Genomic DNA, 72,089 nt, shown 5'->3' with positions numbered 1-72,089 from the left:
TGTGAAGAGCCTCGACACATTTTTCAAATACAAGCTGGTGGTCATTTTGATTTGTAAGCTCTACGCGTACATTTACAAAGCCACCCCATCTCCAACCTCACTTTCCTAACCAAAGTTTTAGGCCAGAATCTTACCACCGTTCACATCGGCGGGATTTTCTCATCCTGCCATAGTGACTGGAGATTTGGCTGACCGCAAATTCTCCGACTTTGCTGCAGCAGGAGCATGATGCGAATGGCCGGTAAGACCGCACCCGTAATCGTTTGATCTTCCCAAGCTATCTACCACCAGCCATCAAGAGGACAAACAGAGGAATGACTTTTAGGCCTCCTCCAATACATCTTTGGATCAGCATTTTCCAAATCAATGTGGCACGGTGACACAGCATTGCTGCCTCACAGCTCCAGGGACCCAGGTTCAATTCCCAGCTTGGTCACTGTGCGGAGTTTACACGTTCTCCCTGTGTCTGTGTGGATTTCCTCCCACAGTTTGAAAGACGTGCTGGTTTAGGTGCATTCATGCTGAATTCGCCCTCAGTGTACCCGAACAGGTGCCGAAGTGTGGCGACCAGGGAATTTTCACAGTAACTTCATTGCAGTGTTGATGTAAGCCTACTTGTGACACTAATAAATAATCCTTAACTCATATTTTAGGGAACTCCCTGTGCGAACCTGTCCAGTTCAGTTTTTGCCCCTGCCACAGACTTGAAACAGCCCTTATCAAAGTCACAAATGATATTCTATATGACTTTTACTATAAGTAAGCTACACTTCTCACGCTGCCTGCAACCTTTGGCATGGTTGACCACATCATTATCCTACAATGCCCCTCCTTCCTTTCTAGTTGGGTATGACTGTAATAACCTGGTTCCATTCTTATCTATCCAGTCATAACAAGAGATTCACTTATAGCCAAAGTCATATAGAATATCATTTGTGACTTTGATAAGGGCGGCTTCAAATCTGTGGCAGGGGCAAAAACTGAACTGGACAGGTTCGCACATGGAGTTCCTTAAAATATGAGTTAAGGATTATTTATTAGTGTCACAAGTAGGCTTACATTAACACTGCAATGGAGTTACTGTGAAAATTCCCTGGTCGCCACACTTCGGCACCTGTTCGGGTACACAGAGGGTGAATTCAGCATGACCAATGCACCTAACCAGCACGTCTTTCAAACTGTGGGAGGAAATCCACACAGACACGGGGAGAACGTGTAAACTCCGCACAGACAGTGACCAAGCTGGGAATTGAACTTGGGTCCCGGGAGCTGTGAGGCAGCAATGCTAACCACTGTGCCACCATGCATTGGGTTCTCTCCCTGTGGCATTATCTCTGGAGTTCTCCAAGAATCTATCCTTGACCATCCCACCCCTCCTACTTCTCACCTACATGTTCCTCCTTGGCCACATCATCCAAAAACGCATCAGATTCCACATGTACACTGACGACCTCACCACCACATCTCTCAACTCCTCCAGTTTCTGAGTTGCCACACTATTTGTCCAACATGCAGTCCTGGAAAAGGAGAAATTTCCACCAAATAAATATTGTGAAGACTTGAAACCATTTGTCTTCAGTCCTCACCCCATATTCTGTTCTTTAACTGTTCATTGCATCACTGGCCCTGGTCACTTCCTGAGATTGAAGCACACTATTCACAAATTTGGTATCGTACTTGACCTTGAGACATACTTCCAGCTCTATCATCAAGACTGCCTCCTACTTCCATTTCCACAACACGGCGCATCCTCACCACCGTCTCTAATCACTTAGTGCTGAATCTCTCATCCCTGCTTTGGTTACCTCCAGACCTGACCATTCCAATGCTCTCACCAATCTTCCACTTTCCATAAACTTATCTCTGCTGTCCATATCCTAACTTGTACCAAGTCCCATTCACTCATCACCCACCGTGCTTACTGATCGATATTGCCCCAACAATGCTTCAAATTTTAAAGTAAGAAGTCTCACAACACCAGGTTGTGAGCCATCTCCACATCAAATTTTAAACTGATAATACTTGTATTCGTATCTCTCCATGGCCTTGACCCTCCCTCCCTCTGTAACATCTTCCATTTCTACAACCTCCAAGATCTCTGAACTCCTCCAATTCTGGCCTTTTAAGCATCCCTGATTTTCATTGGTCTATCTTTGGTGGTTGTGACATTAGCTGCCTGGGCTCTAAACTCTGGAATTCCCCCCCCCCCCCCCCCCTCTCTATTGCCTTTCCACCCCTTTACCTCTATCTTCCTTGAAGATACTCCTTAAAATCTATCCCTTTGACACATAATGTGTCCTAATATCCCTTGATGTGGTTTAGTGTCACATTCTGTTTGCTAACCCTCCTGTTATGTGGCTTGGGATGCTCTACTATGTTAAAGACACAGGCCGCGATTCACCATCCTGTTGCGTGAAGGGGATGCGTGGAAATCGTTTTAATTCTTCATTGAATATCATTCAATGAGATTAGCGGGCCCAGGACTGAAATCTCCGGGCCTGCTAGCATCTCCTGCCCATCCGCCACAGCGGTTGACTCCAGCAGGGATTACAATAGCTCCTCACTTTCGGCGAACTCGCGGTCCGATCCCACTGGAGTGAAGCAGGGGCAATCAGGGCCCTGCAGAAGGTTGGGGTGCGGGGGGTGGGGGGGGTAACTGTCAGGGGGCAGGGGCTGGAGATCGGGGCGGGGTGGGGGGGATTCGGAGCTGACCTGGGAATGGTCGGGGGGTGTCAGCGATCAGGCCGTGGTGGGGGGGGGGGGGGGGGGGCTCGGAGAGCTGACAATGCGGGGATCACTGGGCTGGCCAGCAATAGAGCTGGCTAGGAATCGGGAGGCCGACAGTGCGGGGCTACTGCGCATGCGCCGATCTTGGCATTGACAGATCAGCGCATGGGCAGTGGCCCGCTCAGTGCTGTGCTGCCGGCCTCTCGGGCGGGAACAGGCCCGCCCACAGCTTTATAATGACATACACGCTGGTGAACTCTGCAATGCACAGAGTGTGGGAGATTCTTCTGTGGAGTCCCAATGAAAAAAAACAACGTGAATTACTCCAGCTTTCTCGTGAATTTGACACTTCGAATTCTTTTGGGAGAATTCCAACCACAATGTGAATCCAAATTGTTGTTGGACGAATTACCTGTATAGTTAACTGGTAAACCATCTGCCCTGAACCACACAAGTGATGGCGTTGGATATCCTTTCGAATCACAGCGCAGCAAGACGTTGCTTCCAACTGGTGATGTAATTTTGGTCGCTGAGGTCATGACTGATGGTCTTTGGCACTGTTCAAGTTCAACTCTCTGGAGCAAAACACCTGCAATGTTATCAGGTGCGCTACATGTCAGTAGAGGATCCATGAGAATAACTGGTGTTTCTTCTGACTTAGAAAGTTCAATTAACTTTGATATCCTACAGTCACAGAACCATGGGTTGTCTTGGAAACCTAAGGAAGAAAAAGATGTTTAAGGCCGTTGATTTTTTTGAAAATAAATACAATGATCGCGTGCAATTTTTTCACGGTCTATAAACGTTTTGCTTTGTGGGACATCCCCAAGAATATTGACTCAAACCAAAATGTGTTATGAGAAAGCATCCTTCAGCAATCATTTCCATGTATGCAGATGTATTATCAGCTTTCTCGAGATTTCAGAGAGGCAAGAACAAAGAACAATACAGCACAGGAACAGGCCCTTCAGCCCTCCAAGCCCATGCTGCTCCCTGGTCCAAACTAGACCATTCTTTTGTATCCCTCCATTCCCACTCCGTTCATATGGCTATCTAGATAAGTCTTAAGCGTTCCCAGTGTGTCCGCCTCCACCACCTTGCCTGGCAGCGCATTCCAGGCCCCCACCACCCTCTGTGTAAAATATGTCCTTCTGATATCTATGTTAAACTTCCCTCCCTTCACCTTGAACCTATGACCCCTCGTGAACGTCACCACCGACCTGGGGAAAAACTTCCCACCGTTCACCCTATCTATGCCTTTCATAATTTTATACACCTCTATTAAGTCTCCCCTCATCCTCCGTCTTTCCAGGGAGAACAACTCCAGTTTACCCAATCTCTCCTCATAACTAAGCCCCTCCATACCAGGCAACATCCTGGTAAACCTCCTCTGTACTCTCTCCAAAGCCTCCACGTCCTTCTGGTAGTGTGGCGACCAGAACTGGACGCAGTATTCCAAATGCGGCCGAACCAACGTTCTATACATCTGCAACATCAGACCCCAACTTTTATACTCTATGCCCCGTCCTATAAAGGCAAGCATGCCATATGCCTTCTTCACCACCTTCTCCACCTGTGACGTCACCTTCAAGGATCTGTGGACTTGCACACCCAGGTCCCTCTGCGTATCTACACCCTTATGGTTCTGCCATTTATCGTATAGCTCCTCCCTACATTATTACTACCAAAATGCATCACTTCGCATTTATCAGGCAAGCATGCAAATTAGCAGCAAGAGTAGGCCATTTGCCCCCTTGAGCCTGCTCTGCCATTCAATAAGATGGTAGATGATTTGATTGTGGCCTCAACTCCACTTTCCTTCCTACCCCCTGTAACCTTTGACTCCCTTGTCAGTCAAGAGTCCATCCCTACCAACCACACATATTCCGAGCAGAAGTGGGACTGCTCATTTTAAAAAACTTAGAATGCTCAATTAAAAAGTACACTTGTTCCTTTTGGCTATTGCGCGTGATTAATCTCAAAATCTCTGCGCAGGATGAACCAACAATGCTATTTTGAAATTGAAAACTGTCTTTACTCCAATTGAACATCCCGGCAAATACAGCCTTCACTGAGTTTCACCCAGGTTTGATATTAAAGCAATAATGATCATAGTCATAGAATCTCTACAGTGCAGAAGGAAGCCATTCGGCCCATCGAGTCTGCGCCGACTACAATCCCACCCAGGTCCTATTCTCGTAACCCCACATGCTAATCTCCTGACACTAGGGTCAATTTAGCATGGCCAATCAACTTAAACTGCACATCTTTGGACTGTGGGAGTAAGCCCACACAGACACAGGGAGAACATGCAAACTCCACACAGACAGTGACCCTGAGGCTGGAATTGAACCCGGGTCCCTGGCGCTGTGAGGTAGCAGTGCTAACCACTGCACCACCATACTGCTTGTCGATATGATGAAAATCTGTGCTCCTTCCTCTGCATTCTGTTGCTGCCCTAGCAGGTTTGGGCTGCACATTAGGTCAGGCTGAGATTGGCCATATCCCAGTTTACAATGAGGAATTGATGGTGTTTTGTAAGGAACACCTGTAGTAAGCACGGTCAGGAGGGTCAGACCTGAGGACAAGGATGCTCAACACCTTGAGTTCCTATGTTCTTAATCACTCAGTGGCCTGTGAATCTTTGATGGCCAATACAAGGAGTGAAAATAGTTGTCAAATGGCAGACATAAGCTCCACCATGTATGGTTTGTGGCCTGGACCCATGAAAAACATATGTTTTATAAAAGTGCACCCTCTTTACCTAGGCACTGTTATGGGCTTTACTTCTGTGGGGATGGGAGCAGGTGTTACCATATGGCACCCTTCCAGCAGCCCACATCAGACACTCAATTTTCCAGCTCTGTTGAAGGCACCCATTTCAGACACATCCTTTATAAAATAGGCAGCTGCTCCCCCTACTGGGAATGAAAATAAGGATGGATGAAGGTTGTGGTTTTCCCCTTGTAATGAGATTTGCAAATTAGAAAACATTATTAAGAATAGGTCAGAGGCTAGGAATTCTGTGGCCAGTAACTTACCTCCTGATTCCACAAAGCCTGCCCACTATCTACTAAGCAAAAGTCAGGAGTGTGATGGAATACTCCCCACTTGCCTGGATGAGTGCAGCTCCAACAATACTCAAGAAGCTCAACACTATCCAAGACAAAGCAGCCCACTTGATTGACACTTCTTCCACCATCTTAAAAATTGTTCACTCCCTCCATTACCAACACACAGTGATAGCAATGTGGACCACATACAAGATGCACTGCAGCAACTCAGCAAGGCTCCTTCAATAGCACCTCCCAAATCCCCAACACCTACCACCTCAAAGGACGTGATGCATTGGAATGCCACCACCTGCAAGTTCCCCTCCAAGCCACGCACCAGCCTGACTTGGAAATATATCACCATTTCTTCAGTGTGCTGGGTCAAAATTCTGGAACTTCCTGCCTAACAGCACTGTGGGTGTACCTACACTACATGGACAGCAGTGTTCAAGCTCACCACCACCTTCTCAATTAGGGATGGGCAATAAATGCTGGCCTATATCCCGTGAAAGAATAAATTTTATAAAAACGCAACAAATCATAGATCAGGAATTTGCAGAAAGTGTTACCACCAGTTGGAAGTGCAATGGGTAAGTCACAATGCTCTAAGCCACCGTATTCCCAGCCTTTCCAAAAAAGCAACAGCCTTCCAGCAAATAGTGGTGGCAGCAAGAAAGGGCTGAAGATTTGGTTAAACATAGAAGATAGGAGCAGGAGGAGGCCATTTGGCCCTTCGAGTCTGCTCCGCCATTCATCACGATCATGGCTGATCATCCAACTCAATAGCCTAATCCTGCTTTCTCCTTTAACCAACCTTAAGGATTGGTTTCAATAATTATTTGACTGAACTCCAAAAAATATATATATTTGCATTTATATAGTGCCTTTCATGATTACAGGACTTCACAAAATGCTTCACAACCAATGAAGTACTTTTGAAGTGTATCTATTTTTGTAATAACAAAACCAACTGCACACAGTGAGGTCCCACAAATACTAATGTGATAATGAACTCTGTATTTTTCATTTTTATCGAGGGATAAATATTTGGCAGCACACTTACTGTTCTTTGAAACAGTGTCATGGGCTCTTTAACAGGGCAGGCGGAGCCTCACTTTAATGTCTCCTCCAAAACCCTGAGAACAGCCTTTTCTCAACTGAGAGGTAAGTATCCTACCAATTGAGTGACCTGTCCCAGAAGGTTTGTGACCTTATATAATGCTATAGGATCAACTTTCAGATGGATCTTTTCTTCATAACTCAGATGGCTAACATCAGGTAGTGATCCTGTAACTGTTCACTGTACTGCTTCAAGAGTTAAACCATTTCTTTGTGTCTCAGTTCTCATTATTTCTCCAGGGTTTCCATCAATTTTCTGCTGTTACAGCAGGAGTTCCAAACAATCCCCATGGGAATTTCAGACAATAATCAAATTTACCTATAATGATTGATCCCAGTAGATATATGAACGTAAGACCATAATCAGAGTTAGAGCAGGCCATTTGGCCCTTCTCACCTGCTCTGCCAATCAACAAGACCACAGCCAATCCATGTCCACACCCCCATTGCCCCCATCCCAAGGTTCCTTATTCCTTTCCCACCTTAAACACCAGGGAATTATTTTAATCTGGGATATATTGATCTTCTTCCTGGATCCTCCTTGTAGACCCAGCAGTGCCCGCTACTGAGCCCTAGTTGTCCAGGTACAGCTGGAGCTGCCAGTCAATTGGATTGGCTGGCAGCTCTCAAGGGCAGGACTTCCTCATACTGAGGGGCAGAGGTCCCATTCACAGGTACCTAAGACCAGCAATAACAGGTCAGTCTTTTCTTTATGCCAATCCATTCACAACTAACTTTTATACCAGGTTGGGGGAGTGGGTGAGTTGGCGGGGGGGGGGGGGGGGGGGGGTTGTGGAGTTAAGGTCAGACGAGCAATACAATCCTCCAATAAATTCACCCTCATCCCTTGTGTGATACCTTATCAGATGCTTTTTGAAAATCCAAATATACTGTATCCACTGGTTCCCCCTTATTCATCCGACTAAATACATCCCCAGAACTCTTAATAGATTTGTCAAGTTTGAGTTCCCTTTGATAAATCCATGTTGACTCATATTATGATTTTCTAAGTATCTTGTTACCACACATTGCTAATTGCCTCCATTGCCTACATAGCCTCCATTGGCTACATTGCCTACACTGACATTACCCTAACTGGCCTATCAGTTCACTTTTACTTTCTTCTCCTTTCTTAAATAGTGGGGTGATGTTTGCCATCTTCCAATCCTTAAAAACTCTTCTACAATCTAAGGAATCCTGAAAGGTCAAGATCAATGCATTCGCTATCTCTGCACCTACTTCTTTTAATACCCTACGATGCAATTCATCAAGTCTAGGAGATTTGTCACCACTTAGTCCCATTAATTTCTCCAGTGCTATTTCTTCAGACTTAGACTGATTTCTTTAAGTTCCTCTTTCTTGCTAGGCCCTTGGTTCCGTGTTATTTTAGGATGTTCACAGGAACACAATAAATAGAAGCAGGAGTCGGCCACCAGGACCTTCAAGCCTACCCCACCATTCAATACGATCATGTCTGATCTATGACGGCCTCAACTGCTTTTTCTGTGCCATTTCCCCACAACCTTCTATTCCTCGATCTATCGAATATTTATCCACCTCCACTTTAAATACTTCTAATGATCCAGCCTCCACCACCCTTTGGGGCAGAGGATTCAGGAGATTCACAGAAGAAATTTCTATGCACCTCAGTTTTAAATGACCGGCAATCTATCTTGTAGCTATGTCCCCTTGTTCAACACTCTCCCACTACTGAAAACATCTCACCATCTATCCTGTCAAACCCCCTCAGGATATAATATGTTTGAATAAGGTCACTCCTCACTCTTCTAAACTCCAAGGAATACTCTGCCTTTTGATTCCTCCTATCAAAGTGCACTTCAATTGGAGGAATCAAAAGGCAGAGTATGATTTAAATGGAGAGAGACTGCAGTTGAGTGAAGTACAGAGGGATCCAGTGCATGAATCACAAAAGGCTAGCAGGCAGATCCAATAAGTAGTTAAGAATGCAAATGGCATTTTGGCCTTTATTGCAGAGGGGTTGGACTTTAAAAATAGGGAGGTTTTGTTATAATTGTGCAGGGTGTTAGTGAGGCCTCACTTGGGAAACTGCGTACAGTTTTGATCCCCTTACCTAAAAAAGGATATAGTTACATTGGAGGCAGCCCAAAAGAGATTCATCAGGCTAATTCCTGGGATGAGAGGGTTGTCCTATCAAGAGAGACTTGGTCTGTAAAGGGATGGTCATTTAAAACTGAGATGCATAGAAATTTCTTCTGTGAATCTCCTGAAGCCCTAGCCATTTGAATTTCTCTAATATTCTATCTCTTGGGATATTTGTAAGTTCTACCATATTATTTGAAATCAGCCCATCTGATACCTTAGGGGTATTTGCAATGTCTTCCATGGTGGAGACTGATGCGAAAAATTATCTAGCATATCAACTATTCTTTGTTTGCTGTTATCAATTCACCAGTCTTGTTCAGTAGAGTTCCACATTTACCTTAGCAGCCTGCTTACTATTTCTATATCCACAGAAACTCTTACTTCTTGTTTTTATGCCCCATACAAGCTTTCTCACAAAATTCATTATCTCCCTTCTTGTGAGCTTTTTAGTCTTTTGCTGCTGGATCTTAAAAACATCTCAGTCCTCTGGTCTACTACTATCCCTCACGTTTTGTATATCCTGCTCTTCAATTTAACATTATCCTTGACCTCCTTTATTAACTATGGATTTTGCCTCTTTCTTGTGAGATCCCTCATTTCGATTGGGATAAACTCTTGCTGAGCATTCTGGACCAACATTGACTGGGACAGTCATAGTATTAGAGGGTTGGATGGAGAGAAATTTGTTGAGTGTATTCAGGAGGAATTTCTCATTCAGTATGTGGATGGCCCGACTAGAGAGGAGGCAAAACTTGACCTCCTCTTGGGAAATAAGGGCAGGTGACAGAAGTGAGGGATCACTTTGGGACCAGTGACCATAATTCTATTGGTTTTAAGATAGCTATGGAGAATGATAGGTCTGGCCCAAAAGTTAAAATTCTAAATTGGGGCAAGGCCAATTTTGATGGTATCAGGCAGGAACTTTAAAAAGTTAATTGGGGGAGTCTGTGGGAAGGCAAAGGGACGTCTGGTAAGTGGCACGCTTTCAAAAGTGTGATATCCAGGGTTCAGGGTAAACACATTCCTCTTAGAGTGAAGGGCAAGGCTGGCAGAAGTAGGGAACCCTGGATGACTCGGGATATAGAGGCCCTGGTCAAGAAGAAGAAAGAGGCACATGACATGCATAGGCAGCTGGGATCAAGTGAATCCCTTGAAGAGTATAGGGAGTAGAGTTAAGAGAGAAATCAGGGGGGCAAAAAGGAGACACGAAATTGTTTTGGCAGATAAGGCAAGAGTTTCTACATATACATAAAGAGCAAAAGAGTAACAAGGGAGAGAGTAGGGCCTCTTGAGGATCAAAAAGGTCATCTATGTGCATAAGAACATAAGAAATAGGAGCAGGAGTAGGCCATCTAGCCCCTCAAGCCTGCTCCGCCATTCAATAAGATCATGGCTGATCTGCTAGTGGGTTCAGTTCCACTTACCCGCCCGCTCCCCATAACCCTTAATTCCCTTAATGGTTAAAAATCTATCCATCTGTGACTTAAACACATTTAACGAGGTAGCCTCTACAGCTTCATTGGGCAGAGAATTCTAAAGATTCACTGTCCTCTGGGAGAAGAAGTTCCTCCTCAACTCTGTTCTAAATTGACTCCCCCATATTTTGAGGCTATGCCCCCTAGTTCTTGTTTCCATTGTAAGTGGAAATAACCTCGCTGCTTCTACCCTGTCTAGCCCCTTCATTATCTTATATGTCTCTATAAGATCTCCCCTCAACCTTCTAAACTCCAATGAGTACAGGCCCAGTCTACTCAATCTCTCCTCATAAGCTAACTCCCTCATCTCCGGAATCAACCTGGTGAACCTTCTCTGTACCCCCTCCAAAGCTAATATATCCTTTCTTAAATAAGGGGACCAAAATTGTACACAGTACTCTAGGTGCGGCCTCACCAGTACCCTGTACAGCTGCAGCATGACCTCCCTGCTTTTATACTCCATCCCTCTCGCGATAAAGGCCAACATTCCATTTGCCTTCTTGATTACCTGCTGCACCTGCAAACTGAGTTTTTGTGATTCATACACAAGGACCCCCAGGTCCCTCTGCACAGTAGCATGTTGTAATTTTTCACCGTTTAAATAATAGTCCATTTTGCTATTATTCCTTCCAAAGCGGATAACCTCATGCTTACCAACGTTATACTCCATCTGCCAGATCCTTGCCCACTCACTTAGCCTATCCAAATCTCTCTGCAGACTCTCTGTGTCCTCCACGCAATTTGCTTTCCCACTCATCTTTGTGTCATCCGCAAACTTTGTTACCCTACACTCGGTCCCCTCTTCCAGATCATCTATATATATATGGTAAATAGTTGAGGACCCAGCACCGATCCCTGCGGCATGCCACTAGTCACTGATTGCCAACCGGAGAAGCACCCATTTATTCCTACTCTCTGCTTTCTGTTAGATAGCCAATCCTCAATCCACGCTAATACTTTACCCCCAACTCCGTGTACCTTTATCTTATGCAGCAACCTTTTGTGAGGCACCTTATCAAATGCCTTCTGGAAATCTAAATACACCACATCCACCGGTTCCCCTCTGTCAACTGCACTCGTTATATCCTCAAAAAATTCCAGTAAATTAGTTAAACATGACTTTCCCTTCATGAATCCATGCTGTGTCTGCTTGATTGAACCATTCTTTTCCAGGTGTCCTGCTATTTCTTCCTTAATGATAGATTCCAGCATTTTCCCAACTACGGATGTTAAGCTAACCGGCCTGTAGTCTGCCTCCTTTTTTAAACAGTGGCGTTACATTAGCTGTTTTCCAATCAGCTGGCACCTCCCCAGAGTCCAGTGAATTTTGATAAATTACAACTAATGCATTTGCTATTACTTCTGCCATAATTCTGCAGATCCACAAGAGATGGGTGAGATCCTAAATGAATATTTCTCATCAGTATTTACTGTTGAGAAAAGCATGGATGTTAGGGAACTTGGGGAAATAAATAGTGATGTCTTGAGGAGTGTACATATTACAGAGAAGGAGGTGCTGGAAGTCTTAAAGCGCATCAAGGTAGATAAATCCCCGGGACCTGATGAAGTGTATCCCAGGACATTGTGGGAGGCTAGGGAGGAAATTTCAGGTCCCCTAGTCGAGATATTTGAATCATCGATAGCCACGGGTGAGGTGCCTGAAGATTGGAGAGTGGCAAATGTTGTGCCTTTGTTTAAAAAGGGCTGCAGGGAAAAGCCTGGGAACTACAGGCCAGTGAGCCTCACATCTGTGGTGGGTAAATTGTTGGAAGGTATCTTGAGAGACAGGATCTACAGGCATTTAGAGACGCAAGGACTGATTAGGGACAGTCAGCATGGCTTTGTGAGTGGAAAATCATGTCTCACAAATTTGATTGAGTTTTTTGAAGGGGTAACCAAGAAGGTAGATGAGAGCAGTGCAATTGATGTTGTCTACATGGACTTTAGCAAGGCCTTTGACAAGGTACCGCATGGTAGGTTGTTGCATAAAGTTAAATCTCACGGGATCCAGGGTGAGGTATCGAAATGGATACAAAACTGGCTTCTTGACAGAAGCCAGAGGGTGGCTGTAGGGAATTGTTTTTCAAGCTGGAGGCCTGTGACCAGTGGTGTGCCTCAGGGATCAGTGCTGGGTCCACTGTTATTTGTCATTTATATTAATGATTTGGATGAGAATATAGGAGGCATGGTTAGCAAGTTTGCAGATGACACTAAGATTGGTGGCATAGTGGACAGTGAAGAAAGTTATCTCCAATTGCAGCGGGATCTAGATCAATTGGGCCAGTGGGCTGACGAATGGCAGATGGAGTTTAATTTAGACAAATGCGAAGTGATGTATTTTGGTAGTTTGAACCAGGGCAGGACTTACTCAGTTAATGGTAGGGCATTGGGGAGAGTTACAGAACAAAGAGATCTAGGGGTACATGTTCATCGCTCCTTGAAAGTGGAGTCACAGGTGGACAGAGTGGTGAAGAAGGCATTCGGCATGCTTGGTTTCATCAGTCAGAACATTGAATACAGGAGTTGGAATGTCTTGTTGATGTTGTACAAGACATTGGTAAGGCCACACTTGGAATACTGTGTGCAATTCTGGTCACCCTATTATAGAAAGGATATTATTAAACTAGAAAGAGTGCAGAAAAGATTTACTAGGATGCTACCAGGACTTGATTGATTGAGTTATAAAGAGAGGTTGGATAGACTGGGATTATGGAGCATAGGAGGCTGAGAGGTGATCTTATAGAGGTCTATAAAATAATGAGAGGCATAGATCAGATAGATAGTCATTATCTTTTCCCAAAGATAGGGGAGTCTAAAACTCGAGGGCATAGGCTTAAGGTGAGAGGGGAGAGATACAAAAGTGTCCAGAGGGGCAATTCTTTCACACAGAGGGTGGTGAGTGTCTGGAACAAGCTGCCAGAGGTAGTAGTAGAGGCGGGTACAATTTTGTCTTTTAAAAAGCATTTAGATAGTTACATGGGTACGATGAGTATAGAGGGATATGGGCCAAATGTGGGCAATTGGGATTAGCTGAGGGGTTTTAAAAAAAAAGGGCGGCATGGACAAGTTGCGCCGAAGGGCCTGTTTCCATGCTGTAAACCTCTATGACCAGCTGTTTGAATATCTGCCACTGCTTATTGACTGACCCGTATATTAGTTTGTTTACCCAGTTCACCTTAGACAACTCCTCCCTCATTCCATTATAATTGCCCTTTTTAAGCTGAAGACATGGTTATGGACCTATGGCATTCACAGGGCAGCATGAATGGCAGAGTGGTTAGCACACTGCCTCAATCTCCAGGGACCCAGGTTCAATTCCAGCCTTGGGTGGCTGTCTCTGTTGAGTTTGCACATTCTCCCCGTGTCTGTGTGGGTTTCCTCCGGGTGTTTCAGTTTACTCCCACAGTCCAAACTTACGCAGGTTAGGTGGATTGGCCATGCTAAATTGTCCCTTAGTGTCCGAAGATGTGTAAGTTAGTTGGATTAACCATGGTAAATGCGCGGGGTTATGAGGATAGGTCGAGGGAAGGGGGCATGGGTAAGGCACTCTGTCAAGAGTCAGTACAGACATGATGGATCAAATGGCCTCTTCTGCTCTGTAGGGATTCACCATCAAACTCTATCTGGAATTCTATATTTGGTCACTATCCCCTAGGGGATCCTTAACCACAAGATCCTTTATTAATACTTCTTCATTACACAAAATCAAATCTAAAATATCCCGACCCAGGTAGATTCCACAATGTATTGCTGTAAACTTTGTTGTTTGTGTTTTCCACCATGGAAACAGATGCAACCTCCCAGCAGCCAGGCTGAGAGTGGGAATTGATCCAACCTCAGCCAGCGGCAGGGTCTTGTGTGGCACATTGCCAGCAGCAGCTAGCAGTTGTCATTGCTGAGGCTGCAACACCAGAGAGAGGGTGGGTCAATGGTCACAGACCCGCAATGAAAGGTGAGTTAGGTTGGGAATGTCAAGGCTAGTCAGGCCGTGGCAATTGGGCAGGGAGACTGTGGCATTCTGGTAGTATGGTTGCCATGATAGCAGCCATTTCCAGTGGAGTAGCCCCTCCATGAACCTTGGAGTACCCATAAAGGAGTGCCCTCCTGGACTTCACTCAGATATTTTACCTGGCAGTCTCCCCACACGGCAACTGACCTCTCTGATACGGGCAAAGTGCCTGCAGAGGTGGAAAATGGATCATAATTGGCCACTTAAGTGGCTCAGTTGGCCTCCTAGCAGACATCGGAACCATTATAATTCCCATCACTTGTCAATATTACATGGCAGTGAAGACAGGCTTCTGCCGCATTTTGCCAGCTTCATTGCTAGATGGATGGAGTTTAAAAACAGCGAGATTATGTTGCAGCTGTATAAGGTGCTGGTGAGGCCACACCTGGAGTACTGTGTACAGTTTTGGTCACCTTACTTGAGGAAGGATATCCTGGCACTGGAGGGGGTGCAGAGGAGTTTCACTGGGCTGATTCCGGAGTTGAGAGGGTTGGCTTATGAGGAGAGACTCAGTAGGCTGGGGCTATACTCATTGGAATTCAGAAGAATGAGGGGAGATCTTATAGAAACATATAAGATTATGAAGGGAATAGATAAGATAGAAGCAGGGAAGTTGTTTCCACTGGCGGGTGAAACTAGAATTAGGGGGCATAGCCTCAAAATAAGGGGAAGCAGATTTAGGACTGAGTTGAGGAGGAACGCCTTCACACAAAGGGTTGTGAATCTGTGGAATTCCCTGCTCACCAAAGCAGTTGAGGCTACCTCATTGAATGTTTTTAAGGCAAGGATAGATACATTTTTGAACAGCAAAGGAATTAAGGGTTATGGTGAGCGGGCGGGTAAGTGGAGCTGAATCCACAAAAAGATCAGCTATGATCTTATTGAATGGCTCGAGGGGCCACATAGCTTACTCCTGCTCCTAGTTCTTATGTTCTTATGTTCTGCCTCCCAGACCATTATCAAAGGGCCTGGAAAATTCAGCACAAATTATTAGTTGAATGTCTCTGTCATTTCCTTATTCCCCATTATAAATCACCTATCTCTACTTCCAATGGGCCCACATTCATTTTCACTAATCTTATCCTATTTATATGCTGATAGGGGTATCTACAATCTGTTTTTTTTATCTCTTAGAGTCATAAAGGCATAGAGGTTTACAGCATGGAAACAGGCCCTTCGGTCCAACTTGTCCATGCTGCCTTTTTTTTAACCACTAAGCTAGTCCCAATTGCCCACATTTGGCCCATATCCCTCTATACCCATCTTATCCATATAACTGTCTAAATGCTTTTTAAAAGACACAATTGTACCCTCCTCTACTACTGCCTCTGGCAGCTTGTTCCAGACACTCATCACCCTCTGAGTGAAAACATTGCTTCTCTGAACCCTTTTGTATCTCTCCCCTCTCACCTTAAACCTATGCCCTCGAGTTTTAGACTCCCCTACCTTTGGGAAAAGATATTGACTATCTAGCTGATCTATGCCCCTCATTATTTTATAGACATCGATAAGATCACCACAAGTCTGTTACGTTCCAAGGGAAAAAGTCCCAGTCTATCCAACCTCTCCTTATAACTCAAACCATCAAGTTTACTTTGCCAGTTTACTTTTATATCCTCTTTTCTCTTATTAGTTTTTTCTTTGCTGAATTCTCAACTCTCTCTCGTCCTCAGGTTTATTATTCCACTTGGCATCATAGTAAGCTTCATCCTTGGACCTTATACAATGTTTAACTCCTCTTGTTAACCAGGGTTGGACCACTTTTCATATGGGTTTTTGTGCCTTAAAGGTATGTACATTTGTTGCAAATGATCTATTAATTATTTAAATAGTAGCCATTGTGTGTCTATTGTCATATCTTTAAACGTTATTCCCCATTCTACACTAACCAACTTGCTCCTCATACCTACATAGTTTGCTTTGATTAAATTTAAGACCCAAGTTTTGAACTTAACTAAAACACTTTGAAACTCAATATAAAATTCTTATTGTAAAATAAAATATTGCAAGACCATAAGATGATATAGATGAGGGAGACTAACTGGATTATATTGGTTTACTCACATAAATAAACCCCATTACTGAATCAGCTTGATTCTCAGAACCATCAGATTGGGGTGCCACTTTCTCAAAGAAGTTAAGCAATGTGGCCAGATAGGATCCTTCCCTTCTGAAGCTCTGTTGATTGCTGTTTACTAAGTCCATTAATAACAGTATCGTTATTTTCATTCTAATTATTATTCTATTCCAACTCTATCAGAACTCCTGCAACCACATCCTTTGCTGCTCATTTTTTAAAGTTTATTTATTAGTGTCACAAGTAGGCTTGAATTAACACTGCAATGAAATTACTGTGAAAATCCTCTAGTTGCCATACTCTGGTGCTTGTTCGGGTACACTGAGGGAGAATTTAGCATGGCCAATGCATCTAACCAGCACGTCTTTTGACTGTGGGAGGAAACCAGGGCACCCGGAGGAAATTCATGCAGACACGGGGAGAACGTGCAAACTCCACACAGACAGTGACCTGAGGCAGGAATTGAACCCATGTCCCTGGCGCTGTGAGGCAGCAGTGCTAACCACTATGCAACCATGTCGCCTGATTTATTATCCAGGTACTCTTTCGCCTCATTGGCTTTCCATTCCAGCACATTGATTTCAAAATCTTCATGCTCATTTACAAATTCTTCCCTGGCCTGTGTTTAAAGTTTATTTATTAATGTCACAAGTAAACTTACATTAACACTGCAATGAAGTTACTGTAAAAATCCCCAAGTCGACACACTCCGGCGCCTATTTGGATACCCTGAGGGAGAATTTATCATGGCTAATGCACCTAACCAACATGTCAATTGGACTGTGGGAGGAAACCGGAGCACCCGGAGGAAACCCACGCAGACATGGGGAGAACGTGTAAACTCCGCACAGACAGTGACCCAAGCCGGGAATCGAACCCAGGTCCCTGGTACTGTGAGGGAACAGTGCTAACCACTGTACCACAGTGCCGCCCTGGGGTGAACCACTCTTGACACCTTCCTATGTTAAAGATGTAATATAAATGCACCTTGTTATTATTCTTGTTTCTTGCCTTTTTGCAGAAGAAGTTGATTTGTACTTACCTAGGATTACTCTTTGCATTGGATCTCTGTCAAACTCATGATATCTTAAGTCTGCAGGCCAGATGTCTAACAAGTCAGATGGCAGTGTGGCGAGTTTATTACTAGATATATCTAAATTAGTTATATTCCTGAGGTATCGTGCTGCATTCGCAGGAATGGTTGACAGTCTGTTATTGTGCAAGTCAAGAGTTCGAAGATTTGGCATTTCCTGCAGTGAATCCCAAGGAAAGGTGGACAGCATGTTTCCATCAAGGCGCAATTCATGGAGTTCTTTTAAGTTATAAAAGCTATGAGGATCAATGGTGTTGATGGCATCATATGTTAACCACAGATATCTTAAATCCACAAGGTAATAAAATGCTTCACGTGGAATTTGTCGAACAACAGTCTTTTCAACACGAAGTTTAACTGTATCCACTGGAACATTGACAGGGACCTCAGACATGTCTGGGTCATCGCATAATACGGACCTGGAAAGAGAAAATGTTCACTATAATTGGTGGGTTTTTTCCGACAATATCCTTGTTGTTTCACTTTGAATTGACCAATTACAATAACCTATCAAAGAGAAAGGACTTTCATATTAATATTAAATATACTTGATAAATTAATATACTTGATGTGTGTATCAGCTTCCAGATCTGTTATAGGTTTTGTGGCTTCTTCTGTTTACTAACATCAGAAACGGATAGCCAATCTTATGCCTCTATTTTTACCTAAATGATAACACCAACAATTTAAATCTGTAATTTATAAGTGCATTTGCTTTTTTAAAAAAATACTTCTGCCATGATCAAGAATGTTTTTAATGTGATTATTACGTTCATCCCTCATAATTTGTAAATTGCAAATTAGGATTTCTGATTACTGATTAAAAAGAAACTCAACACAGCTCAGTAGTCCAAAATGCTGTGCAACTGAATGGTTGACCATTGATTTTTACTCACAGGAAGGCCTGTAGAGTAAAGCATTTTTCAGAAATTAACAAACCCATTTAAGCGGTACTGAAAATAAACAAGGGGGAACAGACATACAGAAAGAACGGTCCAAAATATAACAAAACAAAATTAACAACACACAATATATGAATTTTAAACAGCAGCAGTTCAAGAAGGTGGCACACCATTATCTTCCCCAGGGCAATTAGGGATGAGCAATAAATGTTGGCCTTGCCAGTGACACTCTCATCCCATGAACAAATTTTTAAAACTAAATAAAAAATAAGTCCCCCGCGGCAATAGATTTCCCCAATAGATATTGAAGGGCTATTTCCACACTTCCAGTGGAAAGCTATGCTTGTAAAGGGCTCTAGTCAGAGAACTGGGGCCATAGTGTAGCAATATCTCTGATTCACATTCCTTCCAAGTGTGACTCCCATCTGGGAAAGCAGGGTCGTGGAATTAGAACCAAGGATGAAAGTCAAAAGTGATGTGAGAATGAACATATAAAGGCTGGAAAATTATTTTTTTCCCCACTGTTACAAAACCACATTTCAAATATGTTTCTATTTTTCCGAAATCAGTAACCACATGACAGTCACATACTCCTCCCCCGACAATTTTTGATGCATTACTTTTGATGGACAGAAAAATCATTGGGAGCTCATGTCCATATCTCCAATATGCATTTCCAGTGGACAAAATAACTTGTAAAATTAGAATCATAGAATCCCTACAGTGCAGAAGGAGGCATTTGGCCCATCAAGCTTGCACCGACAACAATCCTACCCAGGCCCTATCCCTTCTAGTCCCCCTGACATTAAGGGACAATTTAGCACAGCCAAGCACCCTAACCTGCATGTCTTTGGAGTGTGGGAGGAAACCAGAGTACCCGGAGGAAACCCACACAGACACGGGGAGAATGTGCAAACTCCACGCAGACAGTGACCCAAGGCCAAAATTGAACCTGGGTCCCTGGCGCTGTGAGGCAGCAGTGCTAACCACTGCGCCACCGTGCCTCCCTTTAGTGCTCAGGTCTTCGCATACTGTGGCATGCATGCTATCTATACAAATACATTAAAAATAGAACATTTTAATTTAGAAAATTTGAAAATATATTTCTGCCTTATTGGCATTGTGCTATCAGATTCTAAAATCTACAGTGTACATCTACATTGTAAGATATAGATTGTATTCATTGAGCCTGCTGCAGAATGGAAATGAATTACATGCTCACACTGTTGAAGAGCATCAAGAAAAAGCATTGCATTAGATTATTAGAGATTATTTAAACATGTGCTTTTCAACGCTCCATTACAGGAGTGTCTGAAAAAATAACTGGATTCAAAGTGTAAAGCTTTACTTTGCATTTTAGAAAGCATTGTCACGCTATACAACTATTCCTATCCAGCTGTCCATTTATTTTAATTGACTTACCTGGTCCCAGTGCCATCACTTCCACCGTGGAAAGTACAGGTACATTGGGAAGGACAGAAGGAAGATACTTTTGTGAAAACCGTGGCTAACGAGCAAAAGACAGCAATAAGATACATGTTTCAAAGTCAGCAAAACTAGGCACAACTAAAGCTTTTAGGCCCTATTTCAACGCGTCTTCTATTTCAGAACATGGAGGAATCAGTTTGGAAACAGAGGATTACTTGGGATTAGCTAAGATTTGTAGGTCAAGTAACCTTCAGGTATCCCTGGGAAGAGCTTAGTTTTCAGTCAGACCTACTTAGTGAGGTAATGTTTCATTACTTAACAGGGAATAATGTATGCTTGGTTCTGTTGAATAAATAATAATATTCCTCTTATATTTTTGTGACTGGTACTTTGCCGGTGCATCAGATTTAAATCTTGTTTTTAAACAACAATTAATAAACAAAGATTTTGATTTGTTGTCCAACATTTCATAGTTAAAATTTGTATATTATGAGAAAACAATACTAAATTCTGATGGTATGCAAAATACAAAAGATTTGTTCAGCACAAATTCACTAATTCTAACTACCTACAGGAAAAAGGCAGAATAAAAACGTTTCCCTGAAATAGATGGAGAATGGTTTAGCCCAAGCAGTTGGCTATTAATTATGGTGCATGACTGAGGAAGATCCACTTTTAAGTAGGTGACTGAACTGATTAAAATGCTCTTTGAATCAGCCCTTGAGGCCTTCACTTCACAACCATATCCACACAATGCTTCATGTATAAAATAAAGTGAGCTGAAGCATTGATTCCACGCAATTTCTGATATAAGAGGCAATAATTGCAATACACAAATAAACCAAAGTTAAAGTGCAAAACATTCTTTTTAAAATGAACACCATTTATTAGAAAAAAAAATGAGACAACTGATTCTTAAATGAAACTGAACCTAAGAATCAGAAAGCTTTTTTTATTTAATAGTGTCACAAGTAGGCTTACATTAACACTGCAATGAAGTTACTTTGAAAATCCCCTAGTCGCCACACTCCAGCGCCTCTTCGGGTACAGAGGGAGAATTTAGAATGGCCAATGCACCTAACCAGCATGCCTTTCGACTGTGGGAGGAAACCGGAACATCTGGAAGAAACCCATGCAGGCACAGGAGAACGTGCATATGCCGCACAGTGACCCAATCGAACCTAGGTCCCTGGCACTGTGAGGTAGCAGTGTGCCACCATGCCACCCGTAGAAGAATATATAATTGAGAATGATGGATAAAACCTTTAAGATACTTTAATTTAAGATACTTGATGCATTTTTTAAAAACTGCTGTATGAGGTCATTGCTATATTTCTCAAATTGACACCCAGCTAATGAGATGAATATTTCCTCTCCTCTCTCTCTGTAAAGATCCCACATGAAATGAGTTTTATCAGACTCAGTCACTTCCTTCTCAACCCAAGCCCATGATGCTAAACTGTCCACAGTCTGGCACCAAATTGGCATTCTTAAGCCTGAGATGGTTGCCATGGGAAATAGAAAAATGTATATTTACGCAATTAGAACTTATCTTTTGACTTCACTCTTTGGTTTCTAACTGAGGTGATTTGATTTGATTTATTATTGTCACATGTACAGGTATACAGTGAAAAGTATTGCTTCTTGTGCGCTTTACAGACAAAGGATGCCATTCATAGAGTACATAGGGGAGAAGGAAAGGAGATGGTGCAGATTATAGAATTACAGTCATAGCTGGGGTGTAGAGAACTTAATATAAGGTAGGTCCATTCAAAAGTCTGATGGCAGCAGGGAAGAAGCTGTTTTCAAGTCGGTTGATACGTGCTCTCAGATTTATGTATCTTTTTCCCGACAGAAGAAGGTGGAAGAGAGTATGTCTGGGGTGCGTGAGGTCCTTGATTATGCTGGCTGCTTTTCCAAGGCAGTGGGAAATGTGGATGGAGCGAATGGATGTGAGGCTGGTTTGCGTGATGGACTGGGCTACGTTCATAATTCTTTGTATTTCTTGCGGTCTTGGTCAGAGCAGAAGCTATACCAAGCTGCGATATAACCAGAAAGGATGCTTTCTATGGTGCATCTGTAAAAATTGGTGAGGGTCATAGCAGACATGTCAAATTTCCATAGGCTTCTGAGAAAGTATCTAGAATTGAATATCTGATGATTACAAATACAATTCAGGAGTTGTCGATGTAATGTAAAATGTTCTACACTGTGTTACAACTAGTTTAAGAGGAGTAAACTCACTCCTCTCTTTGTCGCATTCCTGAGTTGGTTATAACAGAGTTTGAAGTTTAAAAGGAAGAGATATTGCCAATTCAACGTATATCATATATATGATGTGGAGATGCCGGTGTTGGACTAGGGTAGGCACAGTAAGAAGCCTCACAACACCAGGTTAAAGTCCAACAGGTTTGTTTGGTAGCACGAGCTTTCAGAGCGCCGCTCCTTCATCAGGTCTCACCTGATGAAGGGGCAGAGCTCTGAAAGCTCGTGCTACCAAATAAACAAACAAAGAACAAAGAACAATACAGCACAAGAACAGGCCCTTCGGCCCTCCAAGCCTGCGCCGCTCATGTGCCCAACTAGACCATTCGTTTGTATCCCTCTATTCCCAGTCTGTTCATGTGGCTATCTAGATAAGTCTTAAACGATCCCAGCGTGTCCGCCTCAATCACCTTGCTTGGCAGTGCATTCCAGGCCCCCACCACCCTCTGTGTAAAATACGTCCCCCTGACATCTGTGTTGAACCTTGCCCCCCTCACCTTGAACCCGTGACCCCTTGTGTTCGTCACCTCCGACCTGGGAAAATGCTTCCCACTGTTCACCCTATCTATGCCCTTCATAATTTTATACACCTCTATTAGGTCACCACTCATCCTCCGTCTTTCCAGGGAGAACAACCCCAGTTTTCCCAATCTCTCCTCATAGCTAAGACCCTCCATACCAGGCAACATCCTGGAAAACCTTTTCTGTACTCTCTCCAAAGCCTCCACGTCCTTCTGGTAGTGTGGCGACCAGAACTGGATGCAGTATTCCAAATGTGGCCTAACCAACGTTCTATACAGCTGTAACATCATATGCCAACTTTATACTCGATACCCCATCCAATAAAGGCAAGCATGCCATATGCCTTCTTGACCACCCTCTCCACCTGTGCTGCCACCTTTAAGGATCTGTGGACTTGTACACCCAGGTCCCTCTGTGTGTCTATACTCCTGATGGTTCTGCCATTCATTGTATAGCTCCCCCTTACATTAGATCTACTGAAATGCATCACTTCGCATTTATCTAGATTAAATTCCATCTGCCATTTCTCCGCCCAATGTTCCAGCCTATCTATATCCTGCTGTATTCTCTCACAATGTTCATCACTATCCGCAACTCCAGCAATCTTTGTGTCGTCCACAAACTTACTGATCACACCAGCTACATCTTCCTCCAAATCATTTATAATTATCACAAACAGCAGGGGTCCCAGTACAGAGCCCTGCGGAACACCACTAGTCACAGATCTCCAACCGGAAAAAGACCCCTCCACTGTTACCCTCTGTCTTCTATGGCTAAGCCAGTTCTCCACCCATCTAGCGAGCTCACCTTTTATCCCGTGAGATTCAACCTTTTGCACCAGCATGGGGGACCTTGTCAAATGCTTTACTAAAATCCATATAGACGACATCCACGACCCTTCCCTCGTCAATCGTTTTTGTCACCTCCTCAAAAAACTCAACCAAATTTGTGAGGCATGACCTCCCTCGTACAAAACCATGCTGTCTATCGCTAATGAGATTATTCCGTTCTAAATGCACATATATCCTATCTCTAAGAATCTTATTTTCTACTTTCTCTGTATTCCTCCAGTGCTCCATCTATTTTTAGCTGCCTGGACCTCATGTATGCCTCTTTTTTCTTTTTGATTAGACCCACAATTTCACTGGTTATCCACGGCTCCCGAATCCTACCTTTCCTATCCTTCCTCCTTACAGGCACATGCCTGTCCTGCACTCCTATCAACTGCTCCTTAAAAGACTCCCACATGCCAGATGTGGATTTACCCTCGAACAGCCTCTCCCAATCAACAGCCACCAAATCCTGCCTAATCTGGCTGTAGTTAGCCTTCCCCCAATTCAGCACCTTACCCATAGGACAACTCTCATCTTTTTCCATTACTGTCCTAAAGTTTACAGAATTGTGGTCACTATTTGCCACATATTCCCCTACTGAAACTTTGATGACCTGGCCGGGCTCATTCCCCAGTACTAGGTCCAGTATAGCCCCCTCTCTAGTTGGACTGTCAACATATTGTTCCAAAGAACCTTCCTGTACGCATTTTATAAATTCTTCCCCATCCAGGCCCCCAGCCCTAAGCAATTTCCAGTCTATACAAGGGAAATTAAAGTCTCCCACTGCAACAACTCTATTTTTTCTGCACCTGTCCAGAATCTCCTTACATATCCGTTCCTCAACTTCCCGTGGGCTGTTGGGAGGCCTGCAGTATACCCCCAGCATAGTGACTGCACCCTTCCTGTTTCTGAGCTCCACCCACAGTGACTTGTTACATGACCCTTCCAAATTGTCCACCCTCTGAACCTGTTGGACTTTACCCTGGTGTTGTGAGGCTTCTTACTGTATCATATATAGAGTCATAGAGGTTTACAGCATGGAAACAGGCCCTTCGGCCCAACTTGTCCATGCCTCCCTTTTTAAAAAAATCCGTAAACTAATTCCAATTGCCCCCATTTGGCCCATATCCCTCTATACCCATCGTACCCATGTAACTATCTAAATGGTTTATAAAAGATAAAATTGTACCCGCCTCTACTACTACCTCTGGCAGCTTGTTCCAGACACTCACCACCCTCTGTGTGAAAGAATTGCCCCTCTGGACACTTTTGGATCTCTTCCCTCTCACCTTAAACCTATGCCCTGTAGTTTTAGACTCCCCTACCTTAGGCTCATTAAGTCTGTACAAACTCTCTAAAAAAGCATCTAACCGCAACCCCCCTCCCGCCACCAGCCTCTCTCTGTAACCCACCCACCCCCCTCCGCCACCCCCCCTCCCCCCCACCCCCCTCCTCCCCACCCCCTACCCCCCTCTCCCCCCCAACTCCCCTCCCCCCGCCCCTCCCCCCCCCCCCCCCCATCCTCCCCCCCCCCTGCCACCAGCCTCTCCCTGTAACCCCACACATTGACCATGGCTAATCCATCTAACCTACACATCTTTGGACCGGGAACCCACAAATGCTGATGTTAGAACTCAGAGGACCACATTTGAGGAAGCAGCCAACTAAGTGACTCCCTCCAGAGTCCTGTCCAATTAAGGACGGAGGGTGGGCCTCTGAGGATGGAGAACCAATAGGAGGCTCTCGAGCACTGAAAGACTGACAGCACCTCTATCAGACGTGTGTATATATATATCGTAAAGCTCAGTGCAAGAAATAAGCCAGTAAGGTTCCTTAAGTTAATGAAGAGTTCGTTTTATTGTAAAAACTCACTTGGATAACGATGCAAAAATTATTACCAAAAGGTTTAAAATGTACAAATATGTCCAACTAACCACTAATGCAAAAACACCACATACAAACTCCAAGCCTCCTTTCTCCTTGCCCCCACTTCCTTCCCCACCTCTGAAATATGCTAAAAACAAATAAAACTCTGCAGAGTATCCAATCTTAAAACTTGGCCAAGTAAAAAGTAAAGTCAGAAAAAGGTTATTTACAAATTGTCCAGATGTTTGTTTACAGCTGGAGGGTAACTGTCCCCAGTAGCTGCTGGTACTTGGGTTCCTCACTGGAACAGTCATTCAATTCTGCGGTTGTGTCTGATTGATTCTCTTTTCTCTTGGAGAAAATGCTGTTCGTTCAGAATCCTCCTTTAACAATTCTCAATTCACAGCAATGAGGTCTTCTGGTGGGTTTCCAAATCATAATCAGCTCAGCTTTGAAGAGAAAGATTTCAGAGAAAGAGAGTAGGGGTAAGGCTATTGCCCCTTCTGTCCCTTGTGGTTGTCTGTCCAACTCAAGTTCAAATCCAGTATATTTTACACCCAAGAGCGAGGTCACATGATCTCACCCTGATTTCAACCTCAGCTTATCTTAGCCACTGTCTCTGAGAGCTCCGTGGAGCTCTATGAGCAGAATTTTCCAGTTCCTGCAGTGAACAGAGATTTGGCAGAGTGCCAAGTTCTCCGTCCTCACTGCAGCAGCAGTGGGGTGCGAATGGCCAGTAAGATCACGCCCTATGTCTCCATAATGCTGTTTGTGTCCTTTGCAAATGCAGTATGGTAGCTGCTGTAGGTCAATGTCCATTGCTCAGCAAAAGTGTTCTTTTCAAAAAGGTCAATAGAAATATATACATATGTATCTAGCTGATTAAATATAAAATAATATTTATATAACACATCTTCATAACAACCGCATTTAATATTCCAGAATTTCCCAAGCATATAAGGTTATCAGTCAGATGTGACAATCTGACTTACAAAGGCCACTAACTGAATTTACCAAAATATATTTGGTACAAGTGAACATACAGCTCCAAAATAGTGCCCGTGGGATGCGTGCATACTTATGGAGTGAATTGTGCCCAATGCCACATTAAGCTTGTTAGCAAGTGTGCAATAAGTGTCTGCTGGAGGTATGCAGAGCAGGCAGATCTGACAACAGCAGTGCTATTTTGCACCTTAAAGCTGCAGCTAACATTGTACAACCGAACACGTAGCAGGAAGGACACCACCACCACCAGTGCTATCTGAAGGGAACATTATCTACTTACAGGTTAATTGCTGCTTGATTTTCTTTCTGGCTGTTGCTATGATTCGCCAATTACCTTCTGTATCAAGTTGCAAAAGTCTACAGAGAGCGGCATTGCATTTTGGCTGCCTGTATCATTCTGCAGGAACCCTGTAGAGCTCTGCAGAGCGGGTGTCAAGATTGGTGGTGGTCTGCTGTGTGGTGTTGGGATGGCCCTTGCCATCAGTTATGTGGCAAGCCGCTGAGGAAAATTAGTATGAGATGAAAGAAGAGGAGAATGAAGAGATCAATGAGGAAGAGGAAGGGAGAAAGCAAGCAAGACAGCCTTTATCACCCTGGGTTATTTCTAAATTAGATTCAGAAAGAATGTTCCCAATGATGGGGGAGTCCAGAATTAGGGGTCATAGTTTTGAGGATAAGGGGTCAACCTTTTAGGACTGAGGTGAGGAGAAATTTCTTCACCCAGAGGGTGGTGAATGTGTGGAATTCACCTCCACAGAATGTAGTTGAGGCCAAAACATTGTGTGATTTCAAGAAGAAATTAGATATAGCTCTTGGGGCTAAAGGGATCATGGGATATTCGAGGAAGAGGGGATCAGGATATTGAATTCGATGATCAGCCATGATCATGGTGGAGCAGGCTCGAAGGGCCGAATGGCCTGATCCTGCTTCCGGTTTCTATGTTTCTATAAATAACTTTTATTCAATCCTGTTCTTGATCATGTTCACGTACATGTTGATCATTAGTTCTGTCAGGTAGCTCAGACTAACATGTACAATTAATCTTTGATGGAATGGCACATAACCATCAATCCTGTGCATATTTCCAGCATGTAGATGATACATTTACTATATTGGAATCTCCAGCCGCATGTAATAACTTCCTTACACACCAAATGGTCTCCATCCAGTGCTCAAATTCACCTTTGAAAAGGAGCATTCAAATGAATTCCTTCGTTGATGTTCTGGTTGAGAAATCTTCCAGTGGGTTCTCCTCTACTGTTTGCCCACCTTCACTGGTCAATATGTGTTTAAATTCCCATCATTCCATGCGCCATATGATTGGCCTTATGGGCAATCTCATGAATAGGGACTGAACTATTTGCTCACCATGCAAGTTTGGTTTTGAAATAGGAGCATCAAAGCCATCCTGCAGGATAATGGCCACACCGATCAGAACTTTGCTCGCTGTATATTGTGCAAACTTGTGAATGGGCCTAAGGCTGCCACTTTGGTCCAGAAAAGTGTCCAGTTTACCTCAGATTACCCTGGAAGGGAAAGATGTCTTATAAATTTGAGCAGCAGGTGAAGCTAGCCACCTCACATTGTGACTATGCAGTAGCAATGTGAATGGTATTCTCCATTAACAGGACACTACTATCAAGCCAAAAAGGTGCTCTGCCAATCACACAAATGAATAATCTGGTATATGAGTTTCAGTTCCAGTATGATGATTGGTATGTATGCCGTACATCCCAATGACTGGCAGATCATATCAGACAGGGCAAATCTTCAGCTGTTCACAATAGGCCTGCCCATATCCAAACAACAAAACTTGTGATTGCAAAACTCAAAATAAAGGGTCCATCATGAGCTGTGATTCCACGATTGGACAACACTTGCTAAACAATCCTGATTGAGCTAAAAATTATGCTAACAACCAATATAATATTAGCAGTCAGGTTTGCAGAGTGACTCACTCACCATGCATATCCAACTGCCTGATTGTGTTACAAATGCTGTACTCTATTTAGACAGCTTGTTTGAAGAATTTGTTTACTTTGGGAGTTTTGGAACCATAGTATCCCTATAGTGCAGAAGGAGACCATTCAGCCCATTGGACTGCACTGACTCTCTGATAGAGCATCTTCCCCAGGCCCAACATCCACTCCCACCTTCCACCACTGCACATCATAGAAATTCCAAGAATATTGCAGCAATTTCCCAAATTAAGTAGCAGCATACAAGGTAGCTCACTACTGGCAGAGAATCACTAGATATTCTTCGAAATTACGCAAGGACCTCCTCATTTGTTCAACTCATTGAGCTAGTGGAAATAATCAAGCAGGAAGTTGCCACCAATATCTGCTCTCTCCTTTTCCAATCGTCAGTATGAATCAGCGGGGAGATACAGAAATTCTATTGCAAAGCTATACCCATGTTTCAATCTGCAGACAGTCTACAATCCATATATTGACCTTAATGTGGATGGTTGTTGGACAGGATTGTAAACTCCACTTTTAAACACACAAATATCCATGTAGCATGGCTATAATCTGCTACGTTAAAAGCTTTCAGCATAAGTGGCGATTTCCATTCAAGTTCATATAAATGCATCATGAGCTTACTTTTCTCCTTGGGCTAATTTGATGTACTTCAATTGATAAACATTATGGCATCTTTGGCAATTTTGACTTTAATGACTGCAACTTACATTGGCTTAGATTTTCTGAAGTACAAATGTTCACAAAATAAGATATGAATGGATTATTTAACATGGCATTCAACTTGACTTTAGGTAATGTGAAAATGTCAGAATTTAATTTTACTCCTTTTTTAATGACAATCTTCCAAATACATAGTACTTGATGCATAAATAAATATTTTAGTATGACTTAGCAATTACATTTTACAACATGTTCACTTAAAATGGTGGTACTACAATGGTGACTACACAAATTGACATTACATCTGGATCCTAAAGTAATTTCTTTCAGAGTGAAGATAATGACTGAACTTAAAGGGAACCTAATGTAATGTTCTGAGTTAACTTTAAGATGTAAGAAAATGCAGAAGCATAGTGAGGTGAGCTAGTTAACAGAGAGAGGATTTTAAAATCAGAAGTTTATGACGATGGGAATTCGATGGTAAGTAATGGGTAATTAGCACGGAGCCTGTGAATTTATCAAACTGAAATTTTAGTTTAGTTTTTTAGTTTAGTTTATAAAGACAACAAATAAGTTGGTAGTTAACTGTCAATCAACTGCAAGTAGGTACCGTGTCCTCAATGTTAACTCTCCCATGATGGGCGAGAGAGCAACATGGGATGCAGTTAAAAAGTGAATCAGACAGGATTTAGCCATAAGCCACTGTGCACAGGCCTGTCACCATTTTTTTACAGTGGTGGATATTGGGACATCTGAGCATCCTGCCATGGGAGAGGTGGGATGCTTATTGACAAATTTAAAATGGGCTCCTACAGTGAGAATGGGAGCCCAACTTCAAACTGACTGCTGAGATCTAGGTCCATTGTAAACTAATTGATAGAGAAACTGCATTATTGTTACAATACGGAGCTGCCAGAGTGGTAGAAAGTGAACCATATGGACCTTAAAAATTAATTTAGAATCCTACAATGCAGAAGGAAGCCATACAGCCCATCGAGTCTGCACCGACCACAATCCCACCCAGGCCCTACCCTCATAACCCCAAGCATTTGCCCTAGTTAGTCCTCCTGACACTAAGAGGCAATTTAGCATGGCCAATCCACCTAACCCGCACATCTTTGGACTGTGGGACTGTGGGAGGAAACCGGAGCACCCGGAGGAAACTCACGCAGACACGAGGAGAATGTGTAAACTCCACACAGACAGTGACCCAAGTCCCTGGTGCTGTGCCAAGCACTGTGCCACATTGCCACCTTAAAGTATTGAAATGTTCTAATAAAGGAGAGAAAAATGCATAGGCTGCCAATATAAAGATGGAGAGAGTTAACTGGTGATAGCAGTGTAGTTTTAGATGCAGTAGGTTGTGCTTAATCAATTTATTGGATTTAATTTGAGGAGGTTGCAAATCTGGTGGGTGAAGGTAATGAAGAGATATTATCGACTTGAATTTCAAAACCATATGACATAGTGTTGCATAATGCAATAATTGATCAGGTAGCTGGCAAACTATTAGGCTGCCTAAGTGGCTGGGACTGAGTTTGAAATGATGATATGGTTGTTGCAGAAGAGGTGAGGGACTGAAAGTTTGGAATGAGGAGTGAGAGATATTGAATCACCTTCTGGGGAACTGAGAAGCACACCTGCTTTCCCTGACTTTACAACAAAAGTTACATAAGAATATACAACTTAAGAGCAGTGCCTCCCCAAGCTGCTCCATCATTCGGTAAGATCATGGCTAATCCGATTGTAACATCAATCCCAAATTCCTGCCCATCCCCAACAACCTTGTACCCTGTTGTTAATCACAAATCTATCGAGCTCTGCCCTAACAATACTCAAGGACTCAGCCTCCACTGCCTTCAGAGACTCACAACCCCTTAAGAGAAAACAAATCTTCTCATCTGTGTCTTAAATGAGTGACCCCTTCTTTTTCAAAAGTGACCTCGAGGGGGTGATCTTGAGCCCATATCTGCCGTCTGCGGTAATGGTGGCGGGGGTTGAAGATCTGGCAAAACCCGGAAGTCATGAATCTCACTGGCGAGATCGCAGCTTCCGATTTTTGTTGCCCCTCGCTGGCGACATAATCAGGTTCCCATTCACAATAGGCATGAACCTGATTTGAATACATTTGTCTACATTACCAAAAGCCCCCTCACTGTATAATGAGTCCAAGGCATATTTTCAAACCACGCTGATGTGACGTCACGTCAGCAAAATTTACAATAGATTCACCCAGACGTGAACCTGTTGTGGGAATCCCCCTCAGGGGCATAAAGGTGAGTATATCCCCCAGGGGAGAGGGACATGGCCGGACAGTTTCCAATAGGAGCCTCATGGGGAAGGGGGGGAAGTCATTTATTTGTGGTGGTGGGGGGGGGGAGGAGTAGGCGTGGGAGCTGGGAATGTGCTGATGGCCATTTGTGGGGAAGGGGGGTGGGTATCGGCATTGATTGTGTGGGTGGGTGGGTGGTTGGGGAGGAAGGGGTCCAGTGTTTGAGGGGAAGGGAGGGTGCTGGCACTGACTGTTGGGGGGGTGGCGGTGGTGCATGCCAGTTCTAATTGTTGGGGGTGACTGCCGGCTCTGATTGAACATAAGAACTAAGAGCAGGAGTAGGCCATCTGGCCCTTTGAAAGTGCTCCGCCATTCAGTAAGATCATGGCTGATCTTTTCGTGGACCCAGGGGAGGTTGAATGCCGGCTCTGAAGTGGGGCGTTGGGGGGAATGGTGGGAGGTTACTCTTTGGTCTTATCAGGATGCTCTTCAAACATGGCCCCCCCCCGACCTGCACCCCACCTTCAACCGCCCCCCCGCTCCCCACCTCCCCGCACAACGACGTGAAACATGTCCACCCGTTTTTTTGTGGCAGACTGTGGTAAGATCTGGAGAGAAAATAGGCCTGTTTCTCTGGAGCAAAAACAGTGTTTTTCTCACCGGAACCAACACGCTGCCTTTTTTTGCTAAGGTTTCAGCCCTATTTCTAGATTCTGCTACAAGAGGAAACATTCTCTCCGCATCCACCCTGTCATTGCCCCTCATGATCTTAAAGATCTTGATCAAATTGCTTCTCACACTCCTAAACCCTAATCAATACAAGCCTCATCTCTCCAGCCTTTGCTCATAATACAACCTGCCCATTTCTGGTATTCGTCTAGGAAACCATCTCTGAACTGCTTCTAATGCATTTACATGTCTCCTTCAATAAGGAGTTCAATACTGTACAAAGTTCGTGGTCTCTTCTAACCCTGGCTCTGCTTCCCCGTGGAGTGATGTGGAGATGCCAGCGTTGGACTGGGGTGGGCACAGTAAGAAGTCTCATAACACCAGGTTAAAGTCCAACAGGTTTATTTGGTATCACGAGCTTTTGGAGCGCTGCTCCTTCATCACTCACCTGATAAATGAGCAGCGCTCTGAAAGCTCGTGATACCAAATAAACCTGTTGGACTTTAATCTGGTGTTGTGAGACTTCTTACTGTCCCCATAGAGTGACCTGATATGAAGGGGATATTAGCTTCCTTGTTCAGGCCAATGGTTAAAATTGTCCAGCCCCAATTGCAGGCACAGTTAAGATTGTCCCTTTCAGTTTTGAACACTGGCAATTTGAAACAATCATGAAGGACCTGTCAGGCTAATAGTTTTGAGAGGAGTGTTTTATAAGGCAAGATTTTCTACCCTCTAACTTTACTCTCTTCCAAGGAGGAGGATGAGATGGGAGTACCTGATAAAGATCTTTAAGATTTTCAAGGATATGAAAAAAGTAGATATAGGAAAGTTCTTCAATCAAGCGCAGGATTTAAGATACATTTTGAAGAGTATCAAAGATAAAAATACATTCAGGTTATTTTCAGTAGGAATATAAAATGAAGGATTTTTAGATGACAAATATGGCACTGGGACAAAATATTGTGGGGGCAGGTTTAAGTGGAAAGAGTTTATTCAGTTAAAGGTGCCTTGGAGATGGCCATAGGCAGAATGTGACTGATAGTTAAATCCTGTTGAGTCTGACAGCGGATCATTCCAATGATGGCTCTTCGGAACCTGAAAGACAGAAGAAATGTGCATGGATATATTCTGGATAATCAATTTGCAAAAATGCCTTCATCTCCAAGGAAATAAACACTTACCTTTTATTTGCAATGACATAAATGCAAGGATTGTAGAAAGTGGAAGACTTTGCAAAAAGCGGAGCCATAATTGCCATTGCAGGTGGAATGAGTTTTGGATTTCCGAAAGCTGACCATAAGCACACAATGGAGTATGGAGACCAAGCCACAAGGAACATCAAAATCATCACAACAGACATCTGTGAGAAAAGTTAAATCAAGTTATATTTCTTTCATCTGTATTCATCAGTTCTCTTTTCACCATTGCGATGCATCATCAAACAGAGTTTAGGGGCTGGAGAAACCCTGCACCATAAACTCTTTGAGAAGAAGGTGAGCAGGAGGGGAAGGTTTAGGAACACAGCAGGCCTTGACTGAGTAGAGTGGGAGGAGAAGCCTTTGGTCATGAACATGATTGTGGCGAGACAGCAAAGCTTTGAACTTTGACATCATATGCCAGAGAAGTTGAATACAGAGAAAATACAAGGAAGAAGAATGGAGTATTTGAGTACGATGTCTTGAATTCAGCTGTCGAAAAACCAGAGTTGTTTAAAAACCAGACATTTTTAGAATGTCATCTATCAACTTAAATTGAATTTAAAAAACTTAACTGGATAATTCGGTTAGGCACTCCATTAGCTGCTGTGGGGCCTAATTGGTTATTTCAGTCACCACTTCCATCTTTATGATCTGAGTGACCCTTGACCCCACTGAACCTAGCTTGTCCTGACCAGTTCATGACCTAGGCAGCCCAAACTGCCCGCTCTGAAATCTGCCATGATCTGAACTCCAGCAAGGTCTTAGCGTCAATCTTGTCGAATTTGAGACTTTGTACCTGCATAAACTCCGGAAAGGGCAAGAAGTAACAACATGCCATGTTGCAGCCATAAGGTGCATGTTGAAGACTTTCTGATTGATCATGGTCGGGAATGCATTCCCACTGATTCTAACAGTTCGACAGTCATTTAATGAACTGAGCGTTAATTGGCTGGAGTCGGGAGTTCTGCCCCTCACTCGATTTGAAATCCTGGCTTCGTGAGCTGTCAACCAATATGATTGGCCAGCAGTACCGGTGACAAGACTGACCAGGACTGGGATTCCAGCAGTCTCCAGATTCAAAGTCCCAGAGTCCAGAACCAGTTAAATGTAGGGTTCTCATGGTGGACCAGAGAGATGAGGGCCAAGTCGGGGAGGGGGGGCGGCGGTGGGGAGGTGCTGCAGTGGGGAGAGTTGGGTGGGATGTTTTGATGGAGCGACGAAGGGAACACCCGAGGGGGTGTTCTTTAGGGGGCACGTGATGTGGAAAGAGGACTGGTGGGCCGGTGAGCGAGGCACTCCTACCCTTCCTATCCGAGGCCCGAGTGGGGTGACATACCGGGCTTCTCCCCTGCTTTTGTACTCCTTCCAGGAGGACAATAACTAGCCACTTAATGGCCTCAATTGAGGTGAGGATGAGTGGGTTCTCCTCGGCCTCTCCTGCCCCATGTAAAATTGTTGGCTAGTCAGGGCGTGCTAAAGGCTGGTGGGAAGACTGCCCAGGGAATTTAATGACCCCCTTCCACTGCAAAACTCCTCCAGCAGGGGACAAGGAAAAATCTGTCCATAGCAATTGAATTCTGCAAGAACAACTTTCTTACCTTTGTTACATCTAGTTGATCTGACCAGTCCAAGGTTATATTTTGCAGACTCTCGTGGTGTGTAAATCTTTTCATCGTTTTTGACACATTGTAATAGCAGAAGAACATGATCGAGAGCGGCACCACAAAATTAACTGCAATCACTGTCATGGTGTAAGAAACAAACAGCCTGGGAACAAAGCCATGCAATCAATCAGACTAATTCTCAATGTTTGGTTGAAGTTGTAACTCCTCTGAGTTGACATTTATGCCTCGTGTTGCAAACAAAATAATGCAAACTCCACAGAACACTATGGATCCACATTATAGTAATTGCAGGTATTGGCGACCACCAGTTAATATAACAAACTATAAGCAGATAAATATATAGAGTACTTTCACAATGTTAACACTTCCAGCTCTAGGATCTAGTCTCGCTGTAAAAGCAAGTACTCTGCATCGAGATCCCTGTGCTCATTCCCCAATGCGCAGTCGGGTCTCATGACCTTAAAGGGGCCAGCTACTACACACATCAACCTCAAATCTGAACTCGACTAAGTCAGAAGTGTGAAGAAAAAGCAGAAACTGGGAGTCAACATTAAAGAAAACTAGCTTTCTTGCCCTTTCATTTAAATATATTCTCCCTACCTCTCCTGCACAATCTGATTAAAGAGTTGTGGAAGAAGATAAAGAACAAAAACAGAAACAAAACACTGCATTGTAGCTAAAAGAATATGAAATGTTGTATATGAGAGAGAGTGAGAGGTAGAGGCAGTGGAAGCCATACGGTTCCAATATGGACAACATCATTTTGTGCAGTAAGCAAAAGCTCTGAATATTTAGGAACAGGATAAAGGCAAATTAATTGTAAATTTTACTCTAGAATTAATTTATATGGGCAACTAAATGGCCCAGACTTTGTGTTGAGAATGACAGCAAGGCTACAACACTCACTCTTATAATGGAGTAAATTGGACAGTAATTTTGGACGTACGTGCATGTACAGTGAAATTCCGAAATCTGGAAGCTGTTGCCCATGTTGTTCCTCCCCAAGTTGCACTAAACAGTACCTGCTGAAAGACTCACTATTGAAATCGATGCAAGAGTGTGACTTTGTAGTACCTACCCATTATTAACAAGTAACTACAGTAATGATCAGAACTAAACCTCAGTATGTCAACACCTATACATGTGATAAGGGACAAAAATGGATGGAGGGGAAAGAAATTATTTTACCCCTAAATGTTGAGAGAATTTTTAAGTAAGAACAATCCCCACAGTAATATTTCCCATTACATCCTGTACTTGATTTTCAATGTCTGAATAGTGAATTTATCTTGGGCGAGGGGGTGGAATCCATAGAACCATAGAATCCCTACAGTGTAGAAGGAGGCCATTCAGCCCATCGAGTCTGCACCGACCACAATCCTTCATTAACATGAATATCATAGAATCCCTACAGTGCAGAAGGAGGCCATTCGGTCCATCAAGTCTGCACCGACCACAATCCCACCCAGGCCCTATTCCTGCAACGCGACGCATTTTACCCTGCTAATCCCCCTGACGCTAATGGACAATTTAGCATGGCCAATCAACTTAACCTGCACATCTTTGGACTGTGGGTGGAAACCGGAGCACCCGGAGGAAACCCACACAGACACAGGAAGAATGTGCAAACTCCACACAGACAGTGACTGAGGCCAGAATTGAACCTGGGACCCTGGTGCTGTGAGGCAGCAGTGCTAACCACTGTGCCACCGTGCCGTCCCTAAGCTTAATATTGATTTATAAGATCAACGTTTTAATTAGAACAAATATAAAGAGAACATAACAAAAACAAACGTACGAATCATTGTTCCTCCAATTGATGGTGCATGTAGCTCCTGTTGGGTCTGGAGCATAACTCGCCCAGCCCACTACTGGCATCAGAGCCCAGAACAAACCATTCACCCAGGCAACTGTAATCAATGTGTAGGTGGCATTGGTCATCCTCCTCCCTGTTGAAAACAGTGACTGATCAATGAACCACTTCAGCTGACTACAAACTACAGACAAGCCAACTAATCACTAAACAATACATGTTACAAGATGACAACCACAAGAACTGAACCACAAGTTTGTAATACAACATGCAAGTCACTTGAATTTGTTCATTATTTTGTGTAATTAAAAATATGTTAAACTATTTCTCTGAGCTCGGTGTACTGAAAATTGTAAAATTTATAAAAGTTTGGTTTTTACTACACCTAGCCCACAAAGCAAATCTTCACCCATAGTGATTTGGTTACCTTGTCACTCAGGAGAAACAGGACACCAGTGATGTCTGCTACAATATTACACAATTATGAATCAAGACTTTACTTCAGAAGACAGCGGAAGTGGTAGTTCAGAGTGTAAGGTGTGAGGAACCGAAACAAAAATGTAATTATGTTCTGTTGTGGATATCGGCAACTGATGCTAGATGACTGCATGTCCAGCACAGGTTATGGGAACCACACTAAGGAAAAGTATTGGAGAAGTTACTTCCTCATCATTCACTGTTTAATCAGTGTTACATTCTTACTATTTGGAAAATGAGTTGAAATAGACACAACTTAAAAGAAGAAAGAAACTTGCAATTGTATCATGCTTCTCAGGGTGGCATGGTGGCACAGTGATGAGCACTGCTGCCTCACAGCGCCACAAACCCGGGTTCAATTCCTGGTTTGGGTTTCTGTCTATGTGGAGTCTGCACGTTCTCCCTGTATCTACGTGGGTTTCCTCCCACAGTCTGAAAGACATGCTGGTTAGGTGCATTGGCCTGGCTAAATTCTCCTTCAGGCCGGAATTTTATCGGCACTCTCCATTGGCCTTGGGTGAGATCGTACGAACCTCGGGCGGATGTGTCACTAAAATTCCACCCTCTGTATCCCCGAACAGGTGCTGGATTGTGGCAACTAGAGGAATTTCACAATAACTTCATTGCAGTGTTAATGTAAGCCTACTTGTGACACTAATAAATAAACTTTAAACTTAATAAAGTGTTTCAAAGGAATGTTACGAAGCAGAATTAGATACCATGGATGGGATTTTCCAGCCCCTCCCACCAGCGGGAAGGATCTTCTGCTGCCACCAAAGTTAACAGAGATTTGAGTGGCATCCGCTGTGAGGAAACCTGCCATGGTGGGCCACAAGATCCAGGCCCAAGGCACATATGGCAACATTAGGACAGATGGGCAAAGGCTTTGTGAAAGAGGTAGGTTTTAAGGGGAGTCTTAAAGGGGGAAAGAATAGTAGAGTGGCAAAGAGGTTTCATTAGTAAATTCTAGAGCTTAGGGTCTTGGCAGCTAAGGTGCCTCTACCAAAAACCAGTATTTATGACCCATCCTTAATTGCCCTTGAGAAGATGGTGATGAGCCTGCCTTCTTGAACTGCTGCAGTCCATATGGTGTTGGCAATTCCATAGTGCAACCAGGAAGAGTCATGGTAGAGTGACTAAAAGCAAGAAAGGTTAGGAAGCAAAGTAAACGGGATTATAGATATCTTAGAGGGTTTTGGGACTGAAGGAGAGTACAGAGATTGGGAGGGGTGCAGCCATGGAGGGATATGGGCAGCATGGTGGCACAGTGGTTAGCACTGCTGCCTCACAGCGCCAGGGACCCAGGTTCAATCCTGGCCTTGAGTCATTGTGCGGAGTTTGCACATTCTCCCCATGTCTGCAAGGGTTCCCCCAGGTGCTCCAGTTTTCCCCCACAGTCTAAAGATGTGCGGATTGGGTTGATTGACCACGCTAAATTGCCCCTTAGTGTCAAGGGGATTAGCAGGGTAAATACATGAGATTATGAGGATAGGGCATGGGTGGGATTGTGGTCGGTGCAGACTCGATGGGCTGAATGGCCTCTTTCTGCACTGTAGGGATTCTATGATTATATGATTTGAAAGCAAGGATGAGAATTTAAAATTTAGAGCTTTGATTATGGGAGTCAATGCAGGCGAGCAAGAAAAGGGGTGTTGAGTGAGTAGGACCTGGGCAGGTTAGGATAGGGAGAGCAGAGTTTTGGGTGACCTGAAGATAATGGAGGAGAGAGGCATGATAGGCCTATCAGGTGTGCACTGGAATCGTCAAGTCTGAACATGACGTGCTCCCATTGTGCTCAACCGCACTGCTGTGGAAATGGCAGTGTGTGATCCTATGTTTGGGATTTCCCCGTGTAGTAAATTTCTCACCACAGCTCAGCTTTTTGGGGAACAAACCGAAAGGAAAACAGACATGTCCTCAGAGGAAGGGAAAGAAAAATGCTGTGGCCATTCAATTTGGACCATTCTCGCAAATCCCAGAAGCTGTACTAAAAGAAATCTGTGATCAATCCCTCAGCCACATGCTTCACCCTCAGGTGCCTGAACAGAAAGAGAAACGAGCAAACTGGGACAAATAGGGAAAGAGGAGAACCAAACTTTAAGACTTCATCTGTGATCCCTACTATACCTCTCTATTCAATCGTTATTACTGGATCATTCTTATATAGACAATGGCCGGAATTCTCCGACTTTGCCTGCAGTGGGATTCTCCAGTCCCGCTGCAGTGAATGGAGATTTGGCTGAGCGCCAAATTCTCAATTCTCATCGGCTGTGGTGGTAGGGTTCCTGACATTGGAGAATTCCAGCCTGTGTTTGTATCCCTGTTTCAAAATGCAGGTTTTGTGAAAGATTTTTTTAGAATTTCATTCGTGGGATGTAAGCATCACTGGCAAAGCCAGTATTTATGACCCTCCTTAATTGCCCTTGAAAAGATAATGGTGAGCCTGCCTTCTTGAACTGCTGCAGTCCATATGGTATAGACAATTCCACAGTGCAACCAGGTAGAGTTCCAGGATTTTGACACAGATGAAGAATGAAAATGTTAAGGAATTCATGTCAATGTCAATAGCTTGACTGTTCCATATGATATAGCTTTACCTATTTCAGGCTTACTAATCGTCAGGTATCGGTCAATAGCCACCACAGTGAGCAACCCAATACTTGCCATCCCAAAAAAGATATTTAGAGCTGCATAAGCCTGAAAAAAATCAGACACCAGTTAAAACAGTCACAGAAATGAATGCAGTGTAATAAAAATAATTGTTTGGACATTGTGGGGGTTGATCTCCTTTAGATGATGCACCAAAATGACTTTTAGGGGCAGCATGTGGCACAGTGGTTAACACTGCTGCCTCACAGTGCCAGGGACCCGGGTTCAATTCCAGCATTGGGTGACTGTCTATGTGGAATTTGCATGTTCTCCACGTGTATGTGTGGACATCCTCCGGATGCTTCAATTTCCTCCCACATTCCAAAGATGTGCAGGTTAGGTGGATTTTGCCATGCTAAGTTGCCCCTTAGTGTCAAAAGGTGTGCAGTTTACGTGGATTAGCTGTACAAATGCATGGGAATAGGGATAGGGTCTGGGTAGGATGCGTTGTTGAAGTGTCAGTGCAGACTTGATGGGCCAAATGGCCTCCTATGCACTGGAGAGATGCTATGACTTCTGGTTGTTCCGCTACTTCAGAGGGACGTTAAAGCTTTTATGCCTTAGAAAGTGTGGAGATCATCCAAAGTTCTTCAAGTACTCTATTCTATATAGAGTCATAGAGGTTTACAGCATGGAAACAGGCCCTTCGGCCCAACTTGTCCATGCTGCCCCTTTTTTCAACCACTAAGCTAGTCCCAATTGCCCATGTTTGGTCCATATCCCTCTATACCCATCTTACCCATGTAACTGTCTAAACACTTTTTAAAAGACAAAATTGTACCCTCCTTACTACTACCTCTGGCAGCTTGTTCCAGACACTCACCACCCTCTGTGTGTGAAAAAATTGCCCCTATGGACCCTTTTGTATCTTTCCCCTCTCACCTGAAACTTATGCCCTCTAGTTTTAGACTCCCCTACCTTTGGGAAAAGATACTGACATCTAGCTGATCTATGCCCCTCATTATTTTATGGACCTTTATAAGATCACCCCTCAGCCTCCTACGCTCCAGGGAAAAAAGTTCCAGTCTATCCAGCCTCTCCTTATAACTCAAACCATCAAGTCCCGGTAGCACCCTAATAAATCTTTTCTGCACTCTTTCTAGTTTAATAATATCCTTCCTATAATAGGGTGACCAGAACTGTACACAGTATTCCAAGTATGGCCTTACCAATGTCTTGTACAACTTCAACATGTCGTCCCAACTCTTGTATTCAATGTTCTGACCAATAAAACCAAGCATGGCAAATGCCTTCTTCACCACTCTGTCCACCTGTGACTCCACTTTCAAGGAGCTATGAACCTGTACCCCCAGATTTCTTTGTTCTGTAACTCTTCCCAAAGCTCGACAATTAACTGAATAAGCCCTGCCCTGGTTCGATCGACCAAAATGCATCACCTCGCATTTATCTGAATTAAACTCCATCTGCCATTTGTCAGCCCACTGGCCCAATTGATCAAGATCCCGTTGCAATCCTAGATAACCTTCTTCACTGTCCACTATGCCACCAATCTTGGTGTCATCTGCAAACTTACTAACCATGCCTCCTAAATTTTCATCGAAATCATTAGTATAAATGACAAATAACAATGGACCCAGCACCGATCCCTGAGGCACACCACTGGTCACAGGCCTCCAGTTTGAAAAACATCCCTCTGCAAGCACCGTCTGTCTTCTGTCATCAAGTCAATTTTGAAATATGAAATGCTTTGTGATCAAAAATATGATACCAATGTCAGTCTTTCTAGTATTCGACTTTGTTCATTTTATCATCTGCCTATCCGATATAGTGAAAACTATGACAGTATTTGGGTACAAGAACATTGGTGGAAATGAAAGATAAACGTGAAAGACTGCAAATGCTTGAAATCTGAAATAAAAACAGAAAATGCTGGAACACTCATCTGGTCACGCAGCACCTGTGGAGAGAAAAACAGAGCTAGCGTTTCAGATTAGTGGGTAAGATTAAAGAAAGGTTTTAAGCAAGTGCTGAGCCAGGAAAGTGGGGAGGGGAGGAAATAAATAAAAGGGAAGGTCTGTGACAGGACAGGTGGCTGCATGACCTGAAATAGTGGAAATAGAATTACATTGTCAGCAAAGTGACAAAATATGATATATATCTTCTATCATTTTAGTACCTAAAAGGGAGGCACAGTGGCACAGTGGTTAGCACTGCTGCCTCACAGCGCCAGGGACCCAGGTTTGATTCGCAGCTTGGGTCACTGTGTGGAGTCTGCACGTTCTCCCTGTGCCTGCGTGGGTTTCCCCCGGGTGCTCCGGTTTCCTCCCACACTCCAAAGATGTTACGGGTTAGGTGGATTGGAAATGCTAAATTGCCCCTTCGTGTCAGGGGGACTAGCTAGGGTAAATAGATGGGGTTATGGGAATAGACCCTGGGTGCGATTGTGGTCAGTGCAAACTCGATGGGCTGAATGGCCTCCTTCTGCACTGTAGGATTCTATGATTCTATGTTAAAGCTAAAATAAATTGCTGCAGCCAACATTTGAAGAGAAAAGACTGACTATTATTACAATTGGGTAAGGGATAATGAACTGGCTCCCCTTCTTCAGCCTCCTCAGCTGGTCACAACAAAGCTTTCTTCAAATGTATTTCCTCTTTAAATGTCTTTTCCAATCCAAGTATATTTACTTTTTAATAAAGAGCCAATCAAATCATGTTTCTTGAGTCAAAGAAAAAAGTTATTGGCTACTAAATATGGTATATATGCACACACAGACAAACACACACACGGATCTCAGCAGTTAAAAATGTTAGAGTTCAAATAAAAGTTAAAAGACTATAAAATTAAGTCCATTGCTTGTCCTCGAGGCATCAATGGTTGAACATTGTGGCCGTTTGAAGTTGGCTGGTTCCCTTTAAAATTCTGGAGTTCAATTGAAGTTTCAACTGCACTTTGCTGCAGGTAGTCAGGTCAGGTGGGGTTGGGCCAGAGGGTAGTCAGGGGATCAGGGGTAGCCAGGGGGTCAAGAGATTGGTTGGGAGGGGTCAAGGGTGTAGTCGAGGTGTGAGAGACAGAATCGGGGTTCAAGTGGAGAGACTGGGGTCAGTGTGCAGTTGTTAGGTGTTAGATTAAGTTTCAATCTGTCCATGATTTAGTGGGGGCCTTCAAAATGTCCTAAGCATCTGATTCATGGAGGATCCCATGGAGCAAGGGAACTGCCCATTGAAAATTCAAACTTCCCAGGCAATTCCCATGAAGGTTTGCACATCATGACTTCCACAAGATCCTGATGCGCATCTTTGCTCATGGTACATTCAGTCTCCAACCATCCAGAGACAGGATAATTTGGCCCATAATTTTCACAAGGATGCTCGCATTTTCACAATTATTCAGAAGAGAATGTCTGGTATTCATTCATGCATTTTAATTTGTAGGACAGCATTGCTGCCTCAGAGCTCCTGGGTTCAAAACCAGCCTTGTGTGACTGTGTGGAGTCAGTACATTCTCCCTGGACCTGCGTGGGCTTCCTCCAGGAGCTCCGGTTTCCTCCCACAGTCAGATGTACAGGTTAAGTGGATTGGTCATGCTAAATCAGTGTTCAAAGATCTGTGGGGTAAATGGATTAGCCATGGGAAATGTGTGGGGTTACAGGGATAGGGCAAGGGAGAGGATCTGGGGGTGATACTCTGTCAGAGAGTCGGTGCAGACTCAATGGGCCGAATGACTTCTTCTGCACTATAGGGGTTGTATGTATGAAAAACATTTTCTCCCTCACTTCCCTGTCACGATTATCAGATAATGGGGAGGTGATGGCCTAGTGGTATTACTGCTAGACTATTAATCCAGAAACTCAGCTAATGTTCTGGGGACCCGGGTTCGAATCCCACCATGGCAGATGGTGGAATTTGAATTCAATAAAAAAAAATCTGGAATTAAAAATCTACTGATGACCATGAAACCATTGTTGATTGTCAAAAAGACTCATCTGGTTCACTAATGTCCTTTAGGGAAGGAAATCTGCCATCTTAACTTGTTCTGACCTATATGTGACTTGAGAGCCACAGCAATGTGGTTGACTCTCAACTGCCCTCTGAACAAGGGCAACTAGGGATGGGCAATAAATGCTGGCCAGCCAGTGACGTTCATGTCCCATGAATGAATTAAAAAAATAAGCAAAAATCAAATTTATAAACTCTTGTGAAAAAGATAATTATACATGTCTTTTTCAGTTAAGGATTGGATTCAAAGCACTTTTGTTTAAATTCAGTGGAATACTTTGCTTTGGATTGATTGGTAATATTTAGATTTAATTTTCTGGTTTGCGACAGTAAAAGAATTATCATACCAAATTGGAGGAACTAGGGACAGCAGGAGAAAAGGGTTGCCAAAACAATTCTGCAAGGAGGAAATTGGAATAATGAAGAGAATTGAATACATTTTACAAATAACATAGAAATGTTTTTTTTCTACTTCACATTAAAAATGCATTTTGTGTTAGTGAACCAACCTGACAACCCGAATGGCCAAACTTCCAGCTGCCATGTATATCTGATGCAGCTGACATTGGGTAGCCAATGGCGCTCACCCCAATGTCAGTGAAAGCCAGGTTCACGATAATTGCATTGGTTGCTGTGCGAAACTCTTTGAACTTAACAAACATCATTAACACTATTATGTTGCTGAGTAGACTTAACACTCCTGAAATGAAACACAATGTTAAGTTTCTCATTAACATTTCCACTGTTACCAAAATAGACATCATACTTAAGATTTGCGTAGCTGCAGTTTATATATTGTTAACAGGGAAAAGGAAAAATGCAGTTGATTTTCTGACACAAACTTCAACTTATTGTTATTATGACAGTTATGAGTTAGTGGAGCTTATATCTCATAAACGTGTACAAGTATTTCCTTCAATTCATTCCTATGTAATCAAAATTTAGGTTGGCTAAGTTTCATCACTGGACCAAAGTAAAAAATTCAATTGAATACATTTTAGCATCTTAAGCTGCAATATATTTCAAAATATGTAACAATGATTTTGTTCACTGTCCATAAGTACTTTTAAACAAATACCTGCAGTTATCAAATAAGTTGCAACAATGTAATGCTCCTTCTGAGAGAAGACAGATTTGGATTCCATTTCAGTGGTGTCTCTGGAGGTAGTATTCCAAAATAGGGTTTCTGAAGCATCTTCCATATCGCAGTGGTGAGAAAACACTTGTGATTCCAAAGTAAAATTAAGAGAAATTCTGTTTTTATCTATTCAAGAGTAAAATTGAAGACAAAAGCTTGACTCCAGCCCACAAAGACTCTCTCACTGTGGCCGCCGCAAGGTTATTTGGATCAACCAGTGAAAGGGATTTAAAAGTTGGAACTCAAAGTCCTTATTGCTTGAACAATGAACTCCACAGATCTGGTACTTTCGTATGCAGAGAATTACTTGAATGAGATTTAAGTCACATGGTGCTCTTTTCTTCTTAATAAATGAATTGCATTTCCAACACCCATCCTGTGTAGGAGCATGTTTCAGGTATCTGAACCCACAAAGGTTCATTCAGGTGTTGTATGAAGAAAGCTGGAGCAGAGGAGTCACAGCGCAGTCATTGCCAGCACTCTGAAACTTCTTTTGAATTGCAAGACCATTGTAATCAGTCCATGTCCATTTCCAAGAAAATGCAAGCTCATCCTATAGGTTGAATTTACCTTCTCCACAGAACTGTATTAGGAACATTGTGAAGCTCTTTGTGAAAGATAATTGTCCAAAAGTCATAACTTCTCCCATATCCTCATGCCCCCCCCACCCCCCGCCGCCAACAACGGGACTCACGTGACACCCGACTCTCCAGGGGACTCCCCCAACTCACCACCCCCACATTTTTCTCACACGCCTCCCCATGACCCCCCATGACATCCAATCCAGAGTATTCCAATGAATTTAAACAAAAGTACATCAAATCCAATTGATAACTGAAAAAAACATATATAATTCTCTTTCTTACAAGAGTTTATAAATTTGTTTTTGCTTATCTTTTTTTAAAATCATTCACGGGACATGGGTGTCGCTGGCTTGCCAGGATTTATTGTCCATCCCTAGATGCCCTTGCTCAGAGGGCAGTTGAGAGTCAACTACATTGCTGTGGCTCTGGAGTCACATGTAAACCAGACCAGGTAAAGACGGCAGATTTCCTTACCTAAAGGACATTAGTGAACTATGTCCCCCCATGCTGACACTATAGTTAAGAAAGCCCACCAATGCCTCTACTTTATCAGAAAACTGAGGAAATTTGGCATGTCAGCTATGAGTCTCACCAGCTTTTACAGATGCACCATAGAAAGCATTCTTTCTGGTTGTATCATAGCTTGGTATGGCTCCTGCTCTGCCCAAGACTGCAAGGAACTACAAAAGGTCGTGAATATAGCCCAATCCATCACGCAAACCAGCCTCCCATCCATTGACCCTATCTACACTTCCCGCTGCTTCGGCAAAGCAGCCAGCATAATTAAGGATCCCACACACCCCGGACATTCTCTCTTCCATCTTCTTCCTTCGGCAAAAAGATACAAAAGTCTGAGGTCACGTACCAACCGACTCAAGGACAGCTTCTTCCCTGCTGCTGTCTGACTTTTGAATGGACTTACCTTGCATTAAGTTGATTTTTCTCTACACCCTAGCAATGACTGTAACTCTACATTCTGCACTCTTTCATTTCCTTCTCTATGAATGGTATGCTTTGTCTGTATAGCGTGCAAGAAACAATACTTCTCATTGTATGTTAATACATGTGTCAATAATAAATCAAATCAAATAGGTGGGTTTTTTTGATAATCGACAATGGTTTCATCGTCATCATTAGATTCTTCATTCCAGATTCTTTTTTTATTGAATTCAAATTCCATCATCTGCCATGGTGGGATTCGAACCCAGGTCCCCAGAACATTAGCTATGTTTCTGGATTAATAGTCTAGCAAAAATACCACCATCACCTCCCCATTATCAGCTGATAGTTACAGGGCACAGGAAGGAGAAAATGTTTTTCATACATACAACCCCTACAATGCAGAAGAGGTCATTCGGCCCATTGAGACTGCACTGACTCTCTGACAGAGTATCATCCCCAGATCCTCTCCCCTGCCCTATCCCCACACATGTCTCATGACTAATCCATCTAATCCACAGATCTTTGAACAATAAGGGGCAATTTGACATGGCGAATCCACCTATGGGATTTCCCCAGTCTCAACCTCTTAACATCGTCCGATTTTTGATCACCCTCTCCCCCCAAATCCTATCTACTTACCTTCTCCCTAGCTTATCAATTTCGATGGGACCTTTAACCTAAACTGGTTTATGGCAGCTAATGCCATAAATAAGAAGGTGTGTCTTCTTTTAATTCAGAGCTGGACTGTGACACTGGGCTTTAGAGACAGCTGCACTGCCTGGATTTTGCCCGGCCTGTGGTGGAAGGTCAGGCAAGACAGGCATGGAAAAAAATTAGATATGGAGTGGCAATCTGGCACTGATGGCCATTCTGAGGAAGTTACAGTCCAATTGTTTGCTAATCATTTTTGCAAGTCTTCAATGTAGGCTATCTCTCCCAATTTGCTGTTATCGCAAATTTGCAAATTGTGTTTTTCATTCCAATGTCTAAATATTTAATATACATTGTGAAAAATAGTAGCCCCAGGATTGATGTCTATAGGGCCACATTTACTACCTTCTGCCTTTCTGAATTGCTACCTTTTTATCTGTTTTCTGCTTTTTGTTTTGCAGCCAGGTAGTTAGTACGACTCATATCCTGACTGCATATGCTCTGCTTTTCCTTGTTAGTTTGTTATGCGACCCTTATCACAGGTCTTTGGAATTCTAGATAAATGGCAGTTACTGCATTATCCTTGGCTGCTAGTGGCATTGGTCAAGCAAGACTTTCCTTTTTGAAACCCATCTTGTGGGCTATTCATTATAACTTTGGTTTGTAGATGTCTATTTTTTTCATTTAGTAGGGATTCCATTACTTTTCCAACCAAAGTTGAGCTAACTGGCCTTAGTCTGCTATTTATGTTCTCTCCCCTTTCTTAAATATAGGAGACATGTTAGTTAACCCCCATCCTCTGGCACCGCACCTCTTTCTAATGGATTTTCAAATAGGTACAACCACAGTACTATTTGAGAGGGAGTTTCAGAGTTTTGACCGTGCATTGATGAAGAAATGGAGATATATTTCCAAGTCAGTGGTGCACATTTTGAAGGGGAATTTGCAGGTGCGATTACGTTCCCATGCACCTGCAGCTTTGTTCTCCAAGTTATGGGTTTGGAAGGTGCTGTTGAAGCAGCCTTGGTGAGCTCGCTGCAATCCATCTTGTAGATTGCACACACTGCAGCCAGTGTATTGGTAGTGATGGGAGCAGATGTTCAAATTAGTGGATGGTTTTGACCTGGATGATGTTGAACTTTGCTGTTGTTGGAGTTGAACTCATCTGGGCAAGTGGAGAATATTTCATCACACATCTGACCTGTACCTTGTAGATGATGGACAGATTTTAACAAGTCAGAGGCTGAGTTAGTTATCACAGAATTCCCAGCTTCTGATCTACTCTTGTAGCAACAATATATATGTGGATGGTCCAATTACATTTTTGAATTCAATATATTATGGTCACTATTACCTAGTTGGTCCCCTCCTTTTACTTCTCTTATCTGTGGTGGTTCATTCACCATTATTGGGTTAGAAAGGAGTTTCCGACACACTGTTGGAACTCCATTCTTTTATATTTTTCTGACCTATTTAGTTCAGGATAATTAAAGTCCCATCACTTAGTGTTTTTTTAACTCATATCCCTAATTTCATTATATGTATGTTCCTCTACCTTCCAATATTAGCAGTTTAAAGTCCTCACAGGAATATGATTGATTACCTTTTATCTCCATCCACATGGATTCTGTCTGTCTTACTGTTGCGTCACTTTTTCGACTACTATTAGCTCTAATGTATAGCTGCTTGGACTTCATCATCCCTTCTAAGTGTGTTAGAGCCTGCAATGTTTAGCTCCCAGTGTTGATTATTCTGTAGCCATGTCTCAGTTACCTTGAATGCCTCTGGTTCCTCAACATATTGGGCTGGATTCTTCAACTTTGCAGCAGCTGGGATTTTTCAGTTGCGCTGCAGTGAAGAGATTTGGCTGAATGCCAAATTCTCTGTTCTCAGCGGCAAGTTATGGGCGAACACCCTGAGAATTCCAGCAATTATCTCCTGTTCCCTATTTTATTACAAACATTGCATTGTTGTACAGACAATTTAATTTATTTGAAATACCAATTCCTCCAACTTTATTCTTAACCACCTTTTTAAGACTCCAGGTCAAAGCTATGATGATTACTTGGCGATTTACATCCATCCTTTGTTCAGTCTGTTAAATTTAAATTTGGGCTGGTTTCATTTCCTGTAGCTCCCTCCCCCTACCTTACTTTGGTTTAAAGCCTTTTGCATCTCGCTATTTAGCCATTTTTGCTACAGAATGGCCCTATTACATTTCTTCACTGCCAACACTGGTGCCAGTATCCAAGGAAAAGAAACCTCTCTCTTCAACACTAGCCCTTTTAGCTACTCCCAGCGTGCTTCAATTTCCTAATATGCTCATTGCCCTTTCATGTCTCCAAACTCAAGACTACACCTCAAAATTCCCTTCTGTTTATTCTTTTAAGATCTCTTGCTCAAGATCGATAATCTGCCTTGGCTTGGGTTTCCTGCCTCTGATCATCCTCTTCTGCTTGATCAACGTCAGATTCCCCACTCCGACCCTTTTCTCTTTGACAGAAACTACATCGTGATTCTAACAATGATTTTGAAAACAAGTAATAATCGGCACAAATAATGGGAAGATCATTCCTTATAAATGGGAATTTACCCCTTTTTCCTACCCATCTATTGCCTCCTGAATTCTCCAATCATTTCTATATCTTACAATAAGACAGGAGGTTGGAGCTCGTTGTACAAGTTAGAACACAGTTTTCAGCATATTACCACAGTCCCAGCTTTGATGTGGCAGTCCATATCAATGATTGAAGGAAATGTACATGTGGACAAACAGCATTGTAGGACTACACTTTCAATTTTAAAAGTGAAGCTCTCAAATGCTTTTTATGTGTAGGAACATTTAAATTATTTGAAACCATTAGGAACAGTGACAAAATTAAGGATCCAAACTTGTGCTGTTAAATGTATGAATTTTCAGCAGTTTCAAGCTCGGGACAAAAATAATTCAATCTTAAACAAAAAGCTGTGCAATTAGTTCAGTCTACATAACCGACAGGTCATTAAAGTTTGCATGACAAAATATCAAAAATCGAGAAAACCTTATTAACAATTTTCTGAGGCAATTAAAAAAAAAATCTATTCCACCCAAATAAAAAAGTGTCAGTTTCAAAAGTACTGAGCAGTTTCACAATACTGAAAGAGAATGTGGAGGACGAGTTCAAGAAATGTTGTAGATTAAATGGGCCCCGACAGTAAACACAAAGAAAGGATTAGCTTAGCCCTTAAATATTGGAATTTCTTTCATAATTTCCTCCACTCAGTTAGATGGGTATCTACTTTTGATGTAATATCTGTTACTTAAGTGCCGATTTTTTTTATTTGGCAAGTTCACCCTTTTTTTAAAAAAAACAAGATAACTTAAAATGAGGTAACAATGCCACATTGAAGACTGGACTCAGATAAAAGTCCAAGAGCCAAAACCAATTATTGGACTGGGTTTGTGTTTTATCCCAGGCTTACCTAGTTTTTTAGCCAAGGATTTAGAGCAGTGAGTTGGGACTCAGCCAGGAGTACAAGAGTCAAGGTGAAAGGGGCAAAAAAGTTCTAAAAGTATAACAGGAACAATATTAAAAAGGTAAACTTGCTCATTCTAATTTTGGTAGGGGAACCATGAGCTTTTAAAATGCGCAATTTAGTTTCCACCCTAAATTTTCAGTTTGCCAGTCAGATTAGTGCCCACGTTTCAAACCCAAAGAAGCCATGAAGATATCTAAAACTTCCCCATCCAGAGAAAACGCTGCCAACTATAAAAGCATTCTTTCTCACTGTGCGATGCAAGCGTTGGGTCTAGATGAACCATTTTCACTGTATTTACTTAAGACCATAAGACATAAGAGCAGAATTAGGCCACTCGGTCCATTGAGTCTGCTCCACCATTCAATCATGGCTGATATTTTTCTCATCCCCATTCTCCTGCCTTTTCCCCATAACTCTTGATCCCCTTATTAATCAAGAACCTATCTATCTCCGTCTTGAAGACACTCAATGACCTGTCCTCCACAGCCTTCTGAGGCAAAGGGTTTCACAGATCCACCACTCTCTGGCTGAAAAAATTCCTCATTTCTGTTTTAAAGGATTGTCCCTTTAGCCGGAGGTTGTGCCCTCAGGTTCTAGTTTTTCCTACTAGTGGAAATATCCTCTCCATGTCCACTCTATCCAGGCCTCGCAGTATCCTGCAAGTTTCAGTAAGGTCTCCCCTCATCCTCCTAAACTCCGAGTACAGACCCAGAGTCCTCAACCGTTCCTCATACGACAAGCTCTTCATCCCAGGGACCATTGTGAACCTCCCCTGGACCCTTTCCAAGGCCAGCACATCCTTCATAAGATATGGGGCCTGAAACTGCTCACATTACTCCAAATGGGGTCTGACCAGAGCCTTATACAGCCTCAGAAGTACATTCCTGCTCTTGTATTTGAGTCCTCTCAACATGAATGCTAACATTGCATTTGCCTTCCCAACTGCTGACTGAACCTGCACATTAACCTTAAGAGAATCTTGAACAGTGACTCCCAAGTCCCTTTGTGTTTCTGATTTCCCAAGCATTTTCCCATTTAGAAAATAGTCTATGCCTCCATTCCTCCTTCCAAAGTGCATAACCTCACACTTTTCCACATTGTATTCCATCTGCCACTTTTTTGCCCACTCTCCTAACCTGTCCAAGTCCTTCTGCAGCCCCCCTGCTTCAATACTACCTGTCCCTCTACATATTTTTGTATCATCTGCAAACCTTGTAACAGTACCTTCAGTTCCTTCCTCCAATTCGTTAATATATATTGTGAAAAGTTGTGGTCCCAGCACTGACCCCTGAGGCACACCACTAGCCACCGGCTGCCATCCTGAAAAAGACCCCTTTATCCCCACTCTGCCTTCTGCCAGTTAGCCAATCCTCTATCCATGCCAGGATCTTACCCTTAACACCATGGGCTCTTAATTTATTTAAAAGTCTCCTATGCGGCACCTTGTCAAGACTTGGGTGCTAGCATGCAATTTATTACTGCGTACTAAAAATTCTGCACTATTTTCATCTGGGATAAATGACTATTTCTTGAAAGTTGAGGACACTGGGTGCATCAATATTTTATGGGGTATTCTCTCGGCTCCCCAAGACTAAAAAAAGTTTGAAAGGTTTATGTTAACATACAATAGTCCCAACGACCACGTCCCACTTAGGCTACTTGCCCATGGTCTCAAGTCAGGTGACTTACAGCTAAAAATGATACGCTCACAAATTTATGTAAAAACGTTTATTTTGAAACAAGTGTTGCTCTGAAACATTATCTCAAACTGTACTATTTTGTAGACCAAATATGTTTATAATCAATAGAACATTGTGCAATACAAACTACTTCCTTTGTATTCTTGGTCACAAATGTATTCAGAGCTACTCGCGTTAGAATATTGATCCATCACTATATAAACAAATTATGGAGTGGCACTTTGGACCCTCAAATACATTTATAACAATCCATACAGATGTGATTTATTACTCTGCAAATAATACAAAAACATCTTGCATGCAATAAACCACAATCTTTTATTTTTTTTAAAACTTTAAAACTTGATGCAGTTCATATCTGGCAAAACAAGGAGGACTAGAACAGTAAACTTCTGAATTGCGGCCCAGTGTTCTAATATTTGCAATTTCACCTTCCACCTATTAGGGGAAATAAAGGGATATCAATAAAAAGCATAGTAACAGAACAAATCAGAAGCTAGATAGGAGGGAAAACACTGCACAACTGCACCAGTGACTCCACTGGAACAAGTTTTGGGCTGAGCTGACAGCCTTCTGAAAGTCAATCTAGAATGGCCCATAGAATCCCACAGAACTGTACAGAAAAAGAGAGGAATGTGTAAGCTTATTTGCAGGAACCCACTAGGTGGACAAAGGCAATGCAGCAGATGACTGTTCAGTAGGCATTTGATCAGGCCCGTTAGAAATATCCAGGTATACAAGAGGAAAAATACAAGATTGACGGACTAGAAATAGGGAATTAGGATAAATGGTTATTCAGACTGGAGAAGGCTGGAAAATGTTGTATGTGGGAGGGGTCAATGCTGGATTCATTTTTATTGGCATACATAAATAATTTAGATGTTGGTTGGGAACATAATTGAATTGTCTGACCCTGAGAATTGGAGATTTTGGAAAACGGCGGATTTTGGAAAAAGGAGAATTGCGAAAGATTTAAGTATGGATAGGGTAGTGGAATAAATGAAAGGTAGCAAATGCAATTTGAACTGTGAAGTAATTCTTTATGGCAACAAAAACAAGGAAACTGAAGCATATATGTAGTAAAACATTACGGAGAGATGTGGATGAACAAGCCGACCCAGCTGGAGCAACAGAGTGTGTATTTCATCAATATAAGTTTAAAAAATTTTTTTTGTCACAAGTAGGCTTACATTAACATTGCAATGAAGTTACTGTGAAAATTCCCTAGTCGCCACACTCCGGCGCCTGTTCAGGCACACCGAGGGAGAATTTAGCATGGCCAATTCACCCAACTAGCCCATCTTTCAGACTGTGGGAGGAAACCGGAGCACCTGGAAGAAACCCCACACAGTCACGAGGAGAACATGCAGACTCCGCACAGTGAGTCAAGCTGGGAATCGAACCCGGGTCCCTGGCGCCGTGAGGCAGCAATGCTAACCACAGGGGTGGGTTTTTAAAGCCACAGATAAATCCATTAAAAAGGTCTATAGAATTTGAGATTTTATAAGTAGGAAAAGTGATTATGAACTAAAGATGGGTTATCGCAGTTATAGAGCACATTGTGCCATTTTGGACACTTCATTACAAAAAGGGCAGTAGAGTTGGAGAACACTTTGCGTAAACTTGCTTGCATGATGCAAGAGAAGACCTTAAATCTGAGGGGAGACTGGAGATACTAAGGCTATTTCCACAGGAATGTGCAATTTATAGAATGTTCTAAAATTGAATTGATTTTTGTAGGCAGTGAACCCTAATGCTTATTTCCCTTTGGCTTGGGCGCCAGTGACAAGGGTTCTTCAAATTAAGATAGTCATCAAGAGCGATGAGCAAGAAGAAGAGGAATTTATTTATGAGGAAATTTGTTGCAATGTAGAATGCCTTGCTATAGGGACTGGGTTACGTGGAGAACACCGAGTCGTGTTTGGAAAAATTAGATAAATACCAAAAGGAGGGAAAGATACAGAGCTATGATGGAGAGAACAGGGGGGCTGTGGCATTAGATTCTTGAATGAGCTGCCACTGCTAAGATAGGAAAAATGACCTAGAGGATTTCAAACATCCATAGAACTTTATTCAAACATAGTACAACTGTCTAAAGGATTGTGAACATTTAAATGAGAAAAGTAATTGTAAGATATTGAAGTTACAATGCAATCCTCAACATTTTCTGGCACTTCGCACTTACCTCTAAAACCACGTCCTCCTCGGCCTCCTCTAAAACCACCTCCTCTGCCTCCCCTGAACCCACCTGGGTAAGAAGCAAAATGAAATGACAAGACTGAAAAAAATGTAATCAATCATCAAAGTTCTTAGGTTCAGCAATGTCACGTCCACTGGCTCAAATTATTTTAATAATTTGTGTGTTTAAATTTTACAACTACAAATTAGTTTATGCGCAGTCAAAGTAATTCCAGTAAAATCTATCTTCATAGAACTGGACATCAAAACAATGTATTTAAAATATTGGTGAGTTCTGACTCTCCGTTAACATTACTGAGTAAAACGGGTATAATATGAAATTTGACAAATCCAGTTCCCAGCATTAAAAATAACAGGCTTTTCCAGAAACCATATTTTAAAAAATCTCTCTCCTAATTTTTAGCAACTTTGCAGAGGGCAAAAGGGCAGATTGGCAGCATAGTTATTATAGTATTGAATAAGGCCATTCGGCCCACTGAGTCCACATTGGAATGTCACAGGCATGTAGGAATGTAAACAACAAGCCCAACATCGCTTGTGCATCAAAGGAGGATCGGGGAAATTAGACTATATCGCTCTTCTTTCAGCACAACACGAAGAGCCAAATTGCCTCCTTCTGTGGTGTAATCTAAATTTCAAATAACTCCACAGAAATTTCCTGGAAAACTGACTACAGCATCAGTCATTGAAACTAACCTAATTTTTTTGCACCATCCTTTTAAAAATAAAACCTTATTGCTGAGCCAGTCAGAAAAAATATTTTCAAAAAATTAAAAAACTCTTACTCATACACATCTATAATCTTTTTAAGTTGTCTTTTTCATTGAAATTCTTTTTATTAGCACACCACAGGGTACAGTAAATGCAGGGCATACAGTATTAGATAGACAGTAAAGCCTACTCACAATTATAATGTAATCAGATACTTGATTGTTAGTGTGGACAGCTATAGTCAAGCTGGGGCTGTGGCTACCATATGTGGTTATTTTTTATTCATTCATGGGAGGTCAGTGCTGCTGGCTGGGCCAGCATTTCATATAATCCCCACAGTGCAGAAGGTGGCCATTTGGCCAATAGAGTCTGCACCGACAACAATCCCACCCAGGCCCTATCCTCGCAACCCCATGTGTTCACCCTGCTAGCCCCCTGACACTAAGGGGCAATTTAGCATAGCCAATCCATCGAACCCGCACATCTTTGGACCGTGGGAGGAAACCCACGCAGACACAGGGAGAATGTGCAAACTCCACACAGACAGTGACCTGAGGCGCTGTGAGGCAGCAGTGCTAACCACTGTGCCACCCACATCCTTGCACATCCCTAATTGCCCTTGAGCTGAGTGGCTTTCAGGGGACATTTTAAGAGTCAACCACATTGCTGTGGGTCTGGAGTCACATTTGGACCAGACCAGGTAAGGATGGCAGATTTCCTTCCCGAAAAAAGACATTAAGCGAACTAGATTGTTTTTTTTACGACAATCAACAGTAGTTTCATGGTCATCATTAGACTTTTAATTCCAGATTTTTATTGAATTCAAATTTTACCATCTGTCATATGGGATTCAAACCCGAGGGATCCCCAAAGCATTAACCTGAGTCTCTAGGTTACTAGTCCAGAGGCAATACAACTATGCCACTGTCTCCTCTTGTACCACTTTGCTCCCAACATTCATTCTAATGCTTTCCATGTGCTTCGGCACAAGCATGCTTCGCGAGACTCATTTGCAGTGTTTTATTATCACTGTACTTGTACCTATTGACTGAAATGTTTTTTGGGGGAAAGTATAGACTCTAGCATCATCTTTATTTTGTCATTCAAATTCAATTTTAAGGTGAGAGAGGAGAGATACAAAGGGGTCCAGAGGGGCAATTTTTTCACAGAGGGTGGTGAGTGTCTGGAACAAGCTGCCAGAGGTAGTAGTAGAGGCGGGTACAATTTTGCCTTTTAAAAAGCATTTAGTCAGTTACATGGGTGAGAAGAGTATAGAGGGATATGGGCCAAATGCGGGCAATTGGGATTAGCTTAGGGGTTTAAAAAAAAGGACGGCATGGACAAGTTGGACCGAAGGGCCTATTGCTGTAAACCCAAGGGCTTATTCCATGCTGTAAATCTCTGACTAAATAGTAGCTTCACGTGGGATAACCATAATGCACATTAAATGTATCAATTGAGCTATGTACATAAAGATGGACAGCGTTGATAGGATGGTTACTTGAGCACACTTACTGGCACGGTAGGGGGGGTGGGGGTGGAGGGAGGGAGGGAGGAGGTTGAATCAAGCTATGGGGTACGTACATGTAATGATTCACACTGAAAATAAATCTATTTCAAGATTCGCTCCTTTTTTCCCCTTCACTGACTGGTTATCAGGAATATAGCATCCTGCACTCCTCTCACTTTCACTAATCTCTGTCTATCTTCTGCAGCACAGAAATCTACTACTCTTTCCAAGGCAACCAATGTCACTGATGAGATCAAAAAATGTTTAAATAATGGAATACTGCTTACCGCCTCGACCTCCAAATCCACCGCCTCGACCTCCTCGTCCTCCTCCACGACCTCCCCTCCCTCGGCCCTTTTCACCAGGTGGCCGGGGCAAAAATCGTTGAAGAGGGAGCAGCTTTGCTGGATCAACGTAAAACTACAGAAAAAGAAAAATCAACCCAAATGCAGCCAAAAAGAGTGCTATTGCACATAAATATGCACCTTTTTTTAAAAAACAAGCTGCTTTTACTGTGCTCCAAGGAAGGAAAAGAAACCAATAACAAAAAAGGACATTTTCACATTTGTTATCTAAACCATTTGAGGATTTTATATTGTGCTCACATATTTGCAGGACATCCAAACATCAAATATTGTCAGACAGAATTTGCTGGGCAATTTGTACGAATTTAAATTCCAACCCCAGCTGGAGAAGGAGCTGTTAACTGAGGTCCTTATCATAAGGGTCAAGACCATATTCCCCATTCCCACCCCCCAAACACATTCTTATAATTTTCAAAGCAGAATATCTTGCTAGAATTTTCTTTAGTATAACCTTCACAAGAAAACTCACCTTTTGTAGTTTCTTAAAGGAAGTAGCTTTCATGTTATCTGATAATTTAACTGAAAAATACTATTAATTTTGGTTAAGGGAAAATTAGATAGCATTACTTATAAGCAATTGTAACCAAATAAAAAACTATTCCAATATACCAACTAATAACTGTAGTTTAACTATAAATGAACATGCTGCATTTCCTTTTATTTCAGATCTGAAGAGATCAACAGAACTATACGAGTATTTAATTTACATCACAGCCTCTGTGCCCTTCCTCTAGATGTACATCCTACACACAATCTGCTCTGAAGCAGCCCAGGAATAAACCTCCTTATAATTCATGCCTCACATTCTGAAATTTGCACACCCCATTCTCCCTAAGGCAGCACAATCAAAATGACAAGGAATGAAACAGAGGAAATCACATTTAAAACATATACAAGAGTGCATGAAAGTGCCATGAGAGCACAAGGATTCAAATTGCAGCAACATGTGCTTGCATTTCACTCGTCTAAAAAAAAACTTCAAATTTTAATGACTGCTCTTTGTCCAGATGACTGAAAATTCTTAATGATTGTTTTATTTTTCACATTGATCTTAGGAAACGCTTTACTCATTTAAAGCATTAATGAATATAAAATCTTATCTGCCACAAGCTTTATAGTTCCTGGTACAGTATTTATCTGCAATGCACTCAAAAGCAAAAGAGATCAAGCCAGGCTGGCTAGTGTTCATTTTAACTCTCAAATAGTCCCGTCTAGCTCCAAACCCACATTACAAATTTTCCCTTTAGTGCTGATAAAAGTGTCGGATGAGATTAGTTGGGGGAGGGGGTGGGTTTGGGCTGACTAGAGAATAAAGGGTCTAAAATACATGGTTTATTGTGGAAAAGGGTTGATACTACAGTTCATCACATAATTGAAACACAATCTAAGCATAGTGAGTCAAAATTAAAACCCAATAAGGGGTACTTCTGAAGCTATGCCTGATCCTGTGGAACCTGTCACTGACAGCAGAGTGCAAAGTGAAAGTGTTCCTCAGCCCAGAGTTCCGCAACTTCATCATCCACATGTTCCCATTTAGGATTCTTACCATTATATAAAACAGTTAAAAATTATTCCCGCATTTAACCCTCTGTACAGTCAGATATGATAGGTTCATTTCACTAGCACCCCCGACAGAAGTATAAGCGGTCTAAGAAAATGCTGCCTTCAATACAATACTTTAATGCGAAATATAATCAATGTTATAATGTTGTCACATCAGTTCAGGATCTTTTCCAACACCAACTCAAAAAGGATACAAAATCTCGCAGCTGTCCAAATATTTCATCAACTTTCCCAATTTGTTCTTTGTTTTCCAAGTAAACTGGTGCGTTGAAATATGGAACTTTATTTTCTTCTGAAGTGCACTTGCAAACGATTTCATCTTCACAAGGATGCATGAAATGTCCTAATACTGTATTGTTAAAAAGTAGCAAATTATTAAGACAACTATAATCCCATTAAATCTGCACATCAGAATTTATCTGAAATAATGATACAAATAGAACTATCACAGCATTAAATGTTTTCATCCCACTATTTTTGTTGAAGTACAAGAGGCGAAAAGTGTGCCGACTCACTACACCATCGACTCCCCATATCAATGTTACTAATAGTCTCCTGAAAATGATTGTTAAAGTACGGTAAATATTGGAAACTGACTGAACCTAATCAACATTTGCAGCCACCAGCTCAGATATCAGTGCTGCATGAACCTGAAGAGGGCTGAATAGAGTCAGGATCAGAATGTGGCAAGTCATCGGCCACTCATGGCTGCTCCCAGGGCAAGTGAATAGGGCAGTTCATGTACAAACTTCCCAGAGAATGATTTCACAGACACGTTCTCCTGCAGGGAACTCAGTTGAGGACCACATAGGGATGAACTATAGGAAAACCATGATAATGCATGTCAAGATGTTCAGCGCATTGTCAGACTAGACAGATAGTCTCCAGAAACAAGGTTGGAACATGGAGGAGTCCAGCTCCAACATGGCATAGGGCTTCATGCACAGCTTGGAGCCCATCCTTTCCATTATGGAAGTGATAGGAACCTCTAGATTATCGCTGCCTGACCAATCCATGGTAATGTGTCTGTCCAGCAGGACATGCAGGTTCTCACTGCAATTTTTCTTCCAGAATATTTTTCAGGATGGCTGAGGTGCCACCCTAGGGACAAGGCACTGAGGCCATTGAGTGTGAATCTGCTACTCTCTCTCAGGATGAACCACATTCATGCTCCCACCAATGCCACTCTCTCAGTACCCTTGCTGTTGCCACTCGTCAGTCCAGATTGCTCCCACCCATGATAAGGTGATGCTATCTGAAGCTGGGCTCTCAGTGCCCAAAGCTGCTCCAGGGCATTCTGAAAGGGTAGCTATAGTCTCCCCATGTGAGGGGCAGCAGCTTCCCTTCAGCCATTCTGCAGCCACAGGAGTAGCAAGCGCACTGTAGCAGCACTGGATCAGACAAAGGCACCTGCCTGGCAAACACAAAGGTGATGCATAAGGAATTAGGAGTTTTTAATGTATGATTGATGTGATGTCAGATAAAGTTGTTGAGTAAAGGTATTTTCTATTGGCTGTTACTGGTTAATGAGGACGATGAGATGTTTGTGATAGACAGTCTAAGATGGATGTATTTTGTGGATGGTTGGGTCTGTTTTGGGATGAAGATGATCATTTTTACTCAATGTGGTTCCTCAGAGGCTCTATCCAGTTGCATGAACTGAGGCTACTGTTGACGTGGTTGGAAAGGATTTGGTTCAATATCACCAACCTGGACACCTGAACAATCTGTAGCACAGAATGCAAGGATCAAATTGAACTTCAGAGGTACAGGGAGGGGTATCCTCACCCTGCTTTGAGGCTTCAGGTCAGTGTGAAGGAGGTAGCATAACTCCATCACTACTCACTATATCTATGGTAGCCTCCCTTGGCATTGCTGCCGATTCATTGCTAAGGACGACTGGAGCACCCAGTAGATCCTTTGTGGATAGGGCCTTCTCCCTCCCTCCTTGCAGAACATCTGTCTCCTCCTTCCCATGCCCTGTCCACACACAAAGCAAGTTGTATTGGAACTATTGCCACTGCAACTATTGTGTTGATCCAACTTGGCAGCCTGGCATTTTATCAACTCACTCGGGTCACTGGCATCTTGATATCACATACTGCATGCCTTCGGGCACACAGAGGGCATGCACCTACATGTGCCATCTCACTTCATTAACACCCGTGTGGGAAGTGTACACAGCACACATGGAAAAGTCATACTAATATGTACAGGCAATGTGCAAGGTCTGCATTAGCAACAAGGCACCTGAAGTGTTGTAAATCATTTCACACTGCACTATAATAGATCATTACTATTTGTTTCAGGAAGTCAAGAATGGAGAGAAAACCAGAATCCCTTCACCAATAAAAATAAAACCATTCAGTTCTGCTTTATTACTGGAGAGATTGCATGAGATCTGAAGCATTATACAACTTTCTGCTGCAGCATTTAAATTATTCGGGTAATCAATAAATACTATTAGTTGGTAAATGCTTTAGCCAGTCTGCCTTACTAATCTCTGAAAAATGTAATGTTTATGCCAAGCAGACTAAGACTGAGCCACAGAAATATTTCAAATATTTAATCAGAACTGCAATTAACCTTTGGTTTAGGGACTGTGGTATCTGAGTCTATTGTGAAGCTCTTACCTACTACGCTATCAGGAGGTCCCTGATCATAACCTCTACTGAAACCTCCTCGCCCACCTCCGCGGAATCCTCCACCACCACGCCCTCCTCTTCCTCCACCGAAGCCACCTCCTCTTCCTCCTCCACCGTAGCCACCTCCTCCTCCTCTTCCTCCTCCACCGTAGCCACCTCCTCCTCCTCCTCTTCCTCCTCCAAAGCCGCCGCCTCCACCTCTGCCTCCTCTACCAAAGCCGCCTCCTCCACCACCCCGACCTCCACGGAAAGACATCTCAATCAAATATCCTGAAAGGAAATAAGATTAGTCAGTATATGAGCATTAATTCCTTTGATTGAAAGACTAACAGAATACAGTTATAAAAAAATCCCAGGGTTCAAAATTCACCATGAAAGGGTTGCTAAGAGGCAGGCAGATCCACGCAATTTCTGCACTTTCAAAACGCTGGAGGTATTGTTTCAACAGGGTATAGTGTAGTTCTTTGAGGAGGTAACAAGGAAGTTAGATAAAGGAGAACCAGTGGACATGACTTATTTAGATTACCAGAAGGCCTTTGACAAGGTGCCGCATAGGAGACTGTTAAATAAGTTCCCATGCTATTAAGGGTAAGATCCTGGCATGGATGGACGATTAGCTGATTGGCAGAAGGCAGAGAGTGGGGATAAAGGGGTCTTTTTCAGGATGGCAGCCGGTGACTAGTGGTGTGCCTCAGAGGTCAGTGCTGGGACCACAACTTTTCACAATATACATTAACGATTTGAAAGAAGGAACTGAAGGCACTGTTGCTAAGTTTGCAGATGATACAAAGGTATGTAGAGGGACAGGTAGTATTGAGGAAGCAGGGGGCTGCAGAAGGACTTGGACAGGTTAGGAGAGAGGGCAATACAATGTGAGGTTTTGCACTTTGGAAGGAGGAATGGAGGAATAGACTATTTTCTAAATGGGAAAATACTTAGGAAATCAGAAACACAAAGGGACTTGGGAGTCATTGTTCAAGATTCTCTTAAAGTTAACGTGCAGGTTCAGTCGGCAGTTAGGAAGGCAAATGCAATGTTAGCATTCATGTCGAGAGGGCTAGAATACAGGAGCAGGGATGTACTTCTGAGGCTGTATAAGGCTCTGGTCAGACCCCATGTGGAGTACTGTGAACAGTTTTGGGCCCCATACCCAAGGAAGAACGTGCCGGCCTTGGAAAGGGTCCAGAGGAGGTTCACAAGAATGATCCCTGGAATGAAGGGTTTATCGTATGTGGAATGGTTGAGGACTCTGGGTCTGTACTCGTTGGAGCTTAGAAGGATGAGGGGGGATCTTACTGAAACTTACAGGATACTGCGAGGCCTGGATAGAGCGGATGTGGAGAGGATGTTTCTACTAGTAAGAAAAACTAGAACCAGAGGGCAAAACCTCAGGCTAAAGGGACGATCCTTTAAAACAGAGATGAGGAGGAATTTCTTCAGCCAGAGATTGGTGAATCTGTGGAACTCTTTGCCGAGAAGGCTGTGGAGGCCAGGTCACTGAGTGCCTTTAAGACAGAAATATAGATAGGTTCTTGATTAATAAGGGGATCAGAGGTTATGGGGAAAAGGCAGAAGAATGGGGATGAGAAAAATATCAGCCATGATTGAATGGCGGAGCAGACTCGATGGGCCGAGTGGCCTAATTCTACTGCTATGTCTTATGGTCTTATAACATTATTAAATGTAACTGCATTTCCTGGTTAAGAGCGCAAAGATGGGCCAGTTTAATTATGAGGCAGACAGGGATAATGTTTGTCAGACTGGCAATTCATTTCAGAACACATTCAAAACCATTAACTGATCAGTATGTTCTCAGTCCAACAGGAAGAAAACACGATTTGATTGCTATCAGGAAATGCAGTGGAGAAAACTGACAAGGCACCACATTCAGCTACTTCTTAACCTCTCTGTACCTCTGCTATTCTCAAAGATTACATGCGAGGAGCTTGTGGATATATATTAAAGATTGAAAAATTATGCTCAGCTGCCTCCAGCACTGCTCTTAAACCATGGCTAGAATTTTACGCTCCCCATCAGTGAGTTCTGAAGATGACAGGTGGTAAATAGCATGGACAGGATTCCCTCTGGGATCCTGCCCAGCCCAAGCCGTACGTGATTTCATCATTGGCGGACAGGGCTTCAGATGGGAAGCCCACCCATCTTCCTATTACTTCTCGCCCAGTCTTTAATATTCAGAGTCTCCACTGGAAGGGCTCTTCAGGTTGGGGGCACTCATTCACCAACAGCGAGATCACCCTCCTCACAACACTCTTCCCCACACCCCCCGCCACCAGGGCACCCCCTCCCTGGGACCCCGATACTCACCATCACTGTGGTTCCCAGGCACTACGCTGTAGTATCACAGAAACCCTACAGTGCAGGAAGAGGCCATTCGGCCCATCAAGTCTGCACCGACCACAATCCCACCCAGGCCCTAGCCCTACATATTTTTACCCACTAATCCCTCTAACCTACACATCTCAGGACACTAAGGGGCAATTTTAGCATGGCCAATCAACCTAACCCGCACATCTTTGGACTGAGAGGGGAAACCGGAGCACCCGGAGGAAACCCACGCAGACACAAGGAGAATGTGCAAACTCCACACAGACAGTGATCTGAGCCGGGAATCGAACCCAGGTCCCTGGAGCTGTGAAGCAGCAGTGCTAACCACTGTCCTACCGTGCCTGTAGTACAACTTCTGGCCACTGCAGTGCTGTGTCTGGATAGGCTGGAGACCTGTCAGCTAATTTGATTGACTGACAGCTCTCCAAGGTAGAGCTTTTTTCCAAGTGCAGATGGAAGTCCTGCCTGCTGCCAATCAATGTTCATTAAAGCATGAAATGGCAGCGGGACTGTCAGGGATGAGTTCCCCACCGACTCTCCGGATGACGGGTTCCGAGTAGTGGCCATCCTGAAAATTCAGTCCCAGGTCTCTTTCCCCTGGCCTCAGAAAGTTTATTAAAATTTCACCCCCTGCTAATCATGAAAACCATTTCAGTTTCTTCCTTATCCAGATAGAATTGGGAAGCTTAAAAGAAAGAGATAGGACAGCCAAAATATTACAGGTAGAATTAAGAATATTTGAGATAGAGTTCAGAATGTTAAAAATAGAGAGAGCAGCCAGTCCAAATGATATCCAGTTGGGAATGCTGAGGGAGGAGGAACAAATGCTACGTTAACCCTTGCCCCTATTTTATCAGATAGCTAGAGACTAGGATTGTATCTTTCGACTGGAAGGAGGCCAATGGACAACTGGAAGAAGAAATGGACTTGAGGGAATCATTGAGGATGCTATATGATATTTAGATAGAGAATTACATATCTGGGCCAACTAATATGATCGTATTTTGAAGCTTTGCTTGTGGTTCACTTGTCCCACCTCATTCCTCAGAACCAGACCCAAAAGTCCTGGAGACTTAACAGGTGGGCACACTTTTCTTCTTCATCTCACACCTAATGTTTTTGCCATCCAGGGAGCTCTGGTTTTCTTTATCCTTTCATTCCCCCTCCTAGGAATATACCACAACTACACCCGAACTATCTCCTCCTTCCATTACCCGCCAACCTTTTAGATTTCAGTTTATTTGGACCAGATTCAGTATCCCACCACTGGAATCGAGCTCTCCCCCAATACTCTGGATTGCTCTGTCTTTTCCATAGCTAACCTAAACTTAACGATGCTATGATTTACTGTCCCTTAACATTACCATGCATTTACACATGCACTGCAAACCTAATTTAGATCTTACTGCAATGTTTTTTACTCAGATCCCTCTAAATATTTCTTACACTAGTGCTAGCTGCCTCACCCAATTTTCAATGCATCTTGTTTTTCCTCTCCAATATTATGTCCTGGTTCCCATTTCTCCCTTCCAATTTCGGGTAAACCCTCCCCAGTAACACTAGCAAACTGGCTCACAAGGAAATTGGTCCCAGCACTGTTCAAGTGCCACTCATCCAGCCTGTACAGGTCCCAACCTCCCCCAGAACCAGTCCTAAAGCCCAGGAATCTAAAGTTCACCCTCCTGCACAATCTCTCCAGCCATATCTTCATCATCCTATTTCTATACTCACTAGCGCGTAGCATCAGGAATAATTCGGAGATTTCTATGTTTAAAGTTTATTTATTAGTCACAAGTAAGGCTTACATTAACAAAGCAATGAAGTTACCGTGAAATTCCCCTAGTCGCCACAGTCCGGCGCCTGTTCGGGTCAATGCATCTAACCAACACGTCTTCCGGAATGTGGGAGGAAACGGAGCACCCAGAGGAAACCCACGCAGACATGGGGAGAACGTGCAAATTCCACACAGACAGTGACCCAAGCCGGGAATCGAGCCCAGGTCCCTGGCACAGTGAAGCAGCAGTGCTGACCACTGTGCTACCGTGCCAGCCCGTTTGAGGTCTTGCTTCTTAATCCCTTTCCTTGCTCTCTAAAATATGCCGGCAGGACTTCATCCTTCTTTCCACCTCTATGTTGTTGCTCCCAATGTGGACGACTACCAGCTGTTCACCCTCCCACCTCAGAGTGCTCTAGAGTCCCTAAAGTGCAGAAGGAGGCCATTCGGCATATCGAGCCTGCAACAACAATTCTACCCAGGCCCTATCCCCGCAACCCCACTTATTTATCCTGCTAATCCCCCTGACAGATCAATCAACCTAACCCGCACATCTTTGGAGTGTGGGAGGAAACCGGAGCACCTGGAGGAAACCCACAAGGTTTCATCCAGATTAGATGACAGAAGGTGAATATTTTCCAAGGGAACAGTGGGTCTGGACGAGCAATTCCGAGATAAAGAATAAAGACAATTACAGCACAGGAACAGGCCCTTCGGCCCTCCCAGCCTGCACCGACCATGCTGCCTGACTTAACTAAAACTCCCTACCCTTCCGGGGACCATATCCCTCTATTCCCATCCTATTCATGTATTTGTCCAGATTTCCTTAAAACTATTATATCTGCTTCCACTCCCTCCCCCGGCAGCGAGTTCCAGGCACCCACCACCCTCTGTAAAAAAAACTTGCCTCGTAAATCTCCTTTAAACCTATGCCCCCTAGTAATTGGCTCTTCCACCCTGGGAAAAAGCTTCTATCCACTCTGTCCATGCCCCTCATAATCTTTGTAGACTTCTATCAGGTCGCCCCTCAACCTCCGTCGTTCCAGTGAGAACAAACCACGTTTCTCGAACCTCTGCTCATAGCTAATGTCCTCCATACCAGGCAACATCCTGGTAAATCTTTTCTGTACCCTCTCCAAAGCCTCCACATCTTTCTGGTAGTGGCGACCAGAATTGAACACTATATTCCAAGTGCGGCCTAACTAAGGTTCTATAAAGCTGCAACATGACTTGCCAATTTTTGAACTGCACGCCCCAGCCGATGAAGGCAAGCATGCCGTATGCCTCCTTGACTACCTTCTCCACTTGCATTGCCACTTTCAGTGACCTGTGAACCTGTACACCCAGATCCCTCTGCCTATCAATACTCTTAAGGGTTCTGCCATTTACTGCATATTTCCTGTCTGCATTCAACCTTCCAAAACGCCTCACGTTTGTCTCAATTAAACTCCATCTGCCATCTCTCCACCCAAGTCTCCAACTGATCACATCCTGCTGTATCCTCTGATAGTCCTCATCGCTATCCGCAAATCCACCAACCTTTGTGTCGTCCGCAAACTTACGAATCAATCCAGTCACATTTTCCTCTAAATCATTTATATATATTACAAACAGCAAAGGTCGCAGCACTGATCCCTGAGGAACGCCACTTGTCACAGCCCTCCATTCAGAAACACTCCCTTCCGCTGCTACCCTCTGTCTTCTATTATTGAGCCAGTTCTGTATCCACCTTGCCAGCTCACTCTGATCCCATGCGACTTCACCTTCTGCACCAGTCTGCCATGAGGGACCTTGTCAAAGGCCTTACTAAAGTCCATGTAGACAACATCTACTGCCCTACCCTCATCAATCATCTTCGTCACTTCCTCAAAAAACTCAACCAAGTTAGTGAGACATGACCTCCCCTTCACAAAACATGCTGCCTCTCGCTAATACGTCCACTTATTTCCAAGTGGGAGTAAATCCTGTCTCGAAGAATCTTCTTCAATAATTTCCCTACCACTGACGTAAGGCTCACCAGCCTATAATTACCTGGATTATTCTTGCTACCCTTCTTCAACAAAGGAACAACATTGGCTATTCTCCAATCCTCTGGGACCTCCCATGTAGCCAGTGAGGATACAAAGATTTCTCTCAAGGCCCCAGCAATTTCCTCTCTTGCCTCTCTCAGTATTCTGGGGTTCATCCCATCAGGCCCTGGGGACTTGTCTACCTTAATGTTTCTCAAGAACCCCAATACCACCTCCTTTTTGATCTCAACATGACTGAAACTATCTACACACCCTTTCCCAGACTCATCATCCACCAAGTCCTTCTCTATGGTGAATACTGACGCAAAGTACTCATTTAATAGCTTGCCCATTTCCTCTGCCTCCATGCATTGATCCCCTCCCTTGTCCTTAAGTGGGCCAACCCTTTCCCTGGCTACCCTCTTGCTCTTTATATATGTATAAAAAGCCTTGGGATTTTCCTTAATCCTGCTGACCAATGATCTTTTGTGACCCCTTTTAGCCCTCCTTACTGCTTGCTTAAGTTTCTTTCTACTTTCCTTGTATTCCACAATTGCTTCGTGTGTTCCCAGCCTCCAAGCCTTGACAAATACTTCCTTATTCTCTTTGACTAGGCTCACAATATCTCTCATTATCCAAGGTTCCCAAAACTTGCCATACTTATCCTTCATCCTTACAGGAACGTTCCAGTCCTGAATCCCTATCAACTTACACTTGAAAGCCTCCCACATGCTAGACGTTGATTTGCCCTCAAACATCTGCCCCAAATCTACATTCTTCAGTTCCTGCCTAATATTGTTGTAATTAGCCTTCCCCCAGTTTAGCACCTTAATTTGAGGACTACACTTTTCTTTATCCATCAGTACTTTAAAGCTTACTGAATTGAGGTCACTGTTCCCGAACTGCTCCCCTACTGAAACGTCGACCACCTGGCCGAGCTCATTCCCCAATACCAGTATGGCCCCTTCCCTAGTTGGACTATCTACATACTGTTTCAAGAAGCCCTCCTGGAAGCTTCTTACAAACTCTGCCCCATCCTCGCCCCCAGCACTAAATGAGTCCCAGTCAATACAGGGGAAGTTAAAATGTCCCACCACAACAACCCTGTTACTCTTACACCGTGCCAAAATCTGCCTACATATCTGTTCGTCTATCTCCCGCTGGCTGTTGGGCGGCCTATAGTAAACCCCCAACATTGTGACTACACCCTTCCTATTCCTGAGCTATACCCATATTGCCTCGCTGTATGAGCCCTCAGGGGTGTCCTCCTGCAGTCCAGTAGTGCAACTTCCCCACCCCTTTTACATCCCCTTCTATCCCACCTGAAACAGCTGTATCCTGGAATGTTAACTGCCAATCCTGTCCTTCCCTTAACCTTAAGATACTTTAGGAAGACTTGGGCATGGAGCTGGGAAGCAACGTGTTAAGCAGCTTTGGAGAGGAAATGGAAATTGGGAGGGTAATAATTAAGGAGGGTAAATAGGTGAAGTCTATTTTGAAGGCTACAGGTACACTCTGAGGAGCAATGTCTTCCTAAAGTATCTTGGAATTCCTTGTCCAGTCCGCTCTGATGAAAAATTGACCCGAAACATTAACTCTGTATTTTTTCCCTCAACAGATGTTACCTGAAGTGTTTTAAGCATTTTGTTTCTATACCTCTCCAGTGCTTCTCAAACCCTTCCGCTCCCAGTCACCTGAGCAAAGTCCACTCTCGTGATCTGATGTCATCTCTTTCCCTGGACACTCGAGCAGAACTACATCACAAACTTGGCATAATTATCAAATGTGATTCAAGCTTAAGGCCACATGCTATCCATTTCAGCAAGTCCATTTCCTTCCACCTCCATAACATTTTCAATTGTCCCCCTCCCCGCTTCCCTCAGGTTTCACATATCCTTAGCTATACCCTACCCACCCCTCTGGAATCTCATGTCCTATAAACCTCCATTGCTCAGATTTCTTTGCTTTTGACCTATTCATATCCACTTCATTCACTCTGCCATTTGTGGGATCGTTTTCAATCATTTAGTCACATTTTCTGAAAGTCTCCATTGATCTCTTAACTCATTTTTTCTTTCTACTTTAAATCTGATTCAATCAAGTTTTCTAAGACAATTATGAGTATTACTTCCTAGAGCAGATTCATCATGCGGTCTTTGGACATTTTATACATAAAAAGGTGCCATTCAAATTCAAGTTCTTGCCACTCAAGTGTAGAACAACTGGGAAATAATAGTGACCATAAAATGTTTGGATCCCAAGTGAAAAAAAAATCAGAAAAGAACCATGAATGAACTAAAGAGTGGAGAGATAGAGAGGCCTACATTAGTTCACCAATGCATGATGCAAACAGTGTGGACTGCAGAACATTGTTACAGAATCCCTACAGGACAAAATGAGGCTATTTGGCCCATCGAGTCTGCACTAACAATAATTTCACCCAGGCCCTACCCCTATATCCCCACATATTTACCCTGCTAGTCCCCCCTAAAAAGGCCAATCAACCTAACCTGCACGCATCTGGACTGTGGAAGGAAACAAGAGCACCCGGAGGAAACCAAGGCAGACACATGGAGAATGTGCAGACTCCACAGTGATCCAAGGCCTGAATTCAACCCAGGTCCTTGGCCCTGTGAGACAGCAGTGCTAACCATTGTGCCACCCATTCTTTACTGGGGGTAAAAACACACTTTAACTCCTCATGTCTCAACCAGCCGATCATCCAAAATCGCTGGAATTACTGCTACAATGCGGGACAAAAGATTGACTTAGGGCGTTTATGGGGTTCTTTTTTATCTCTCGACCTCTCTGAACTCAGTTCTTCAAGTATTGTCATTGCAAAAAGAAAATGATTCCTGTGAAAGAAATGAATGGTAAAAATAAAGGCAGTTTGTCGAGGAACCGGTTTCTAGGACATGCTTGTCGGTTAAGAGTGTCTCAGCTCCGGAGCCATGCCGGTCTATGAGGAGTAGCAATGAAGGGAAGACAAGTTGACACATGAGCCAGTGTAGCTATCTATCCACCGCTCTGAACAATGTGGCTACAGCGGCTGTGTGCAACATTGTTGCAGCTGTTAGTGAGCAGCTCGCGCCGCTCCATTCACTCACCGAACCTTGGCCCAGATTTAGAACGTTGCCCGGAGCACGCACCGCACTCCACTCCACTCCACGCTCCTTCAGCCACGTGCGCTCAACCCCTGCTGCAAGAAGCGAAAGCCACAAACCTCATTCACTTATTCAGTCATCTTGCAAAGCCTGTGTGCCTCTATTATAAAACATACGATTATAAAATGATTTTACATTGCGCAGCTCAGCCTCACCTGTTACGTTTCAAATTTCGAATCATCCTCAACTTTTTTTTACTTCCCCCGGTTTGGAATTCGATATTTTTAACAACTTTACGACAGTTTTCCGACACTTCTCGCCCCTGTGACCTGCCGTATTACGAATATCGCCCGGCGCTCCCCCTACAGGTAAAGCATCAAAACTATCCAGAGCGGCCGTGCGCCCTCCACCGGCAGAATGTACGTATTCCACCAGGCAGCGAAAAGTAGGGCTCCCTCTGCAAGAAGCAGATGTGCATTACAGCTGTGAATTTTGTTCGCCAGCCCCGGGTGAGTCTCAGATGAGTAGAAGGCTATCATCCTATTTAAGAGTCTCCACCAAGCCACTGAGAAATCCACAAGGGAACGTTTCTGTTTATTATTCCAATGTGGAGTACAGTTTGTCCATCTGTAGAGTCACAATCTATAGGTTGCCCAAGTTCAGAAAGTTTAAGTGCAAATAGGCAAGAGGGAGTATCAAACACAAACAGAAAATGCTGGAAAATCTCAGCAGGTCTGACAGCATTTGTGGAGAGAGAATAGAGCCAACTTTTCAAGTCTGGATGACACTAAGTCAGAGCTGACAAAGTATTTTGCTTTTGTAAGGAGTATCAAGTTTGCTCAGAAGTTGAATGACGCAGTTTATGGAATTAGGATGCTGATAAGCTACCCATCCTTGCATACCCAATCCATTGGGCCATTATCGTACAAGGCTACTTGGAGCCAGGTGAGAGTGATTCCAGCTCACACATACCATGCATGAATCATAGCTACATTGGAACTGGGAGCAGAAGTAGGCCATTCAAAAAGATAATTGCTAATCTTAACTTTAACTCACTTTCCCATATGATCCCCATATTACTGGATTCCCTTAAAATCCAAAAATCTATCATATCAGCTTTGAATATGCTTACTGGCATCCATGGACTTTCGGTGCAGAGAATTTGAAACTCCTTATCTTAAGCCTAAATGGTCAACCACTTATCCTGAGACAGCAACCCTTGTTTTTGGGCTCCACTCTGCCAAGTCCCCTCAGAAGCTTTTATGTTTCCATGCGATTTTGATTTGATTTGATTTGATTTATTATTGTCACATGTATTAACGTACAGTGAAAAGTATTGTTTCTTGCGCACTATACAGACAAAACATACTATTCATAGAGAAGGAAACGAGTGAATGCAGAATGTAGTGTTACAGTCATTGAAAAGGGTGTAGAGAAAGATCAACTTAATGCAATGTAAGTCCATTCAAAAGTCTGACAGCAGCAGGGAAGAAGCTATTCTTGAGTCAGTTGGTACGTGACCT

General features: G+C 43.2%; 3 protein-coding genes across 3 annotated transcripts in view; all 3 read right to left on the bottom strand.

The window, feature by feature from the left end:
- LOC144507522 (leucine-rich repeat, immunoglobulin-like domain and transmembrane domain-containing protein 3) overlaps positions 1-20,117 on the bottom strand; it is a 29,820-nt gene extending 9,703 nt beyond the window's left edge. Inside the window, exons 1-3 of the mRNA XM_078234690.1 lie at positions 20,002-20,117; positions 17,627-18,096; positions 3,140-3,445 (exon numbers count right to left, since the gene is read on the bottom strand). Of these exons, the coding sequence (XP_078090816.1) occupies positions 3,140-3,445; positions 17,627-18,096; positions 20,002-20,117 (892 nt within the window). The remainder of the gene's footprint in view (positions 1-3,139; positions 3,446-17,626; positions 18,097-20,001) is intronic.
- A 12,956-nt stretch (positions 20,118-33,073) lies between these two features.
- rrh (retinal pigment epithelium-derived rhodopsin homolog) lies at positions 33,074-44,981 on the bottom strand. Its single transcript, XM_078213109.1, has 7 exons — positions 44,885-44,981; positions 44,316-44,506; positions 39,796-39,895; positions 36,707-36,857; positions 34,882-35,050; positions 33,266-33,444; positions 33,074-33,179 (listed from the first exon to the last, which is right to left on the bottom strand). Exons 1-7 carry the CDS (start codon positions 44,949-44,951, stop codon positions 33,074-33,076), a joined length of 963 nt encoding a protein of 320 aa, XP_078069235.1. The 5' UTR covers positions 44,952-44,981.
- A 7,375-nt stretch (positions 44,982-52,356) lies between these two features.
- Positions 52,357-70,874, bottom strand: gar1 (GAR1 homolog, ribonucleoprotein). Its single transcript, XM_078212971.1, has 8 exons — positions 70,782-70,874; positions 70,570-70,661; positions 61,322-61,603; positions 58,883-59,037; positions 57,595-57,654; positions 57,048-57,180; positions 54,526-54,588; positions 52,357-52,778 (listed from the first exon to the last, which is right to left on the bottom strand). The coding sequence occupies exons 3-8, from the start codon at positions 61,587-61,589 to the stop codon at positions 52,768-52,770; spliced, it is 690 nt and encodes a 229-aa protein (XP_078069097.1). The 5' UTR covers positions 61,590-61,603; positions 70,570-70,661; positions 70,782-70,874; the 3' UTR covers positions 52,357-52,767.
- Positions 70,875-72,089: the final 1,215 nt, after the last annotated feature.

This window comes from Mustelus asterias, chromosome 1 (assembly GCF_964213995.1).
Source record: "Mustelus asterias chromosome 1, sMusAst1.hap1.1, whole genome shotgun sequence".
NCBI classification, from domain to species: Eukaryota; Metazoa; Chordata; class Chondrichthyes; order Carcharhiniformes; family Triakidae; genus Mustelus; species Mustelus asterias.
The sequence above is the reverse complement of the archived record's forward strand: the minus strand, read 5'-3'. Positions and strand labels throughout refer to the sequence as shown.

Excerpts from the sequence above, each read along its gene's own strand:
- rrh (XM_078213109.1), bottom strand. The coding sequence starts at position 44,951 with ATGGAATCCAAATCTGTCTTCTCTCAGAAGGAGCATTACATTGTTGCA. Across the intron at positions 44,507-44,884 it reads AACTTATTTGATAACTGCAG|GAGTGTTAAGTCTACTCAGC; the intron begins GTATTTGTTTAA and ends GTTTCATTTCAG. Across the intron at positions 33,445-34,881 it reads ATCAACTAGATGTAACAAAG|ATGTCTGTTGTGATGATTTT; the intron begins GTAAGAAAGTTG and ends CTTTTCTCACAG.
- gar1 (XM_078212971.1), bottom strand. The coding sequence starts at position 61,589 with ATGTCTTTCCGTGGAGGTCGGGGTGGTGGAGGAGGCGGCTTTGGTAGA. Across the intron at positions 57,181-57,594 it reads CCTTTAAGAAACTACAAAAG|TTTTACGTTGATCCAGCAAA; the intron begins GTGAGTTTTCTT and ends CTTTTTCTGTAG. Across the intron at positions 54,589-57,047 it reads TGGATTTGGAGGTCGAGGCG|GTGGGTTCAGGGGAGGCAGA; the intron begins GTAAGCAGTATT and ends CTTCTTACCCAG.